This window comes from Syngnathus acus, unplaced genomic scaffold (assembly GCF_901709675.1).
Source record: "Syngnathus acus unplaced genomic scaffold, fSynAcu1.2, whole genome shotgun sequence".
In the NCBI taxonomy this organism is placed as follows: Eukaryota; Metazoa; Chordata; class Actinopteri; order Syngnathiformes; family Syngnathidae; genus Syngnathus; species Syngnathus acus.
In genome coordinates this window covers 2,723-67,123 of record NW_023590248.1, presented here as the reverse complement: position 1 = coordinate 67,123, position 64,401 = coordinate 2,723, and the positions used below count along the sequence as shown (strand labels likewise).

Here is a 64,401-nt window from a genome sequence, read left to right as displayed (position 1 = left end):
CTTATAAAACATAAACCAAACGTTGCAGGTGGTCATTTCTTCATGTGCAGTGATAAACTCGGCACTCTGAAGCACCCAAGAGCGCTTTTTACTTTTCCAACCTAACCAGAGTGACGGGAGAGGCACCATCCAGAAAACGTGCTCAGCTCATCGAGAAAATGCGATTTAAGCAATAAAACTAAAAATGCTTATAAAACATAAACCAAACGTTGCAGGTGGTCATTTCTGCATGCGCAGTGATAAACTGGGCACTCTGAAGCCCCCAAGAGCACTTTTTACTATGCCAACCTAACCAGAGTGACGGGAGAGGCACCATCCAGAAAACGTGCTCAGCTCGTCGAGAAAATGCGATTTAAGCAATAAAACAAAAAATGCTTATAAAACATAAACCAAACGTTGCAGGTGGTCATTTCTTCATGCGCAGTGATAAACCCGGCACTCTGAAGCACCCAAGAGCGCTTTTTACTAGAAAACGTGCTCATCTCGTCGAGAACATGCGCTCTAAGCAATACAATTAAAAATGCTTATAAAACATAAACCAAACGTTGCAGGTGGTCATTTCTTCATGCGCAGTGATAAACTCGGCACTCTGAAGCACCCAAGAGCACTTTTTACTTTGCCAACCTAACCAGAGTGACGGGAGAGGCACCATCCAGAAAACGTGCTCAGCTCGTCGAGAAAATGCGATTTAAGCAATAAAACTAAAAATGCTTATAAAACATAAACCAAACGTTGCAGGTTGTCATTTCTTCATGCGCAGTGATAAACTCCGCACTCTGAAGGACCCAAGAGCGCTTTTTACTATGCCAACTTAACCAGAGTGACGTGAGACGACCGGGCGCGGACGCTAACTCACGCCCGGCAAGAGCGCTCGGAAGGCGGATAGGCTTTCACGGAAGCGCCGCCAGCAGGTCCGCGGGCCAAATAGGGTTCCATAAGGGACCGGGCGCGGACGCTAACCCACGACAGGCATGAGAGCTCGGAAGGCGGATAGGCTTTCACGGAGATCCCGCAGGCCGGTCCGCGAGCCAAATAGGGTCCCAAAAAGTACTGGGCGCGGTCTCTTACTCACGCCCGGCAGGAGTGCTCGGAGGGCGGATAGGCATTCACGGAGGTACCGCCAGCCGGTCCGCGGGCCAATTAGGGTCCCGTAAGGGACCGGGCGCGGTCTCTAACTCAGGCCCGGCAGGAGTGCTCGGAGGGCGGATAGGCATTCACGGAGGAACCGCCAGCCGGTCCGCGGGCCATTTAGGGTCCCATAAGGGACCGGGCGTGGTCTCTAACTCACGCCCGGCAGGAGTGCTCGGAGGGCGGATAGGCATTCACGGAGGTACCGCCAGCCGGTCCGCGGGCCAATTAGGGTCCCGTAAGGGACCGGGCGCGATCTCTAACTTAGGCCCGGCAGGAGTGCTCGGAGAGCGGATAGGCATTCACGGAGGCACCGCCAGCAGGTCCGCGGGCCATTTAGGGTCCCATAAGGGACCGGGCGCGGTCTCTAACTCAGGCCCGGCAGGAGTGCTCGGAGGGCGGATAGGCATTCACGGCGGTACCGCCAGCAGGTCCGGGGGCCATTTAGGGTCCCGTAAGTGACCGGGCGCGGTCTCTAACTCAGGCCCGGCAGGAGTGCTCGGAGGGCGGATAGGCATTCACGGAGATACCGCCAGCCGGTCCGCGGGCCATTTAGGGTCCCATAAGTGACCGGGCGCGGTCTCGAACTCACGCCCGGCAGGAGTGCTCGGAGGGCGGATAGGCTTTCACGGAAGTACCGCCAGCCGGTCCGCGGGCCATTTAGGGTCCCATAAGTGACCGGGCGCGGTCTCGAACTCACGCCCGGCAGGAGTGCTCGGAGGGCGGATAGGCTTTCACGGTGGTACCGCCAGCCGGTCCGCGGGCCATTTAGGGTCCCATAAGTGACCGGGCGCGGTCTCTAACTCAGGCCCGGCAGGAGTGCTCGGAGGGCGGATAGGCATTCACGGAGGTACCGCCAGCCGGTCCGCGGGCCAATTAGGGTCCCATAAGTGACCGTGCGCGGTCTCTAACTCACGCCCGGCAGGAGTGCTCGGAGGGCGGATAGGCTTTCACGGAAGTACCGCCAGCCGGTCCGCGGGCTATTTAGGGTCCCATAACTGACCGGGCGCGGTCTCAAACCCACGCCCGGCAGGAGTGCTCGGAGGGCGGATAGGCATTCACGGAGATCCCGCCAGCAGGTCCGCGGGCTATTTAGGGTCCCATAACTGACCGGGCGCGGTCTCAAACCCACGCCCGGCAGGAGTGCTCGGAGGGCGGATAGGCATTCACGGAGATCCCGCCAGCAGGTCCGCGGGCTATTTAGGGTCCCATAACTGACCGGGCGCGGTCTCAAACTCAGGCCCGGCAGGAGTGCTCGGAGGGCGGATAGGCATTCACGGAGGTCCCGCCAGCCGGTCCGCGGACTATTTAGGGTCCCATAACTGACCGGGCGCGGTCTCTAACCCACGCCCGGCAGGAGTGCTCGGAGGGCGGATAGGCATTCACGGAGGTCACGCCAGCCGGTCCGCGGGCCATTCAAGGTCCCATACATGACCGGGCGCGGTCTCTAACCCACGCCCGGCGGGAGTGCTCGGAGGGCGGATAGGCATCCACGGACGTCCGGCCAGCCGGTCCGCGGGCCATTCAGGGTCCCATACATGACCGGGCGCGGTCTCTAACTCAGGCCCGGCAGGAGTGCTCGGAGGGCGGATAGGCATTCACGGAGGTCCCGCCAGCCGGTCCGCGGGCTATTTAGGGTCCCATAACTGACCGGGCGCGGTCTCTAACTCAGGCCCGGCAGGAGTGCTCGGAGGGCGGATAGGCATTCACGGAAGTCCCGCCAGCCGGTCCGCGGGCCATTTAGGGTCCCATACGTGACCGGGCGCGGTCTCTAAGTCAGGCCCGGCAGGAGTGCTCGGAGGGCGGATAGTCATTCACGGAGGTTCCGCCAGCCGGTCCGCGGGCCATTTAGGGTCCCATACGTGACCGGGCGCGGTCTCTAAGTCAGGCCCGGCAGGAGTGCTCGGAGGGCGGATAGGCATTCACGGAGGTCCCGCCAGCCGGTCCGCGGGCCATTCAGGGTCCCATACATGACCGGGCGCGGTCTCTAACTCAGGCCCGGCAGGAGTGCTCGGAGGGCGGATAGGCATTCACGGAAGTCCCGCCAGCCGGTCCGCGGGCCATTTAGGGTCCCATACGTGACCGGGCGCGGTCTCTAACTCAGGCCCGGCAGGAGTGCTCGGAGGGCGGATAGGCATTCACGGAGGTCCCGCCAGCCGGTCCGCGGGCCATTCAGGGTCCCATACATGACCGGGCGCGGTCTCTAACTCAGGCCCGGCAGGAGTGCTCGGAGGGCGGATAGGCATTCACGGAGGTCCCGCCAGCCGGTCCGCGGGCCAAATAGGGTCCCATAACTGACCGGACGCGGTCTCTAACCCACGCCCGGCAGGAGTGCTCGGAGGGCGGACAGGCTTTCACGGAGCTCCCGCCAGCCGGTCCGCGGGCCAAATAGGGTCCCATAAGGGACCGGGGGCGGACGCTAAACCACGCACTCAACTCGGCACTCTGAAGCACCCAAGAGCGCTTTTTACTAGAAAACGTGCTCAGCTCGTCGAGAAAATGCACTCTAAGCAATACAATTAAAAATGCTTATAAAACATAAACCAAACGTTGCAGGTGGTCATTTCTTCATGCGCAGTGATAAACTCGGCACTCTGAAGCACCCAAGAGCGCTTTTTACTTTGCCAACCTAACCAGAGTGACGGGAGAGGCACCATCCAGAAAACGTGCTCAGCTCGTCGAGAAAATTCGATTTAAGCAATAAAACTAAAAATGCTTATAAAACATAAACCAAACGTTGCAGGTGGTCATTTCTGCATGCGCAGTGATAAACTGGGCACTCTGAAGCCCCCAAGAGCACTTTTTACTATGCCAACCTAACCAGAGTGACGGGAGAGGCACCATCCAGAAAACGTGCTCAGCTCGTAGAGAAAATGCGATTTAAGCAATAAAATTAAAAATGCTTATAAAACATAAACCAAACGTTGCAGGTGGTCATTTCTTCATGCGCAGTGATAAACTCGGCACTCTGAAGCACCCAAGAGCGCTTTTAACTAGAAAACGTGCTCAGCTCGTCGAGAAAATGCGCTCTAAGCAATACAATTAAAAATGCTCATAAAACATAAACCAAACGTTGCAGGTGGTCATTTCTTCATGTGCAGTGATAAACTCGGCACTCTGAAGCACCCAAGAGCGCTTTTTACTTTTCCAACCTAACCAGAGTGACGGGAGAGGCACCATCCAGAAAACGTGCTCAGCTCATCGAGAAAATGCGATTCAAGCAATAAAACTAAAAATGCTTATAAAACATAAACCAAACGTTGCAGGTGGTCATTTCTGCATGCGCAGTGATAAACTGGGCACTCTGAAGCCCCCAAGAGCACTTTTTACTATGCCAACCTAACCAGAGTGACGGGAGAGGCACCATCCAGAAAACGTGCTCAGCTCGTCGAGAAAATGCGATTTAAGCAATAAAACAAAAAATGCTTATAAAACATAAACCAAACGTTGCAGGTGGTCATTTCTGCATGCGCAGTGATAAACCCGGCACTCTGAAGCACCCAAGAGCGCTTTTTACTAGAAAACGTGCTCAGCTCGTCGAGAACATGCGCTCTAAGCAATACAATTAAAAATGCTTATAAAACATAAACCAAACGTTGCAGGTGGTCATTTCTTCATGCGCAGTGATAAACTCTGCACTCTGAAGCACCCAAGAGCACTTTTTACTTTGCCAACCTAACCAGAGTGACGGGAGAGGCACCATCCAGAAAACGTGCTCAGCTCGTCGAGAAAATGCGATTTAAGCAATAAAACTAAAAATGCTTATAAAACATAAACCAAACGTTGCAGGTTGTCATTTCTTCATGCGCAGTGATAAACTGGGCACTCTGAAGCCCTCAAGAGCACTTTTTACTATGCCAACCTAACCAGAGTGACGGGAGAGGCACCATCCAGAAAACGTGCTCAGCTCGTCGAGAAAATGCGATTTAAGCAATAAAATTAAAAATGCTTATAAAACATAAACCAAACGTTGCAGGTGGTCATTTCTTCATGCGCAGTGATAAACTCGGCACTCTGAAGCACCCAAGAGCGCTTTTAACTAGAAAACGTGCTCAGCTCGTCGAGAAAATGCGCTCTAAGCAATACAATTAAAAATGCTCATAAAACATAAACCAAACGTTGCAGGTGGTCATTTCTTCATGTGCAGTGATAAACTCGGCACTCTGAAGCACCCAAGAGCGCTTTTTACTTTTCCAACCTAACCAGACTGACGGGAGAGGCACCATCCAGAAAACGTGCTCAGCTCATCGAGAAAATGCGATTTAAGCAATAAAACTAAAAATGCTTATAAAACATAAACCAAACGTTGCAGGTGGTCATTTCTGCATGCACAGTGATAAACTGGGCACTCTGAAGCCCCCAAGAGCACTTTTTACTATGCCAACCTAACCAGAGTGACGGGAGAGGCACCATCCAGAAAACGTGCTCAGCTCGTCGAGAAAATGCGATTTAAGCAATAAAACAAAAAATGCTTATAAAACATAAACCAAACGTTGCAGGTGGTCATTTCTGCATGCGCAGTGATAAACCCGGCACTCTGAAGCACCCAAGAGCGCTTTTTACTAGAAAACGTGCTCAGCTCGTCGAGAACATGCGCTCTAAGCAATACAATTAAAAATGCTTATAAAACATAAACCAAACGTTGCAGGTGGTCATTTCTTCATGCGCAGTGATAAACTCTGCACTCTGAAGCACCCAAGAGCACTTTTTACTTTGCCAACCTAACCAGAGTGACGGGAGAGGCACCATCCAGAAAACGTGCTCAGCTCGTCGAGAAAATGCGATTTAAGCAATAAAACTAAAAATGCTTATAAAACATAAACCAAACGTTGCAGGTGGTCATTTCTGCATGCGCAGTGATAAACTGGGCACTCTGAAGCCCCCAAGAGCACTTTTTACTATGCCAACCTAACCAGAGTGACGGGAGAGGCACCATCCAGAAAACGTGCTCAGCTCGTCGAGAAAATGCGATTTAAGCAATAAAACAAAAAATGCTTATAAAACATAAACCAAACGTTGCAGGTGGTCATTTCTGCATGCGCAGTGATAAACCCGGCACTCTGAAGCACCCAAGAGCGCTTTTTACTAGAAAACGTGCTCAGCTCGTCGAGAACATGCGCTCTAAGCAATACAATTAAAAATGCTTATAAAACATAAACCAAACGTTGCAGGTGGTCATTTCTTCATGCGCAGTGATAAACTCTGCACTCTGAAGCACCCAAGAGCACTTTTTACTTTGCCAACCTAACCAGAGTGACGGGAGAGGCACCATCCAGAAAACGTGCTCAGCTCGTCGAGAAAATGCGATTTAAGCAATAAAACTAAAAATGCTTATAAAACATAAACCAAACGTTGCAGGTTGTCATTTCTTCATGCGCAGTGATAAACTCCGCACTCTGAAGGACCCAAGAGCGCTTTTTACTATGCCAACTTAACCAGAGTGACGTGAGGCGACCGGGCGCGGACGCTAACTCACGCCCGGCAAGAGCGCTCGGAAGGCGGATAGGCTTTCACGGAAACCCCGCCAGCAGGTCCGCGGGCCATTTAGGGTCCCATAAGTGACCGTGCGCGGTCTCTAACTCACGCCCGGCAGGAGTGCTCGGAGGGCGGATAGGCTTTCACGGAAGTACCGCCAGCCGGTCCGCGGGCTATTTAGGGTCCCATAACTGACCGGGCGCGGTCTCAAACCCACGCCCGGCAGGAGTGCTCGGAGGGCGGATAGGCATTCACGGAGATCCCGCCAGCAGGTCCGCGGGCTATTTAGGGTCCCATAACTGACCGGGCGCGGTCTCAAACTCAGGCCCGGCAGGAGTGCTCGGAGGGCGGATAGGCATTCACGGAGGTCCCGCCAGCCGGTCCGCGGGCTATTTAGGGTCCCATAACTGACCGGGCGCGGTCTCTAACCCACGCCCGGCAGGAGTGCTCGGAGGGCGGATAGGCATTCACGGAGGTCACGCCAGCCGGTCCGCGGGCCATTCAAGGTCCCATACATGACCGGGCGCGGTCTCTAACCCACGCCCGGCGGGAGTGCTCGGAGGGCGGATAGGCATCCACGGACGTCCGGCCAGCCGGTCCGCGGGCCATTCAGGGTCCCATACATGACCGGGCGCGGTCTCTAACTCAGGCCCGGCAGGAGTGCTCGGAGGGCGGATAGGCATTCACGGAGGTCCCGCCAGCCGGTCCGCGGGCTATTTAGGGTCCCATAACTGACCGGGCGCGGTCTCTAACTCAGGCCCGGCAGGAGTGCTCGGAGGGCGGATAGGCATTCACGGAAGTCCCGCCAGCCGGTCCGCGGGCCATTTAGGGTCCCATACGTGACCGGGCGCGGTCTCTAAGTCAGGCCCGGCAGGAGTGCTCGGAGGGCGGATAGTCATTCACGGAGGTTCCGCCAGCCGGTCCGCGGGCCATTTAGGGTCCCATACGTGACCGGGCGCGGTCTCTAAGTCAGGCCCGGCAGGAGTGCTCGGAGGGCGGATAGGCATTCACGGAGGTCCCGCCAGCCGGTCCGCGGGCCATTCAGGGTCCCATACATGACCGGGCGCGGTCTCTAACTCAGGCCCGGCAGGAGTGCTCGGAGGGCGGATAGGCATTCACGGAGGTCCCGCCAGCCGGTCCGCGGGCCATTCAGGGTCCCATACATGACCGGGCGCGGTCTCTAACTCAGGCCCGGCAGGAGTGCTCGGAGGGCGGATAGGCATTCACGGAGGTCCCGCCAGCCGGTCCGCGGGCCAAATAGGGTCCCATAACTGACCGGGCGCGGTCTCTAACCCACGCCCGGCAGGAGTGCTCGGAGGGCGGACAGGCTTTCACGGAGCTCCCGCCAGCCGGTCCGCGGGCCAAATAGGGTCCCATAAGGGACCGGGGGCGGACGCTAAACCACGCACTCAACTCGGCACTCTGAAGCACCCAAGAGCGCTTTTTACTAGAAAACGTGCTCAGCTCGTCGAGAAAATGCACTCTAAGCAATACAATTAAAAATGCTTATAAAACATAAACCAAACGTTGCAGGTGGTCATTTCTTCATGCGCAGTGATAAACTCGGCACTCTGAAGCACCCAAGAGCGCTTTTTACTTTGCCAACCTAACCAGAGTGACGGGAGAGGCACCATCCAGAAAACGTGCTCAGCTCGTCGAGACAATTCGATTTAAGCAATAAAACTAAAAATGCTTATAAAACATAAACCAAACGTTGCAGGTGGTCATTTCTGCATGCGCAGTGATAAACTGGGCACTCTGAAGCCCCCAAGAGCACTTTTTACTATGCCAACCTAACCAGAGTGACGGGAGAGGCACCATCCAGAAAACGTGCTCAGCTCGTCGAGAAAATGCGATTTAAGCAATAAAATTAAAAATGCTTATAAAACATAAACCAAACGTTGCAGGTGGTCATTTCTTCATGCGCAGTGATAAACTCGGCACTCTGAAGCACCCAAGAGCGCTTTTAACTAGAAAACGTGCTCAGCTCGTCGAGAAAATGCGCTCTAAGCAATACAATTAAAAATGCTCATAAAACATAAACCAAACGTTGCAGGTGGTCATTTCTTCATGTGCAGTGATAAACTCGGCACTCTGAAGCACCCAAGAGCGCTTTTTACTTTTCCAACCTAACCAGAGTGACGGGAGAGGCACCATCCAGAAAACGTGCTCAGCTCATCGAGAAAATGCGATTTAAGCTAATAAAACTAAAAATGCTTATAAAACATAAACCAAACGTTGCAGGTGGTCATTTCTGCATGCGCAGTGATAAACTGGGCACTCTGAAGCCCCCAAGAGCACTTTTTACTATGCCAACCTAACCAGAGTGACGGGAGAGGCACCATCCAGAAAACGTGCTCAGCTCGTCGAGAAAATGCGATTTAAGCAATAAAATAAAAATGCTTATAAAACATAAACCAAACGTTGCAGGTGGTCATTTCTTCATGCGCAGTGATAAACTCGGCACTCTGAAGCACCCAAGAGCGCTTTTAACTAGAAAACGTGCTCAGCTCGTCGAGAAAATGCGCTCTAAGCAATACAATTAAAAATGCTCATAAAACATAAACCAAACGTTGCAGGTGGTCATTTCTTCATGTGCAGTGATAAACTCGGCACTCTGAAGCACCCAAGAGCGCTTTTTACTTTTCCAACCTAACCAGAGTGACGGGAGAGGCACCATCCAGAAAACGTGCTCAGCTCATCGAGAAAATGCGATTTAAGCAATAAAACTAAAAATGCTTATAAAACATAAACCAAACGTTGCAGGTGGTCATTTCTGCATGCGCAGTGATAAACTGGGCACTCTGAAGCCCCCAAGAGCACTTTTTACTATGCCAACCTAACCAGAGTGACGGGAGAGGCACCATCCAGAAAACGTGCTCAGCTCGTCGAGAAAATGCGATTTAAGCAATAAAACAAAAAATGCTTATAAAACATAAACCAAACGTTGCAGGTGGTCATTTCTGCATGCGCAGTGATAAACCCGGCACTCTGAAGCACCCAAGAGCGCTTTTTACTAGAAAACGTGCTCAGCTCGTCGAGAACATGCGCTCTAAGCAATACAATTAAAAATGCTTATAAAACATAAACCAAACGTTGCAGGTGGTCATTTCTTCATGCGCAGTGATAAACTCTGCACTCTGAAGCACCCAAGAGCACTTTTTACTTTGCCAACCTAACCAGAGTGACGGGAGAGGCACCATCCAGAAAACGTGCTCAGCTCGTCGAGAAAATGCGATTTAAGCAATAAAACTAAAAATGCTTATAAAACATAAACCAAACGTTGCAGGTGGTCATTTCTGCATGCGCAGTGATAAACTGGGCACTCTGAAGCCCCCAAGAGCACTTTTTACTATGCCAACCTAACCAGAGTGACGGGAGAGGCACCATCCAGAAAACGTGCTCAGCTCGTCGAGAAAATGCGATTTAAGCAATAAAATTAAAAATGCTTATAAAACATAAACCAAACGTTGCAGGTGGTCATTTCTTCATGCGCAGTGATAAACTCGGCACTCTGAAGCACCCAAGAGCGCTTTTAACTAGAAAACGTGCTCAGCTCGTCGAGAAAATGCGCTCTAAGCAATACAATTAAAAATGCTCATAAAACATAAACCAAACGTTGCAGGTGGTCATTTCTTCATGTGCAGTGATAAACTCGGCACTCTGAAGCACCCAAGAGCGCTTTTTACTTTTCCAACCTAACCAGAGTGACGGGAGAGGCACCATCCAGAAAACGTGCTCAGCTCATCGAGAAAATGCGATTTAAGCAATAAAACTAAAAATGCTTATAAAACATAAACCAAACGTTGCAGGTGGTCATTTCTGCATGCGCAGTGATAAACTGGGCACTCTGAAGCCCCCAAGAGCACTTTTTACTATGCCAACCTAACCAGAGTGACGGGAGAGGCACCATCCAGAAAACGTGCTCAGCTCGTCGAGAAAATGCGATTTAAGCAATAAAACAAAAAATGCTTATAAAACATAAACCAAACGTTGCAGGTGGTCATTTCTGCATGCGCAGTGATAAACCCGGCACTCTGAAGCACCCAAGAGCGCTTTTTACTAGAAAACGTGCTCAGCTCGTCGAGAACATGCGCTCTAAGCAATACAATTAAAAATGCTTATAAAACATAAACCAAACGTTGCAGGTGGTCATTTCTTCATGCGCAGTGATAAACTCTGCACTCTGAAGCACCCAAGAGCACTTTTTACTTTGCCAACCTAACCAGAGTGACGGGAGAGGCACCATCCAGAAAACGTGCTCAGCTCGTCGAGAAAATGCGATTTAAGCAATAAAACTAAAAATGCTTATAAAACATAAACCAAACGTTGCAGGTGGTCATTTCTGCATGCGCAGTGATAAACTCCCCACTCTGAAGGACCCAAGAGCGCTTTTTACTATGCCAACTTAACCAGAGTGACGTGAGGCGACCGGGCGCGGACGCTAACTCACGCCCGGCAAGAGCGCTCGGAAGGCGGATAGGCTTTCACGGAAGCCCCGCCAGCAGGTCCGCGGGCCATTTAGGGTCCCATAAGTGACCGTGCGCGGTCTCTAACTCACGCCCGGCAGGAGTGCTCGGAGGGCGGACAGGCTTTCACGGAACTCCCGCCAGCCGGTCCGCGGGCCAAATAGGGTCCCATAAGGCAGTGGTCCCCAACCTTTTTTGCACCACGGACCGGTTACGTGTCAGAAATATTTTCGCGGACCGGCCTTTATATAAATAAATATATTTATATATTTATTATTTAAATATTTATATATATAAATAGGATGAAATAAAATGATACGACTGGCATAAAAACAAATATAAACCACATAAAAATAAAACGTTGAATTAGTGGGAGCACCGAGCTCTTTTCTCAGAAATGAGCCGTTCCCATCTAGGCGTAATCGGAGACAATGACACCCGAAGTGGTTAAGGTTTGTCTTTAAATGCAGGATGCTTGGTCTCCATGTGCCGAAGCAGGTTTGAAGGCTTCATTGCCTCGTTAGCTAGCCTTTCGCCACATATGCGGAGTGCACTTGGCGCGTCAGAGTCACCTGTGGCGATAAATCCATATTTTAAGTAGGACTCCAGAAATGTTCTTTTAAATGCAGCTTTCCTTTTCTTAGAAGTCGTAGCCTCTTCTTCTTCAGTGTCCTCATTGGACGTTTTTCCCTTTCCGAAGAAGCTTTCCAAACTTCTCTGTTTCTTGCTCATTTTTGCTTGCCTCGCGGGCTTGACTGTGGTGACATGTCACATGACCGAGACGAGCGCCCTGTGTCAAGAGTCCTTATTTTTCAGATGCACCGACAGATGTAATTGGGAGAGATTCGCCAAATTTTTTATATTTTTCAAAATAAATTCTTACTCATTTTTTCTAGCTTTGCGGGCTCGACTGGGGAAACATGTCACGTGACCGGGACGAGCGTCTTAACCTGAATGAATTGATCGTCAATGAAAAAACAAACAAAAAAAAAAGATTATTATTATTATTTTTTTTTTTTTTTTCCTGTGCGGCTCCGCGGCCCGGTACCAAGTGACCCACGGACCGGTACCGGTCCGCGGCCCGGTGGTTGGGGACCACTGTATTAAGGTACCAATTCTGTTTACCTTTTTGTTGTTATATACGGTAATGACGTCACTACATTGATGCTACCGGGGAAGAAAGTCCTGTCACAACGGACATGCGGATTGTTGTATGGGATTGACTGACGGAGAAGTTGTTGCGTTTAGCGCCAGTGTGTTTGTTAAATAAATACGCTGTGTTTTCAGCTGAAAAAGGAACCACGCATCGTCCTACTTTTCTCCACCACGCAGACAGCGGAAAAGTCACCGCTGCACACCATTTATTTGGTTAAGAAAAAGGAACCCCCCCCCCCTTTTTTTCACTTTACAGTACCGTTCGTTTGTGCTGGTTTGTGCCGTAAAAACGTTCGTTTGAGCTGCGACGGTTTTGTAGCTGAGACATTTAATGTCTAGCGATGACGTCACCGCATTGCGTCGCGTATTGCAAGCTCCTGGAATGCCACTGACGCAGGACGAACTTTAGCTCAATATGTTGCTTGAAATCTTCTACCTTGAAACTAGATCAAGCCCAAAATAAGCACCAAGAAGGCCATGGATCGATGTGTTCTTTGTATTTCTTACAAGTATTCTGGTTTTGTTGCAAGTTAAAAAGTCGAGAGCATCGGAAATGTGGAAGTATGTTTAAAGAAGCAAAATGTCGCCATCTGTCAGTGGCTCAAGTCCACTGCATTAAGGATCCGTCGTCATCTGACACTCAAGACAGAGGCTGTCAAAAAGAACGTTCTTTTATACTATATTGTGTGCTTATGATATTTATAGTATTGTTTGCCTGCAATTAGATCTTTATGATGTGACCATTTGTTATTTCTGCTTGCGTATGCTAAATGTATGTTTTGAGTTAGTTTGCTTCCCTTGTATTATGATATGTGAAGGTTTGTCCAATCCTAGCATTACCACTAATGGTCTGTACAATCAAAAGCTTTCAAAAGCAAAAAATAAAAAGAGGTACCGCAGTGAGCATGAAAAAAAAAAAAAAAACAGATGTATATTACGTAGCCTAGTTGCAATTTGGGTCAGTTCGGTTCAGTGCTTCAAAAGTGCAGTGCACATCTTTGCATGAACCAGTCAGGGGTCATGATGCCATCAATTTGTTTCCATGGTTGTCATCTTGACTTTTTTTTTTTTTTTTTTACATGACACTAGTGTGGTGGGATTTTGATATCTAATGCTTGATTTGTGCAGTACGTTAAGCGCAGGCTTTAGTGCCATCTCGTGTGGGGTTTGCACGTTTGCATGCGTAGGTTTCCTCCCACGTTTCAAAAACATTCATGATAGGCCGATTGACCGCTCCTACTTGTTTTCTGTTTTTTTTGGAAGGGGGGTGATGGGAATGATGTGGGTCCTGCCACTGCCTGGCACCCAGTTCAGGATGTGCCCCCAGCTGGAATAGGCTAGCCGCGACCCTCGTGAGGATAAGCACTTCAGGACAATGGATGGATTTCATGCCGTGGAAAGCAATAGAGTACATCTTTTTTTCCAAATTGTTACAAAAGCAATAGAGTACATCTTTTTTTCCAAATTGTTACAAAGAGCCATGCAAAAATGCACCAAAATGGCGTCATGAGGAGGTCTGACTAATACTCGTACATCAGGAGTAATAAAGTATGATCTAATTGACCAGATTATAAAATTGCCCTGTCCAAAACAGTAAACTATTCAATGAGTTAACAGGTGACACCAATTGTCTTTATTATTTTATTGTTTTTTTGGGGTCAATTAAACATGACAGATGGAATAATAATGCATGGTAAGTAAATGAAATATAAGAAATCAATTATGAAAATGCATGGTAAATCTAAGAGAATAATAACATGTTAAATTGAACAAAATAATATCACATGTTAAGTCAAGAAGAAGAATGCATGGTTAATCAATCATAATAATGCATGGTAAATTGAACAAAATAATAATAATGCATGGTAAATCATAATATCACATGTTAAGTCAAAAAGAAGAATGCATGGTAACTTAAACAGAATAATAACATGGTAAATCTAACAAAAAGACTAATGCATGGTTCATCAATCATAATAATGCATGGTAAATTGAACAAAATAATAATAATGCATGGTAAATCATAATATCACGTTAAGTCAAGAAGAAGAAGAATGCATGGTAACTTACAGAATAATAACACATGGTAAATCATAATATCACGTTAAGTCAAGAAGAAGAATGCATGGTAACTTAAACAGAATAATAACACATGGTAACTCTAACAAGATGACTACTGCATGGTAAATCAATCATAAGAATGCATGGTAAATCAATCAGTCAATCAAAATGCATGGTAAACCAAGCAGAATGATCATGCAAGGTCAATTGCATTCATATGATTACTCGCAACTTCCATTGGCGCCTTTTATATCCCGCGTGTAACGCGCTGTGGGCATCTTGCACACGTAGCCGTTTAATTCCATGCAGGACATCTTCTTCCATTTGCCAGACTGAAAGTCAAAATGAGATTGATTTTAAATCTAAACTTGTCTTCGGCGAGCGGGTCAATCTTTTCTGCACCTACCTGGCTCAAGGTGGCCACGCAATTCTCCATCAGGCCGGTAGGTTTTCCCGGAGCCCAGTTTGTGAAGGTCACCTTCTGGCGGTCCGACCACACGAATCTGCCGCGATTGACCAGGTCGTTCAGTCCGGTCCACGTCGTGTTTCCAGGGGCTGCAGAGGACAAACGGCAACAGAGCTCTCATTCGTTTTCCAGATATGGCAGATATCGAGCCGATGTGAGCGACGCTTAGCGCGCACGCACCAAGCTTCACGAGGTCGTGCTGCCAATCCCGCTCAGCCTCGGAGAGGATAGACACCAGCTCTGCATCGAGACTCCTGCAGAAGTGTTGAGCGTCGTACCACTTCTTTGTATCATCAAAACGTTTGTAGCAGAAGTCCGCAAACTCCTCCCAGTCAGGTCCCAAGCATCTCGGCTCTGCGTGCAAGATAGCGTCACGTGAAGAAATGCTTTCTATTCTGGACATTCTACTCACCCGTGTCAGCAAAAGTGTAAGACGGAGACGGAGCCAATTTGTTAACATATCTGCAGACAGTAAAGTGAGAATGAGCCGGGCATCTTTAAGTGGACTCGCCAGTGAAAGCGGAGCACGCACACTTTTGAGGTGATTCCGTTACAGGTGGAGCCGTTGTAGGCTTTCTGTGGCAGTGTCTTCAGCAAAGTCACATCTCCTCCAATCTCAATGATGCCCGAGTGAATAGCGGCCGCGCAGATGTTTGAGTCCTGCACTCAGAGAACGTCTCAGACATAGAACAAGAACTCCGCTTGCAGGTCGTGCGGTAATTAACATACTTGGTCGTAGAGCCGTGTTCCGTAGACCTTGTAGCCGGCTTGGGCGCAGCCCAGTGGGCACCGCACCCTGCGGAAGTAGTTTGTCTAGTAAGGAGGAGGCTTTTCGGCAAGAAACGTCTTATCAAGTCCGACTCACGTCATTGAACCGTTGAGGCCGAGGTTGGCGGCTGTGCTGCTGCATAAGATGTCTGTGGGTCAGAAGGGAAAATCAAAGCCCGTTTCTTGCTAGTTTCTCACTGCACTCCAAACGTCGTACTCACTGCGAGGGGTGTCGTCAGACGTGCACCCTAAGACGTCAAAGCGTAGGCCCAAAAACTTTGGCAGGAGGCGGACGTACTGGGCGAACACGGGCCTGGTTAGAATATACGTCCCCACAGAAGGCTGGAAACAAAACACACGCGTTTGCAAGGAACGACAGCAGCCTGGACGACAAAGTCGAGAGTCAGCGGCCACTCACCTGCTTTGGGTGGTCATACCAAGTCATTCCGTCAATACTGAACTGCATCGCAAATACGCTGGAACTTTGCAATCGGTATGTACAGCTCTGGGTCTCAATGCCTGTCACCTTGAAGTTCTGACCGAGGTTCACCTGGATCCAGCTGCCGACTGAGGGCGGAAGGAATTCCATTGCTCAGGATACCAAACCACAACTTTTGTTTTTACGTACACATTTCGGAGGGTCTCCAGCAACCGCTGCCCCCCCGACGCGCTTTGTGAGGTTTGGCATTGATCGCAGAGGAAGAGGCGGAAAAAGAGGAGTCTGGGATTCTCCCGTCAGCGATGCCCAGACTATCAAGACACACTGAGGAAAGACAAAAAAAGACAATGTGGAAGGCACGCTCGCTCATTCATTCTCATGTCTGGTCACCCGTTCCTAGCCGACGCTCTATCTGGGGATCCGTTGGATTCTTTCCTTGCACATCATCGGCAAGTGTCAGGATGTGAAGCCCACCTTTCTTCTCACAGCTGTAGACGACGCGGAGGTATTTGGAGACACCAGGGCAGGAGCCCGTAACCGTAAGGGAAATGGGGTAAATGGGGCAAATCTGATAGTTGTCACACAATCCTCTGAAGTGACGGAGAGCCCCTTCCACCCTGCAGTCATCTGCAAGTGACAACACACCACCATTTCACGCGCATTTTATTCGCACACTTACATACTGACTTCAACTTGTCACAGGACGTAGGGGATTTTAATGGTTAATGACTATTAGAAAAAGAGGAATCCAAAAAGCGCCCGGCCTAGCTCTTTTTCATCGTTTTCTATTTTTATTCAAGAAAAGGTCAAATAAACATTTTCTATTGCCATCGCTCACACGTCCATGCATTTTTATATTGAGTTATATGTTACAAACGAGTTACCGCCAACGCTGACGGCGTGTGAAAACCTCGTGACAGAAACGGCTCCAGGACAGCGAGCCAAAAACAACGATGCCACTGGAGGATTCTTACCGCGTGATCCGCCGCCACTCGGACAGACGTCGCCACGCTCCCGTCCATGGAAAGCCGACCGTATGCGGATGACTCTTTCATCGGGACATTCGAGGGATTTCCAATCGTCTTGGCAGACAAGCTTCTTCTTGTAGCCTGTGAGAGCACAACCGTTGACTTCTCTCCGTCTTTTTTTACACAGACGTTGAAGGCGACTTACCGTCATGTGGCGGCAGCTGATGTGTCTTTCCTAGAAGCGGGAACCAGAAAGTGGATGTCGACACGTGATGACGGTCCACCGCGGGGCGTCACATCTCACTTACCTCTTTTCTTGCAGACGTAGCCTCTCTTCTTGTCGCACGTGTCGCGCTTCCAGTCGCCGCTGCCAGTGAGCATGAAAAGACATTTCCCCCCTTCAGGGACACCTGGAGGGAGGGAGGCAAACAAGATCTGAGCGCTCATCCGTTCCTCCAAAGTGCAGCTGACAACCGCCTCAGCCCGACCTGCACTCGAGCGGAGGTAAGAGAAGGGGGATCCGTCAGTCCACTTGTCGCCGTCACGCTTGATGGAGGCGTCGGCGCCCAACCACAGGGAGGCGTCATCATTCATCGCCAGAAGCTTGGCGATACCTTTGGATCCCAAGGAGAACATGCAAGATTATTCCAAAACGACTCACACTTGACTCTGCACTACAACCTGATGGGTGCGGCACAGCCGTGACAAAGCGCTAACAAGACTGCAACAGAGAGTGAAACAACAAAAAAACAACAACAACCGAGCAACGCTGGCCATATCTCGCTCGGGTTTATCAGGTTTTGAGTTGGAAAGGAAGGCGTAGCAGGAAAAAAAGGTTTTTCTCAAAGACTTAGCAAATTCATGGCCGTATGAAGACCGCGTACGAAGACATGACGCCTTTTTCAATTTACTTTAGCTTCTATTTCTCGTTTGCTTCATGTTGGAGAATAAGAATTGATCCACTTGTTTATGGCCAATATATTTTAATTCATGGCCTCCTACCGCGTACGAAGCCCTGCTCGTCCGAGTCGGCGATGCTGAGCAGGTTCCCTTGGCGGCCTTTGCAGTCGGCTTGCGCCTCCTGCCAGGTCTTGGTGGGCTGGCGGATCATCAGGTAGCAGAAGTCGTCCGAGGGGTCGTCCAGCCACCAGCCGCATTTGTCAGTCCAGCCTGCGAGATAGACGGCGCAGGAAGGCAAAACAGCATAAGACCGCGTAGAAGACGGCGGCAGTGCGAGACACCTACCCTGTTGGCTGACTAATGGTGGCAGCTGTCGAGGCCCTCCACGCTTGGCTGCATGGTAAAGGAGGGCGAATGAGCAAGTGCATGAAGGAGCGCTCAGGAGGGACATTTTTGCACCTGTTTTGCAGACAAATGGCCGCTTCGTTGTGCAGGGGCTGCCGCCGATCTTCCCAACAGAATTTGGGAATGCGCAGTCCCTCGTGGTGTCATCTTGCCAGACCTTGTAGTCCTGCGGACGACATGAGGGTGTTGGACTCTCGGCTTCCCAACGCCCTTCCTCCGCGCAATTGTTGTGCTCAAATTTCAACTTTCCCAACCTAGCTCGTGCAGAATGACTTTTCCAAAGTCCGTCAACAATTTACTTACAAAAGCTGTTCCGTCACTATACTCATAGTCGTTGCTTTTCTTCTTCAGTCCCAGCCAAGAAAACCAAACGCTTTGCGAGTGATCTTGAGGAAAGGAAGGACAACAAGAGCTTCAGGGCAAGAAGAGCTTCGGCTAAATGACGGCAGCTTTGTGGGACCGACGACTGCGGCGGTTCGTCTTAGCGCTCACCAAACACGAATTGAGCCTCTTGCCATGAGTGGACGCTAGCCAGGTGGCCTTTCTGGGCAACACAGAACTTCTCGGCATCCTCCCAATCTTTGTACAGCTTTGAGTAAAAGTAGCAATGATCGCCATACAGTAGGTTGCCCGTGTCGCAGGTGGAAGCTGAGGCCACAATGGAGAACATTGAGGAGGAAACCATGACCACATGGTTAAAGTGCAAATAAGCGTGCTGCAACTCACTCTCCACTACAGCAAGACCACCTTTGGGGGAACACGTCCGTCCCTTCGGGCAGCCTGCAAAAAAAAAAAAGACCGTTTGCGCCTTTCAACGGCAAAGTGACCGCAGACGTGGAGGCTTACTCAGCGGCCGTTTGCACATGTAGGCCAACGAGGAATCACAGGAGCCAGACCTCCAGTTGCCGGGCTCACCCCTTCCCCCTTGGTTGACGTAGGCGCAGGACGAAACGTTGGCGCTGTCGGTAGATAAAAAAAAAAGGCATTTTCCTTGAGTGGTCCTTCTCAAAATTGGTTCCAGAACCTTTACGCGTCTCCGCCTGACAACAGCATGCAAAGTTGTTACGGCTTACCTTTCGAGTTGATTTGAGGCCCAGTTGGTGTGGTTCATTGTCTCGCCATCGGACCAGGTCAGCTTCTGGCTCCCACCTTCAAAGCGACACCAGACGTCGTCGCATTTCTGGGGGGGGGGGGGGAAGAAAACGGTTCCAGTTGTTGCTGCAGAGTCCACGACTGCTTGCGCTTCCGTCTCACCTGGTTGGAGAGTCCCAGCCAGAAGCGGGTGCCCTCGCCCATGGTGTCCTTCACAAAGTACTCCTCGGCCGAGGTGGTGATGGAGAGCAGGTCGCCGCCCTCCCAGACGCAGTGGTGCCAGGCCCCCAGCCAACCGTTGGGCTTCACCACCTTCTTGTAGCAGCTGGAGTCGAGCTCGAGCCACCCGGGAGCACACTTGTTGGCTGAGGGCAAAATTTGGGGAACAGATCAGAGCACACACCTGTTTTTGCCCTTCAGTCCACCATTTTGAGCAAAGGCTAATTTGCGGGTCACGGTTGGCCAAATCTACATTTTCTCGGGCAAATTGGAAGATCCGGGACTCGACTTGATAGGTTAGCCCAGTGCGGCGCGATACCAAGGGGGGCGCGTGTGACACCAGGGAACATGCTTTTCTTTTGGCTGTACTGGATGAAAGGGTAATTAGACATCCACTGCAGTAGGTGGCGGTATCACTGGAAGAGTGTGCGCAAGGAGTCTCCGCTCTACAGTGGAGAGCGCACGGAACGTTCGCACACACAGCACAGAGAAGGCGAAAAAAAGTGCAGTGGGACACCGTGGAAAAATGTTGAGCAGGGTTGCCAACAATCATCCCACTTTGTGAATGCTACTTTAGTCAATCAGCAAGCACTGTAAGCATCGTTTAAAGCAGCGTACCATATTGCTCAGTGCAAAACAAAAACCAAAAAAAAAAAACACCATTGCAGAAGAGCTGATACTACCTGCAGCCGTGGAATGCTGCCTCATTTTGATTAAAGAACAGCACAAATTGTTTTATTCATTTTTGTTTTGTAGGTTACATTCTTTTATATATTGTGCTCCTGAGTTAATGTTGCTGATTACTTTGAATTGAATCTTATTTATTGCTGTTAATATTATGTATGTTTATTATTATTTTATTTTATTTTTTTTGTATTTATTTGTATTGCAGCTCGGTGGCGCACTGGGTAGCACGTCCGCCTCACAGCTAGGAGGGTGCGGGTTCGATTCCACCTCCGGCCCTCCCTGTGTGGAGTTTGCATGTTCTCCCCGGGCCCGCGTGGGGGTTCTCCTGGCACTCCGGTTTCCTCCCACATCCCAAAAACATGCTTGGTAGGCCGATTGAGCACTCCAAATCGTCCCTAGGTGTGAGTGCGAGTGCGTATGGGTGTTTGTTTCTGTGTGACCTGTGATTGGCTGGCAACCGGTTCAGGATGTCCCCCGCCTACTGCCCGACGACGGCTGGGATAGGCTCCAGCACGCCCGCGACCCCCGTGGGGACTAAGCGGTAAAGAAAATGGATGGATAGATGGATGTATTTTTTTCATCATAAAATGGCAGTTGGTCAAGAATGTTTATAGTTTGAATACTTATAATTTATTTTTTAATTTCAGGCAGTGATGCACTTTGATCTGTTACAGACTAAAAACAATGTTAATAATAAAGTTATTCTTTATTGTAAGTTGATCTTTTTTTATTTATTTTTTGTTTTTTTTTAATGTTAATAACATGGAAGGGGGGGGTGCGCGAAATATTTTCTTCTCCCTAGGGGGGGGGCATCACAGAAAATAATTGAGAAGCACTGGGTTAGCCCAATGGCATCAGAGACGTTTACAATTCTAAATGATCCCTAAAAAAAAAAATCACCTTTATAAAGCACGGTTGTGAAACAAACATTGCCACATGCGAGTCAACGCGAAAAACATTCAAGTACATTTGCGTACTTAATAAAATAAGAACAATTGCACAGAATTTGTGACTAATTTTGTCAGGCTACTTACCGTCAGAAGACAGCAAAGGTTCTGCCACTCCTGCAAGAGGAAAGGCAAAGACAGACGTCAGGGCAAAGACGGACGTCGGGGCAAAGACAAACGTCAGGGCAAAGACGGACGTCAGGGCACAGACGGACGTCAATGCACGATGACGGCCAGCGGAGCATCACAACTTACTCACCTTTTTTCATCTTCTTGCAGACGTAGCTTCTCTTCTTGTCGCACGTGTCGTGCTTCCAGGCGCCGCTGTCAGTGAATAAGGAAAGACACTTCCCCTCTTCGGGGTCACCTAGAGGGAGGGAGACAAGATCTCAGCGCTGCGCCGTTCCTCCAAAGTGCAGCCGACAAGCATCAGACATGCTTTCAGACCGACCTGCACTCGAGTGGCTGTAAGTGAACGGGGATCCGTCAGTCCATTGGGCGTCATCTTCCGTGGTGGAGACATCGGCGCCCAACCACAGAGAGGGCAGAGACCTGACGTAACCTGTGGACCCAAGGCAAAGGTGGAACAGGATCTAATAATAATAATAATACATTATATTTATAACGCACTTTACATTCGGAGGAATCTCAAAGTGCTACATGGCAAGTAAAAACAAGAAAACAAAGCAAGGACAAGTATAAAACAACTGGACGACAACCAGGATATGGGAACAGGAATTACGGAAATGCTAGAGTAAAGAGGTGAGTTTTAAGTCCGGTTTTGAAAGAGTCAGTGGATTGGGGTGCTCTTAGGTGGATCTTCCAGAGATGCGCTTTACTGACCCGCTCATTGAGCCCATGAGGCGCATTTTGGAACGACACCATTCATTCGTTTGTTCGATTCATTCATCCATTCATCCATCAATCCATTCATCCATCCGTCCATCCATCCGTCCATCCATTCATTCGTGACACCAACAAATGGCCGCCTACCATGCACAAAGACCTGCTCATCGCGGTCGGTGATGCTGAGCAGGTTCCCGTGGAGGCGTTGGCAGTTGGCTTGCGCCTCCTTCCAAGTCTTGGTGGGCTGGCGGATCATCAGGTAGCAGAAGTCGTTGATTGGGTCGTCCAGCCACCAGCCGCATGTAACAGTCCATTCTGCGAGCCAGACGGCGTAAGATGGCGCAAGACAGCGTAAGACGGCGGCAGTGCGGGACACCTACCCGGTTGGCCGACTAATGAGGGCAGCTGTGGAACCCCTCCGTGCTTGGCTGTAGGGGAAGAGGGGGGAATGGTGTTTACAAATATGAGCAAATGCTTGATGTGTGCAGAAGGAGCGCTCGGGAGGGGCGTTTGCACCTGTTTTGCAGACAAATGGCCGCTCCGTTGTGCAGGAGCTGGCACTCAACTCCCCAACAGAATTTGGGAACGCGCAGTCCCCCTTGGTGTCATTTTTACACTTGTAGTCCTGCGGACGACATGAGCATGTTGGACTCTGTCTGCTCGGCTTCCCAACGCCCTTCCTCGGCAATCGCGCCCAAGTTTTGCCCATTTCCCCTCCAAAACAATCCAAAATTTGAAGCCTCGAGCAACATTTCTCCTATGTCCACTTTTATTTTTATCCTACTCAAATTTGGACTTTGCCAGCTCAGATTTTGAAAAATGACTTTTTCAAAGGCATTTCACTTACGTAAGTTGTTCCGTCACTCCACTCGTAGTCGTCGTCCTCCTTCTTGAGTCCCACGAAAGCAGATTGTAAGGTTTGCGAGTGATCTTGAGGAAAGGAAGGAGAACACGAGCTTCAGGGCAAGAAGAGCTTCAGTCAAATGACGACTGCGGCGGTTCCTCTTGGTGCTCACCATACACAAATTGGGCCTCTTTCTTGGAGTGGACGCTAGCCAGGCGGCCTCCCCAGGCAAGACAGAACTTCTCGGCATCGTCAAAGGTTTTAACCGTCTTCTCGTAATGATAACAATAGTGGCCATAGTGGAAGGTGTTTTCGTGGCAGTCGGAGGCTGGGTCCACAAAGAAAAACATGACCATGACAAGATGTTCAAGTGCAAATAAGTGTGCTGCAACTCACTCGTCACTACAGCGGGACCACTTGGGCTTACACTTCGAGCAGTCTGCACAAAAAAAAAGACCTGTTGGAGCTTTTCTCTTTTCAAAGTCAACCTGATTACAAACGTGCAGGCTTACTCAGCGGCCGTTTGCACATGTAGGCCAACGAGGAAAGACAGGAGCCAGACCGCCACTTGCCGGGCTCACCCCTTCCCCCTTGGTTGACGTAGGCGCAGGATGCAACGTCGGCGCTGTCGGGAGAAAAGACACAAGCAATTATTTTCCCATTTTTCTTTTCTTTTTTTTCACTTTCCCCAAATGGCCCTTTTCAAAATTGGCTCCTCCACCTGACAACAGCAGTTACGTCTTACCTTTCGAGTTGATTTGAGGCCCAGTTGGTGTGATTCATTGTCTCGCCATCGGACCAGGTCAGATTCTGGCTCCCGTCTTCAAAGCGACACCAGAACTTGTCGCATTTCTGGGGGGAAAAAGAACAACAGTCCCACTTGTCGCAGCAGTCGACGGCCGCTTGCGCTTCTGTCTCACCTGGTTGGAGAGTCCCAGCCAGAAGGGGGTGTCCTCGCCCATGGTGCCCTTCACAAAGTCCTCCTCGGCCGAGGAGGTGATGGAGAGCAGGTCGCCGCCCATCCGGACGCAGTGGTGCCAGGCCCCCAGCCAACCGTTGGGCGTCACCACCTCCTTCTTGTAGCAGCTGGAGTCGTGCTCGAGCCACCCGGGAGCACACTTGTTGGCTGAGGGCACAATTTGGGGAACAGATCAGAGCACACTCCTGTTTTTGCCCTTCAGTCCACCATTTTGAGCAAAGGGCAATTTGCGGGTCACGGCTGGCCAAATCTACATTTTCTCGGGCAAATTGGAAGATCCGGGACTCGACTTGGTTAGCTTAGCCCAATGGCATCAGAGACGTTTACATTTTGAAAGGATTCCGGAACATTCACCTTGGCGCTTCAGAAACAACCAAAGTGCCGTTGTACAAGGTAAAACGATGCAAAAAACATTCAACACATGGCTGAGTACTTCATAAAAACGAAAAAGGACAGAATTTGTTGGTTGGCATGGTGTGACTCCAGGGTCATTGTTTTCAACGCAGTCGAAGGCGACTTACACTCAGGAGCCGGCGTAGCCTTTACTGCAAGAGGAAAGAAAAAGAGACATCAAGGCACAGACGTCAAGGGGCGATGACAGTCGGTGGGGCGCTGCCTCTCACTTACCATTTCCTCTTTTCTTGCAGACGTAACCTCTCTTCTTGTTGCACGAGTCGTAGTGCCAGTTGCCGTTGCCAGTGAGGAAGGAAAGACAATTTCCATCGGGGGTACCTGGGGGGCGGGAGAGAAGATCTCAGTGCTCCTCCGTTCCTCCAAATTGCAGCAGACAACCGTCTCCGACAGACCTGAAGTCGAGTGGACGTAAGTGAACGAGGCTCCGTCAGCCCACGTGCTGCCTTCGTCACTGATGGCGACATTGGCGCCCAACCACAGAGAGGATGCTTTCATCAGAGCCTTGATGTAACCTGTACCAGAATGAACGACATCATCAAGAGGAGCCGAGTGAGGAGGACGCGTCATCCGTTGAGCTCCGGGTGATCGACTTTCTCAGCTCAAAAGGAATTGAGTTAGACAGGGGGACCATCGAGAAATATTAAAACCAAAGCAGCAATAACAGTGCGGTTTGCAAACACAAATTGGAGCTACTGAAACAGGGTAGACGGCTGAGGGATCAGACCTCAACCAGCATCTGACCAAAAAAATGCGGATATTGCATATATATGTGTGTGTGTGTGTGTGTGTGTGTGATAAAACTGATCTATATATTAAAAAAAACTGTTCACAGAAAAACGAGAAAACGAGATTGAAGAAAAAAAAAAAAAAAGCTTTTAGCTGACAGTCAATATGGATTCCGGAAGGACACTAATGGATCTTAATAGATCATCAACCAAAAGCATTTGACCCAGTAAATCATGGCATCATGGACTGGCTGAGGAGCTACTTAAGCAACAGGCAGCAATTTGTAAAAAGTCTGGAGATCATGTATCCCATAACAGGTGAACAACCTCTGCCCTTGGTCCTCTTCAACGACTTGTGTATCCAACATCATGAAATGATGATGATACAAACATCTATTGCGCTGGGGACAATTTACAGCAGCTTATGGAAACCAACAATCACCACAGAAATGAATACGTGGTTTAATGTAAAACCAAACTGCCAACAACAAAATTATTTGTCAGGTATAAATCGAAGTGAAAATTGACAATGGTATGAAAGAAAGGGTTTCTGAAAGAAAATTCCTGGGCGTGACTGTTGACAATAAAAAGCTGCTGGAAATCACACATTAATCAATCATGTAAAAACAAAAATGTCAAAGGTTATTGCAATTCTGAGGAAAGCAAGAAGCAGTCCGGACTCCAGATACTGCCATATCTGAACTACTGCGTGGAAATACGGGGTAACACCGAATAAGGCAAGCAATAGGAAAAATAACAAGGAGCATACAAACGCACTTTTTATAATACCCGACAAACTTTTGTCACTCAGGGATGTGATCAAACACAAGACGGCTCAAATTATATGTACACAGCAAGGTATAAAAGGTATAAATTTGTTTCTGGAAAGGCAAGCATGGTGGCTATCATCTGAGAAAGGAAGAGAATTTTCAGAGTGGAAAAGTCTTAACAGCGATAAAAAGTAAGGGTATGACCGTCGTTTGTGGGGTGAAATTATGGAATGGTCTGGAAAATGAGCATGAAAATAGGGCAAACACAAGTGTTCCAAAAAAAGTGTCGAAAAACTGGTTCCTTAACATGTATGAGGGGAAAAAAAAGACAAAACTGACTACACACAGACTGACTACACTCGAGCATTCTTTGTTGTTGGCGGTTTTGGGTTGTTTGTTTCAGTGACTTAGATATGGCACTTTAAAGTGGTGTTTTATTTTCCTATTTTCATGTTTTAAATAGGTTCGAAATGAACATATAACAACAACAACTTGTTCATGGCCAATATTTCAATTCATGGCCGCCTACCGCGTACGAAGGTCTGCTCATGGTCGTCGGTGATGCTGAGCAGGTTCCCTTGGAGGCGTTGGCAGTCGTCTTGCGCCTCCTGCCAGGTCTTAGTGGGCTGGCGGATCATCAGGTAGCAGAAGTCGCTCTCGGAGTTGTCCAGCCACCAGCCGCATTTCTGAGTCCAGTCTGCGAGCCAGACGGCGTAAGACAGCGCAAGACGGCGGCAGTGCGGGACACCTACCCGGCTGGCCGACTAATGGTGGCAGCTGTGGAGGCCCTCCGCGCTTGGCTGCAGAAAAAGCGGAGCGAATATGAGCAAATGCTTCACGCATCCAAAAGGGGCGCTCGGGAGGGACGTTTGCACCTGTTTTGCAGACCGGTGGGTATGTCCAGCGGCAATTACAGTTTCTGTACAGCCTTTCGCTGGTATGCAAATTAGAACAGTCACCACTGGAGCTGTAGACAACTTTTCCGTAGTCCTGCGGACGAGATTTTGGACAGAACTTTAGCGTGTTGCATTCGATGTAGTCATCTTCCCGCCGCATTTCCTCACTTGCACCGTTTTCGTACCTTCTCTCATTAAAGTTTCACTTTGGTTGTTGGTTTCACTTTGTCAGTCATAGTAGTATGAACATTGCAATAAAACATTGTGCCCGCCCTGGCAACCCAAATACATGTCTGGGAAAAACATGCACAGAGCAACTAACCCTGTCAGTCAAAGTAGTATGAACATTGCCATAAAACATTGTGCCCGCCCTGGCAACCCAAATACATGTCTGGGAAAAACATGCACAGAGCAACTAACCCTGTCAGTCAAAGTAGTATGAACATTGCAATAAAACATGGTGCCCGCCCTGGCAACCCAAATGTCTGGGGAAAATGTGCACAAAGCAACTAACCCTGAAGACCTAAAGACCGTCCATGATATATCATCTTAACCGCCTCCTCTCTAAAATCAGATCGCCAATACTTTGTAAGCGGCTGCCCGATGCCTCGAGACAAGACGGATGCCTGCAACATGACTTTTCCAAAGGCCTTCAGCAATCCACTTACAGAAGCTGTTCCGTCAGTCCACCCGTAGTTGTTGCCCTTCTTCTTTTCTCCCATCCAAGTAGAATAGTAATATGAGTGATCTTGATGAAAGGAAGGAGAACAAGAGCTTCAGGGCAAGAAGAGCTTCAGCCAAATGACGACTGTGGCGGTGCTCACCAGTAATGAATCGGGCATCTTGCTCAGAGTGTATGCTAGCCAGGTGGCCTCGCCGGGCGAGACAAAACTTCTCGCCTTCCTCCCAACTTCTATGCGTCGTGTCAAAAAGATAGCAATCATCGCCATAAAGGAAGTTGCCATCGTCGCAGTCGGAAGCTGAGGCCACAAGGAAAAACATTGAGGAGGAAACCATGACGAGATGGTTAAAGCGCAAATAAGCGTGCTGCAACTCACTCTTCATTACAGCAGTAACACTATTGAAGGTACACGTCCGTCCCTCCGGGCAGCCTGCAAAAAAAGACCCGTTTGCGCATCTCACCTTTCATCAGCAACGTGACCACGGACGTGCAGACTTACTCTGCGGCCGTTTGCACATGTAGGCCAACGAGGAAGCGCAGGAGCCAGACCTCCACTTCCCAGGCGACAACTTAACTCCTTGGTTGACGTAGGCGCAGGACGCGACGTCGGTGCTGTCGGTAGATTATAAAAAGGAACATTTTCCTATTTTTCCTTGAGTGCTCGTTCTCAAAATTGGTTCCAGAACCTTTACGCGTGTCCGCCTGACAACAGCATGCGAAGATGTGACTTCTTACCTTTTAAATTGGTCTGAGGTCCAGTTGGTGTATGTCGTTGTCTCACCATCGGACCAGATCAGCTTCTGGCTCCCGCCTTCAAAGCCACACCAGACGTCGTCGCATTTCTGGGGGGGAAAGAAGAAAACAGTTCCAGTTGTCGCTGCAGAGTCCACGACTGCTTCCGTCTCACCTGGTTGGAGAGTCCCAGCCAGAAGCGGGTGTTGCCCATGGTGCGCTTCACAAAGTCCTCCTCGGCCGAGGTGGTGATGGAGAGCAGGTCGCCGCCCTGCCAGACGCAGTGGTGCCGGGCCCCCAACCAACCGTTGGGCGTCACCACCTTCTTGTAGCAGCTGGAGTCGTGCTCGAGCCACCCGGAAAGACACTTGTTGGCTGAAGGCACAATTTGGGGATCAGGCGGACAGATCAGAGCACACTGATGGAACACTTGCATGTTTTTATTCTGTGCTCTTCATTGGGGGCATCTCAACCAAATGCACGAGGATTCTGTCAGGGGGGATGGGGGGGGCCAACGCCCATTGTCGCTTTGGCCCCTTCCAAAAACATGCCTGTCCTCCATTTTTGGGTTCAGCCAGCGCCATGCAGCAACGTGGAGCTGCTGATTGTTTGCATAAAAGCATCACTTACGCCTGCCAAGGATTGCACACAATGGCCCCAAAGTGATGATACTCAGCTTCAGATGTACAGTGGGGCAAAAAGTATGTCGTCAGCCACCAATGGTGCAAGTTGTTCCACTTAAAAGATGCCATCATCATCATCATCTTCAACCTCAGCAAATACCCCACCCACCAGTTACGCACGTGTGGCATATCGATGACCAATGAGCTAAACTCAAATCAGGTCATCGCACATTTCACCACTGGAGGGTGCTAAAGCACAACGCAACTCAATCGAATGGAACACGTTGCAACAGTTGGACCGCTCCCCCCTTCTTAGCTCAAGAAGACCAACCGCCCGCCCGCCCTTCCTTATATCAAAGTACAAAGCCAAACAAGCCAGGCCTGACTGTTTCATGGAGAAGAAGGGCTTTTAAACTGCGGGCTCAATCAATCAATCAATCAATCAATCAATCAATCAATCCTAATAAGCATGGACTCTGAGGGGCAAATGCAATTATTCAGATGCGCCCTGCGATTCACTAGCAGAAATGAACACGCATTGAGAGTCTCCTACTCAATTTTGCAATCTTTGAAAACATTATGCCGACACATTTTGATGATGCACAGCGATATTATGAACTGCACAACTGTGTTGCAACTTTTTGGTGTGTGATGATAACAGACCAGACACGAAGGTGTATTATTAATAATATAATTACAATTAATATAACATAATGATTATAATCTATATTTAGATCATAATAACCATGATTTTTTTTATAACAGAGGTGCTAAGAAATATCTATTGTATAAAGGGGCTGTAAGAAATTATTGCTAATACTCTATCAAGGACTGTAAGAAACTATTAATAATAATGACTAATAATGATTGATTATTATTCATTATAATTAGCTCATATAAATCATGAAAATATTCGTATCATAGGGGCGCCAAGAAATATCTTGTCTATATACACTTGTGCATAATATATTGTATAAAGGGGTGTAAGAAATGATTATTCTTATTTATTATTATCATTATCATTATTAATAATAATAAATGTATTACTTTTATTATTATTAAACTAGTATTATCACTATGATCACTATTATCATTATTATTATTATTATTATTATTATATATCATTTATTCTTCTTCTTGTGTCTTATTGTCATTCTGTGTCTTAAACCCTAACGGTGCAACTCATCTAAGTGTCACAAAGTCCAATCAGCCGCTCCTGAATTCCAAGCGTGCCCATGTTTTAGGAATAAAAAAATAGAAAAAATAAAAAATAACAGAGCGAAAGAAAAACAAAAGTATACACGGAAAAAAGAGATGGAAGGAAAAGCCCAGTAAAAACACATTCGGCTTCCAAAATAAAAGGGCCAATTTTAGATTGGATATTTTGAAGTTATATGCTCAACTTCAATACGTCATCCTGACAGCCAGTGCGCACTTAAAATTCACAAGCGGGGCTCGTTTGCCGCCGTAAGAAACGCAAAGACACTTGACTCAACGGTTTTAGCTCGTCATTTCAAAGTCACGTTGCTCGGATGTTCGGACACAACAGCTTCCCACATGAATGATGAAAATGATGATGATAAAGGCAAGCCTCGATAACAAGAAAGGTCCGGTCCGGGACAATTGACGTACACAGCAACTACATCAAAGTGTCCGAATAATGAGGATTCTTCAAAGTTCCTCAAAGTGTTTGTCGTCCAAATGTGTGACATTGCAATGATTATTTTTTTTCTCTCAGGCACCGTAATGTTAGAATAGAAGCAGATGCAGTCGTGCTAACTCACAGTACAGTACATTCCAGCTCTTTACTGTTGTTTCGATGGACTAAAGATACAAATTGCTTACCTGAAGCACATGCCCAATATATGCCAATCAGGAGAAGAACACGGTTTAATTCTTCCCACATGTTGGAGGAAAATCCCCCCTCTCACTGAGGGTCGCAACGATTCTTGTCGGAAGAAAATAAATGATAAGTCGCCTCACTGCGAGTAGCCAGTGGTTCAAGTACAGAGGAAAAATGAACGTTTGGTCCACCCTGCTCCGAGCCAAAGGCAGGCCACGCCCACACATCAAAAACGTCACATTCGAAGGTAGTCATCTCAAAGCACTCTCAAGCGACGTGGGGAGTGGCGCGCGCGTGTGTGCATAACCAAAAGGAAAAAAAAAAAAAAAAAAAAAAAGCCTTTGATTCCTTTTGTTTTTGTGACTTTGTAAATGTTCTGGAAGGGAACAACAGCGAAAAGCAGTCAACTCGTTTAACAGTAAATACAAATAATTAAATCCAAGTATGAAAGTTGGAATTCAATGAGGTGTCACTCAATTTATGTTCAAGTATACACAAGACTACAGAAGCTTTTCCATTCACGCCTCTCAGAATTCGTGTTGATTTTCAGAGAACATGAGAAAATACATTTAGCGGACGTGCTTTTGAATGAAAATGAACGAGGAGACGATGAGCAAATGAATCTGGGAGAAATGAAGGGAAAGCGTCTCCAATTGAGCCTCGCAGGCCTCGAATGCAAAAGCACAAAACATATGTAGAATACTTTTTATTCATAATATCTATAATATAAATAGGATCATTAAAAGTATCATATTTTTTATTGAATCTTTGATTCAACTCCTCTGTGAACGTGCCTTTTCCTTTCGGCATTGCTTGTAAACACTCGGTGTAGACTGGCCAGCTCATCCTACTTTGTAGCAAAGTGACTCGATTTGAGGAGAAGGGGGTGACTTATTTGCCACCCGTGCAGAGAAACCTGCAATTGAGTGAAATGGAACCGAGTGGCAATTCTATTGACAATGTACTTAATAAAGAATGCAAATTTTGAAAACCAACGTGACATTTTCTTTCATTTTTACTGCAGGTCACAATGGGAAGCAATTGATCAGTATTAAGCAACAAGGGGGCTCGGTTTTCAACAAGAGGGAGCAGACAAACAAACGGCACCGCTGCTTGTTCCTTATGTTGCGAGTCCAAGGTTGCCTGAAACCAGGGGGCGGGGCCGAGTCGTTCCTTCCGACGGGCAGACACGTGACAGCACCACACCGCAATGGCGAACAAATTGAAAAATGACTTTGGACTCATCACACTCCTTTGGCTTTGCTGCGGGGGAGTCGTCAGAACGTTCAAGGCTTCTTCCACAACGATACGTTTGTTTTACAAGAGCACAGACACATAGTTGTTCACTATTGGTCAAATTGATAATAACTAAAAAGTATCCACTTAGGGACAAAATTCCCCACATGAAATGTCTTGGAAAGTCTCGAGTGGCATGGCTGCGCGCTCAATAAATGTCCATAAAAAAAAGAAATAACAGTTGAATAAATAATGCAAATTTTGAAAACAAACGTGACATTTCTTTCATTTTCACTGCAGGTCACAATGGGGACCCAGTGTCGTTTTTGCGGACGATCGTTATTCAACAAAAACAACAACAACAACAACAACAGCAGCAGAGAACCAAAATCCACGGATAGACGGATAAGCCTTTCAACAAGAGGGCGCAGACACACAAACGGCCACGGCGCTTGCTATTACTTGAATTTAATTTCGATCGTGACGTCGACCCTCCCCCCATTGACTGGCAAATGGATCCAGAATGGTACCTGTTAAGTATTATTGTTTATGTCCGCCCTTAGACTCACTGTGTGTATTAAGGCAGTGGTCCCCAACCTTTTTTGCACCACGGACCGGTTACGTGTCAGAAATATTTTCGCGGACCGGCCTTTATATAAATAAATATATTTATATATTTATTATTTAAATATTTATATATATAAATAGGATGAAATAAAATGATACGACTGGCATAAAAACAAATATAAACCACATAAAAATAAAACGTTGAATTAGTGGGAGCACCGAGCTCTTTTCTCAGAAATGAGCCGTTCCCATCTAGGCGTAATCGGAGACAATGACACCCGAAGTGGTTAAGGTTTGTCTTTAAATGCAGGATGCTTGGTCTCCATGTGCCGAAGCAGGTTTGAAGGCTTCATTGCCTCGTTAGCTAGCCTTTCGCCACATATGCGGAGTGCACTTGGCGCGTCAGAGTCACCTGTGGCGATAAATCCATATTTTAAGTAGGACTCCAGAAATGTTCTTTTAAATGCAGCTTTCCTTTTCTTAGAAGTCGTAGCCTCTTCTTCTTCAGTGTCCTCATTGGACGTTTTTCCCTTTCCGAAGAAGCTTTCCAAACTTCTCTGTTTCTTGCTCATTTTTGCTTGCCTCGCGGGCTTGACTGTGGTGACATGTCACGTGACCGAGACGAGCGCCCTGTGTCAAGAGTCCTTATTTTTCAGATGCACCGACAGATGTAATTGGGAGAGATTCGCCAAATTTTTTATATTTTTCAAAATAAATTCTTACTCATTTTTTCTAGCTTTGCGGGCTCGACTGGGGAAACATGTCACGTGACCGGGACGAGCGTCTTAACCTGAATGAATTGATCGTCAATGAAAAAACAAACAAAAAAAAAAATTATTATTATTATTTTTATTTTTTTTCCTGTGCGGCTCCGCGGCCCGGTACCAAGTGACCCACGGACCGGTACCGGTCCGCGGCCCGGTGGTTGGGGACCACTGGCTTAGAGCGCATTTTCTCGACGAGCTGAGCACGTTTTCTAGTAAAAAGCGCTCTTGGGTGCTTCAGAGTGCCGAGTTTATCACTGCGCATGCAGAAATGACCACCTGCAACGTTTGGTTTATGTCTTATAAGCATTTTTTGTTTTATTGCTTAAATCGCATTTTCTTGACGAGCTGAGCACGTTTTCTGGATGGTGCCTCTCCCGTCACTCTGGTTAGGTTGGCATAGTAAAAAGTGCTCTTGGGGGCTTCAGAGTGCCCAGTTTATCACTGCGCATGCAGAAATGACCACCTGCAACGTTTGGTTTATGTTTTATAAGCATTTTTAATTGTATTGCTTAGAGCGCATTTTCTCGACGAGCTGAGCACGTTTTCTAGTAAAAAGCGCTCTTGGGTGCTTCAGAGTGCCGAGTTTATCACTGCGCATGCAGAAATGACCACCTGCAACGTTTGGTTTATGTTTTATAAGCATTTTTTGTTTTATTGCTTAAATCGCATTTTCTCGACGAGCTTAGCACGTTTTCTGGATGGTGCCTCTCCCGTCACTCTGGTTAGGTTGGCATAGTAAAAAGTGCTCTTGGGGGCTTCAGAGTGCCCAGTTTATCACTGCGCATGCAGAAATGACCACCTGCAACGTTTGGTTTATGTTTTATAAGCATTTTTTGTTTTATTGCTTAAATCGCATTTTCTCGACGAGCTGAGCACGTTTTCTGGATGGTGCCTCTCCCGTCACTCTGGTTAGGTTGGCATAGTAAAAAGTGCTCTTGGGGGCTTCAGAGTGCCCAGTTTATCACTGCGCATGCAGAAATGACCACCTGCAACGTTTGGTTTATGTTTTATAAGCATTTTTAATTTTATTGCTTAAATCGCATTTTCTCGACGAGCTGAGCACGTTTTCTGGATGGTGGTCTCCCGTCACTCTGGTTAGGTTGGCAGAGTAAAAAGCGCTCTTGGGGGCTTGAGAGTGCCGAGTTTATCACTGCGCATGAAGAAATGACCACCTGCAACGTTTGGTTTATGTTTTATAAGCATTTTTAGTTTTATTGCTTAAATCGCATTTTCTCGACGAGCTGAGCACGTTTTCTGGATGGTGCCTCTCCCGTCACTCTGGTTAGGTTGGCAAAGTAAAAAGCGCTCTTGGGTGCTTCAGAGTGCCGAGTTTATCACTGCGCATGCAGAAATGACCACCTGCAACGTTTGGTTTATGTTTTATAAGCATTTTTTGTTTTATTGCTTAAATCGCATTTTCTCGACGAGCTGAGCACGTTTTCTGGATGGTGCCTCTCCCGTCACTCTGGTTAGGTTGGCATAGTAAAAAGTGCTCTTGGGGGCTTCAGAGTGCCCAGTTTATCACTGCGCATGCAGAAATGACCACCTGCAACGTTTGGTTTATGTTTTATAAGCATTTTTAATTGTATTGCTTAGAGCGCATTTTCTCGACGAGCTGAGCACGTTTTCTAGTAAAAGCGCTCTTGGGTGCTTCAGAGTGCCGAGTTTATCACTGCGCATGCAGAAATGACCACCTGCAACGTTTGGTTTATGTTTTATAAGCATTTTTTGTTTTATTGCTTAAATCGCATTTTCTCGACGAGCTGAGCACGTTTTCTGGATGGTGCCTCTCCCGTCACTCTGGTTAGGTTGGCATAGTAAAAAGTGCTCTTGGGGGCTTCAGAGTGCCCAGTTTATCACTGCGCATGCAGAAATGACCACCTGCAACGTTTGGTTTATGTTTTATAAGCATTTTTAGTTTTATTGCTTAAATCGCATTTTCTCGACGAGCTGAGCACGTTTTCTGGATGGTGCCTCTCCCGTCACTCTGGTTAGGTTGGCATAGTAAAAAGTGCTCTTGGGTGCTTCAGAGTGCCGAGTTTATCACTGCGCATGCAGAAATGACCACCTGCAACGTTTGGTTTATGTTTTATAAGCATTTTTAATTTTATTGCTTAAATCGCATTTTCTCGACGAGCTGAGCACGTTTTCTGGATGGTGGTCTCCCGTCACTCTGGTTAGGTTGGCAGAGTAAAAAGCGCTCTTGGGGGCTTGAGAGTGCCGAGTTTATCACTGCGCATGAAGAAATGACCACCTGCAACGTTTGGTTTATGTTTTATAAGCATTTTTAGTTTTATTGCTTAAATCGCATTTTCTCGACGAGCTGAGCACGTTTTCTGGATGGTGCCTCTCCCGTCACTCTGGTTAGGTTGGCAAAGTAAAAAGCGCTCTTGGGTGCTTCAGAGTGCCGAGTTTATCACTGCGCATGCAGAAATGACCACCTGCAACGTTTGGTTTATGTTTTATAAGCATTTTTTGTTTTATTGCTTAAATCGCATTTTCTCGACGAGCTGAGCACGTTTTCTGGATGGTGCCTCTCCCGTCACTCTGGTTAGGTTGGCATAGTAAAAAGTGCTCTTGGGTGCTTCAGAGTGCCCGAGTTTATCACTGCGCATGCAGAAATGACCACCTGCAACGTTTGGTTTATGTTTTATAAGCATTTTTAATTGTATTGCTTAGAGCGCATTTTCTCGACGAGCTGAGCACGTTTTCTAGTAAAAAGCGCTCTTGGGTGCTTCAGAGTGCCGAGTTTATCACTGCGCATGCAGAAATGACCACCTGCAACGTTTGGTTTATGTTTTATAAGCATTTTTTGTTTTATTGCTTAAATCGCATTTTCTCGACGAGCTGAGCACGTTTTCTGGATGGTGCCTCTCCCGTCACTCTGGTTAGGTTGGCATAGTAAAAAGTGCTCTTGGGGGCTTCAGAGTGCCCAGTTTATCACTGCGCATGCAGAAATGACCACCTGCAACGTTTGGTTTATGTTTTATAAGCATTTTTAGTTTTATTGCTTAAATCGCATTTTCTCGATGAGCTGAGCACGTTTTCTGGATGGTGCCTCTCCCGTCACTCTGGTTAGGTTGGCAAAGTAAAAAGCGCTCTTGGGTGCTTCAGAGTGCCGAGTTTATCACTGCACATGAAGAAATGACCACCTGCAACGTTTGGTTTATGTTTTATGAGCATTTTTAATTGTATTGCTTAGAGCGCATTTTCTGGACGAGCTGAGCACGTTTTCTAGTTAAAAGCGCTCTTGGGTGCTTCAGAGTGCCGAGTTTATCACTGCGCATGAAGAAATGACCACCTGCAACGTTTGGTTTATGTTTTATAAGCATTTTTAATTTTATTGCTTAAATCGCATTTTCTCGACGAGCTGAGCACGTTTTCTGGATGGTGGCTCTCCCGTCACTCTGGTTAGGTTGGCATAGTAAAAAGCGCTCTTGGGGGCTTCAGAGTGCCGAGTTTATCACTGCGCATGAAGAAATGACCACCTGCAACGTTTGGTTTATGTTTTATAAGCATTTTTAGTTTTATTGCTTAAATCGCATTTTCTCGACGAGCTGAGCACGTTTTCTGGATGGTGCCTCTCCCGTCACTCTGGTTAGGTTGGCAAAGTAAAAAGTGCTCTTGGGTGCTTCAGAGTGCCGAGTTTATCACTGCGCATGAAGAAATGACAACCTGCAACGTTTGGTTTATGTTTTATAAGCATTTTTAATTGTATTGCTTAGAGCGCATTTTCTCGACGAGCTGAGCACGTTTTCTAGTTAAAAGCGCTCTTGGGTGCTTCAGAGTGCCGAGTTTATCACTGCGCATGAAGAAATGACCACCTGCAACGTTTGGTTTATGTTTTATAAGCATTTTTAGTTTTATTGCTTAAATCGCATTTTCTCGACGAGCTGAGCACGTTTTCTGGATGGTGCCTCTCCCGTCACTCTGGTTAGGTTGGCAAAGTAAAAAGTGCTCTTGGGTGCTTCAGAGTGCCGAGTTTATCACTGCGCATGAAGAAATGACCACCTGCAACGTTTGGTTTATGTTTTATAAGCATTTTTAATTGTATTGCTTAGAGCGCATTTTCTCGACGAGCTGAGCACGTTTTCTAGTTAAAAGCGCTCTTGGGTGCTTCAGAGTGCCGAGTTTATCACTGCGCATGCAGAAATGACAACCTGCAACGTTTGGTTTATGTTTTATAAGCATTTTTTGTTTTATTGCTTAAATCGCATTTTCTCGACGAGCTGAGCACGTTTTCTGGATGGTGCCTCTCCCGTCACTCTGGTTAGGTTGGCATAGTAAAAAGTGCTCTTGGGGGCTTCAGAGTGCCCAGTTTATCACTGCGCATGCAGAAATGACCACCTGCAACGTTTGGTTTATGTTTTATAAGCATTTTTAGTTTTATTGCTTAAATCGAATTTTCTCGACGAGCTGAGCACGTTTTCTGGATGGTGCCTCTCCCGTCACTCTGGTTAGGTTGGCAAAGTAAAAAGCGCTCTTGGGTGCTTCAGAGTGCCGAGTTTATCACTGCGCATGAAGAAATGACCACCTGCAACGTTTGGTTTATGTTTTATAAGCATTTTTAATTGCATTGCTTAGAGTGCATTTTCTCGACGAGCTGAGCACGTTTTCTAGTAAAAAGCGCTCTTGGGTGCTTCAGAGTGCCGAGTTGAGAGCGTGGTTTAGCGTCCGCCCCCGGTCCCTTATGGGACCCTATTTGGCCCGCGGACCTGCTGGCGGTACTTCCGTGGAAGCCTGTCCGCCCTCCGAGCACTCCTGCCGGGCGTGGGTTAGAGACCGCGCCCGGTCACTTATGGGACCCTAATTGGCCCGCGGACCGGCTAGCGGTACCTCCGTGAATGCCTATCCGCCCTCCGAGCACTCCTGCCGGGCCTGAGTTAGAGACCGCGCCCGGTCCCTTATGGGTCCCTAAATGGCCCGCGGACCGGCTGGCGGTACCTCCGTGAATGCCTATCCGCCCTCCGAGCACTCCTGCCGGGCCTGAGTTAGAGACCGCGCCCGGTCCCTCACGGGACCCTAATTGGCCCGCGGACCGGCTGGCGGTACCTCCGTGAATGCCTATCCGCCCTCCGAGCACTCCTGCCGGGCGTGAGTAAGAGACCGCGCCCGGTCACTTACGGGACCCTATTTGGCCCGCGGACCGTCCGGCGGGTCCCCGTGAGAGCCTATCCGCCCTCCGAGCACTCCTGCCGGGCGTGAGTTAGAGACCGCGCCCGGTTCTTTACGGGACCCTATTTGGCCCGCGGACCGGCCGGCGGGTCCTCCGTGAAAGCCTATTCGCCCTCCGAGCACTCCTGCCGGGCGTGAGTTAGAGACCGCGCCCGGTACTTTTTGGGACCCTATTTGGCTCGCGGACCGGCCTGCGGGATCTCCGTGAAAGCCTATCCGCCTTCCGAGCTCTCATGCCTGGCGTGGGTTAGCGTCCGCGCCCGGTCCCTTATGGAACCCTATTTGGCCCGCGGACCTGCTGGCGGGGATTCCGTGAAAGCCTATCCGCCTTCCGAGCGCTCTTGCCGGGCGTGAGTTAGCGTCCGCGCCCGGTCGCCTCACGTCACTCTGGTTAAGTTGGCATAGTAAAAAGCGCTCTTGGGTCCTTCAGAGTGCGGAGTTTATCACTGCGCATGAAGAAATGACAACCTGCAACGTTTGGTTTATGTTTTATAAGCATTTTTAGTTTTATTGCTTAAATCGCATTTTCTCGACGAGCTGAGCACGTTTTCTGGATGGTGCCTCTCCCGTCACTCTGGTTAGGTTGGCAAAGTAAAAAGTGCTCTTGGGTGCTTCAGAGTGCCGAGTTTATCACTGCGCATGAAGAAATGACCACCTGCAACGTTTGGTTTATGTTTTATAAGCATTTTTAATTGTATTGCTTAGAGCGCATGTTCTCGACGAGCTGAGCACGTTTTCTAGTAAAAAGCGCTCTTGGGTGCTTCAGAGTGCCGGGTTTATCACTGCGCATGAAGAAATGACCACCTGCAACGTTTGGTTTATGTTTTATAAGCATTTTTTGTTTTATTGCTTAAATCGCATTTTCTCGACGAGCTGAGCACGTTTTCTGGATGGTGCCTCTCCCGTCACTCTGGTTAGGTTGGCATAGTAAAAAGTGCTCTTGGGGGCTTCATAGTGCCCAGTTTATCACTGCGCATGCAGAAATGACCACCTGCAACGTTTGGTTTATGTTTTATAAGCATTTTTAGTTTTATTGCTTAAATCGCATTTTCTCGATGAGCTGAGCACGTTTTCTGGATGGTGCCTCTCCCGTCACTCTGGTTAGGTTGGAAAAGTAAAAAGCGCTCTTGGGTGATTCAGAGTGCCGAGTTTATCACTGCGCATGAAGAAATGACCACCTGCAACGTTTGGTTTATGTTTTATGAGCATTTTTAATTGTATTGCTTAGAGCGCATTTTCTCGACGAGCTGAGCACGTTTTCTAGTTAAAAGCGCTCTTGGGTGCTTCAGAGTGCCGAGTTTATCACTGCGCATGAAGAAATGACCACCTGCAACGTTTGGTTTATGTTTTATAAGCATTTTTAATTTTATTGCTTAAATCGCATTTTCTCGACGAGCTGAGCACGTTTTCTGGATGGTGGCTCTCCCGTCACTCTGGTTAGGTTGGCATAGTAAAAAGCGCTCTTGGGGGCTTGAGAGTGCCGAGTTTATCACTGCGCATGAAGAAATGACCACCTGCAACGTTTGGTTTATGTTTTATGAGCATTTTTAATTGTATTGCTTAGAGCGCATTTTCTCGACGAGCTGAGCACGTTTTCTAGTAAAAAGCGCTCTTGGGTGCTTCAGAGTGCCGAGTTTATCACTGCGCATGCAGAAATGACCACCTGCAACGTTTGGTTTATGTTTTATAAGCATTTTTTGTTTTATTGCTTAAATCGCATTTTCTCGACGAGCTGAGCACGTTTTCTGGATGGTGCCTCTCCCGTCACTCTGGTTAGGTTGGCATAGTAAAAAGTGCTCTTGGGGGCTTCAGAGTGCCCAGTTTATCACTGCGCATGCAGAAATGACCACCTGCAACGTTTGGTTTATGTTTTATAAGCATTTTTAGTTTTATTGCTTAAATCGCATTTTCTCGACGAGCTGAGCACGTTTTCTGGATGGTGCCTCTCCCGTCACTCTGGTTAGGTTGGCAAAGTAAAAAGCGCTCTTGGGTGCTTCAGAGTGCCGAGTTTATCACTGCGCATGAAGAAATGACCACCTGCAACGTTTGGTTTATGTTTTATAAGCATTTTTTGTTTTATTGCTTAAATCGCATTTTCTCGACGAGCTGAGCACGTTTTCTGGATGGTGCCTCTCCCGTCACTCTGGTTAGGTTGGCATAGTAAAAAGTGCTCTTGGGGGCTTGAGAGTGCCCAGTTTATCACTGCGCATGCAGAAATGACCACCTGCAACGTTTGGTTTATGTTTTATAAGCATTTTTAATTGTATTGCTTAGAGCGCATTTTCTCGACGAGCTGAGCACGTTTTCTAGTTAAAAGCGCTCTTGGGTGCTTCAGAGTGCCGAGTTTATCACTGCGCATGCAGAAATGACAACCTGCAACGTTTGGTTTATGTTTTATAAGCATTTTTTGTTTTATTGCTTAAATCGCATTTTCTCGACGAGCTGAGCACGTTTTCTGGATGGTGCCTCTCCCGTCACTCTGGTTAGGTTGGCACAGTAAAAAGTGCTCTTGGGGGCTTCAGAGTGCCCAGTTTATCACTGCGCATGCAGAAATGACCACCTGCAACGTTCGGTTTATGTTTTATAAGCATTTTTAGTTTTATTGCTTAAATCGCATTTTCTCGACGAGCTGAGCACGTTTTCTGGATGGTGCCTCTCCAGTCACTCTGGTTAGGTTGGCAAAGTAAAAAGCGCTCTTGGGTGCTTCAGAGTGCCGAGTTTATCACTGCACATGAAGAAATGACCACCTGCAACGTTTGGTTTATGTTTTATGAGCATTTTTAATTGTATTGCTTAGAGCGCATTTTCTCGACGAGCTGAGCACGTTTTCTAGTTAAAAGCGCTCTTGGGTGCTTCAGAGTGCCGAGTTTATCACTGCGCATGCAGAAATGACCACCTGCAACGTTTGGTTTATGTTTTATAAGCATTTTTTGTTTTATTGCTTAAATCGCATTTTCTCGACGAGCTGAGCACGTTTTCTGGATGGTGCCTCTCCCGTCACTCTGGTTAGGTTGGCATAGTAAAAAGTGCTCTTGGGGGCTTCAGAGTGCCCAGTTTATCACTGCGCATGCAGAAATGACCACCTGCAACGTTTGGTTTATGTTTTATAAGCATTTTTAGTTTTATTGCTTAAATCGCATTTTCTCGACGAGCTGAGCACGTTTTCTGGATGGTGCCTCTCCCGTCACTCTGGTTAGGTTGGCAAAGTAAAAAGCGCTCTTGGGTGCTTCAGAGTGCCGAGTTTATCACTGCACATGAAGAAATGACCACCTGCAACGTTTGGTTTATGTTTTATGAGCATTTTTAATTGTATTGCTTAGAGCGCATTTTCTCGACGAGCTGAGCACGTTTTCTAGTTAAAAGCGCTCTTGGGTGCTTCAGAGTGCCGAGTTTATCACTGCGCATGAAGAAATGACCACCTGCAACGTTTGGTTTATGTTTTATAAGCATTTTTAATTTTATTGCTTAAATCGCATTTTCTCGACGAGCTGAGCACGTTTTCTGGATGGTGCCTCTCCCGTCACTCTGGTTAGGTTGGCAAAGTAAAAAGCGCTCTTGGGTGCTTCAGAGTGCCGAGTTTATCACTGCGCATGAAGAAATGACCACCTGCAACGTTTGGTTTATGTTTTATAAGCATTTTTAATTGTATTGCTTAGAGTGCATTTTCTCGACGAGCTGAGCACGTTTTCTAGTAAAAAGCGCTCTTGGGTGCTTCAGAGTGCCGAGTTGAGTGCGTGGTTTAGCGTCCGCCCCCGGTCCCTTATGGGACCCTATTTGGCCCGCGGACCGGCTGGCGGGAGCTCCGTGAAAGCCTGTCCGCCCTCCGAGCACTCCTGCCGGGCGTGGGTTAGAGACCGCGCCCGGTCACTTATGGGACCCTAATTGGCCCGCGGACCGGCTGGCGGTACCTCCGTGAATGCCTATCCGCCCTCCGAGCACTCCTGCCGGGCCTGAGTTAGAGACCGCGCCCGGTCACTTATGGGACCCTAAATGGCCCGCGGACCGGCTAGCGGTACCACCGTGAAAGCCTATCCGCCCTCCGAGCACTCCTGCCGGGTGTGAGTTCGAGACCGCGCCCGGTCACTTATGGGACCCTAAATGGCCCGCGGACCTGCTGGCGGTACCTCCGTGAAAGCCTATCCGCCCTCCGAGCACTCCTGCCGGGCGTGAGTTAGAGACCGCGCCCGGTCCCTTATGGGACCCTAAATGGCCCGCGGACCGGCTGGCGGTACCTTCGTGAATGCCTATCCGCCATCCGAGCACTCCTGCCGGGCCTGAGTTAGAGACCGCGCCCGGTCACTTACGGGACCCTAAATGGCCCGCGGACCGGCTGGCGGTACCTCGGTGAATGCCTATCCGCCTTCGGAGCACTCCTGCCGGGCCTGAGTTAGAGACCGCGCCCGGTCCCTTATGGGACCCTAAATGGCCCGCGGACCGGCTGGCGGTACCTCCGTGAATGCCTATCCGCCCTCCGAGCACTCCTGCCGGGCCTGAGTTAGAGACCGCGCCCGGTCCCTTACGGGACCCTAATTGGCCCGCGGACCGGCTGGCGGTACCTCCGTGAATGCCTATCCGCCCTCCGAGCACTCCTGCCGGGCGTGAGTAAGAGACCGCGCCCGGTCACTTACGGGACCCTATTTGGCCCGCGGACCGGCTGGCGGGTCCCCGTGAAAGCCTATCCGCCCTCCGAGCACTCCTGCCGGGCGTGAGTTAGAGACCGCGCCCGGTTCTTTATGGGACCCTATTTGGCCCGCTGACCGGCCGGCGGGATCTCCGTGAAAGCCTATCCGCCTTCCGAGCTCTCATGCCTGGCGTGGGTTAGCGTCCGCGCCCGGTCCCTTATGGAACCCTATTTGGCCCGCGGACCTGCTGGCGGGGCTTCCGTGAAAGCCTATCCGCCTTCCGAGCGCTCTTGCCGGGCGTGAGTTAGCGTCCGCACCCGGTCGCCTCACGTCACTCTGGTTAAGTTGGCAAAGTAAAAAGCGCTCTTGGGTCCTTCAGAGTGCGGAGTTTATCACTGCGCATGAAGAAATGACAACCTGCAACGTTTGGTTTATGTTTTATAAGCATTTTTAGTTTTATTGCTTAAATCGCATTTTCTCGACGAGCTGAGCACGTTTTCTGGATGGTGCCTCTCCCGTCACTCTGGTTAGGTTGGCAAAGTAAAAAGTGCTCTTGGGTGCTTCAGAGTGCCGAGTTTATCACTGCGCATGAAGAAATGACCACCTGCAACGTTTGGTTTATGTTTTATAAGCATTTTTTATTGTATTGCTTAGAGCGCATGTTCTCGACGAGCTGAGCACGTTTTCTAGTAAAAAGCGCTCTTGGGTGCTTCAGAGTGCCGGGTTTATCACTGCGCATGAAGAAATGACCACCTGCAACGTTTGGTTTATGTTTTATAAGCATTTTTTGTTTTATTGCTTAAATCGCATTTTCTCGACGAGCTGAGCACGTTTTCTGGATGGTGCCTCTCCCGTCACTCTGGTTAGGTTGGCATAGTAAAAAGTGCTCTTGGGTGCTTCAGAGTGCCGAGTTTATCACTGCGCATGAAGAAATGACCACCTGCAACGTTTGGTTTATGTTTTATAAGCATTTTTAATTTTATTGCTTAAATCGCATTTTCTCGACGAGCTGAGCACGTTTTCTGGATGGTGGCTCTCCCGTCACTCTGGTTAGGTTGGCATAGTAAAAAGCGCTCTTGGGGGCTTGAGAGTGCCGAGTTTATCACTGCGCATGAAGAAATGACCACCTGCAACGTTTGGTTTATGTTTTATAAGCATTTTTAGTTTTATTGCTTAAATCGCATTTTCTCGACGAGCTGAGCACGTTTTCTGGATGGTGCCTCTCCCGTCACTCTGGTTAGGTTGGCATAGTAAAAAGTGCTCTTGGGTGCTTCAGAGTGCCGAGTTTATCACTGCACATAAAGAAATGACCACCTGCAACGTTTGGTTTATGTTTTATGAGCATTTTTAATTGTATTGCTTAGAGCGCATTTTCTCGACGAGCTGAGCACGTTTTCTAGTTAAAAGCGCTCTTGGGTGCTTCAGAGTGCCGAGTTTATCACTGTGCATGCAGAAATGACAACCTGCAACGTTTGGTTTATGTTTTATAAGCATTTTTTGTTTTATTGCTTAAATCGCATTTTCTCGACGAGCTGAGCACGTTTTCTGGATGGTGCCTCTCCCGTCACTCTGGTTAGGTTGGCATAGCAAAAAGTGCTCTTGGGGGCTTCAGAGTGCCCAGTTTATCACTGCGCATGCAGAAATGATCACATGCAACGTTTGGTTTATGTTTTATAAGCATTTTTAGTTTTATTGCTTAAATCGCATTTTCTCGACGAGCTGAGCACGTTTTCTGGATGGTGCCTCTCCCGTCACTCTGGTTAGGTTGGCAAAGTAAAAAGCGCTCTTGGGTGCTTCAGAGTGCCGAGTTTATCACTGCACATGAAGAAATGACCACCTGCAACGTTTGGTTTATGTTTTATGAGCATTTTTAATTGTATTGCTTAGAGCGCATTTTCTCGACGAGCTGAGCACGTTTTCTAGTTAAAAGCGCTCTTGGGTGCTTCAGAGTGCCGAGTTTATCACTGCGCATGAAGAAATGACCACCTGCAACGTTTGGTTTATGTTTTATAAGCATTTTTAATTTTATTGCTTAAATCGCATTTTCTCGACGAGCTGAGCACGTTTTCTGGATGGTGCCTCTCCCGTCACTCTGGTTAGGTTGGCAAAGTAAAAAGCGCTCTTGGGTGCTTCAGAGTGCCGAGTTTATCACTGCGCATGAAGAAATGACCACCTGCAACGTTTGGTTTATGTTTTATAAGCATTTTTAATTGTATTGCTTAGAGTGCATTTTCTCGACGAGCTGAGCACGTTTTCTAGTAAAAAGCGCTCTTGGGTGCTTCAGAGTGCCGAGTTGAGTGCGTGGTTTAGCGTCCGCCCCCGGTCCCTTATGGGACCCTATTTGGCCCGCGGACCGGCTGGCGGGAGCTCCGTGAAAGCCTGTCCGCCCTCCGAGCACTCCTGCCGGGCGTGGGTTAGAGACCGCGCCCGGTCACTTATGGGACCCTAATTGGCCCGCGGACCGGCTGGCGGTACCTCCGTGAATGCCTATCCGCCCTCCGAGCACTCCTGCCGGGCCTGAGTTAGAGACCGCGCCCGGTCACTTATGGGACCCTAAATGGCCCGCGGACCGGCTAGCGGTACCACCGTGAAAGCATATCCGCCCTCCGAGCACTCCTGCCGGGTGTGAGTTCGAGACCGCGCCCGGTCACTTATGGGACCCTAAATGGCCCGCGGACCTGCTGGCGGTACCTCCGTGAAAGCCTATCCGCCCTCCGAGCACTCGTGCCGGGCGTGAGTTAGAGACCGCGCCCGGTCCCTTATGGGACCCTAAATGGCCCGCGGACCGGCTGGCGGTACCTTCGTGAATGCCTATCCGCCATCCGAGCACTCCTGCCGGGCCTGAGTTAGAGACCGCGCCCGGTCACTTACGGGACCCTAAATGGCCCGCGGACCGGCTGGCGGTACCTCGGTGAATGCCTATCCGCCTTCGGAGCACTCCTGCCGGGCCTGAGTTAGAGACCGCGCCCGGTCCCTTATGGGACCCTAAATGGCCCGCGGACCGGCTGGCGGTACCTCCGTGAATGCCTATCCGCCCTCCGAGCACTCCTGCCGGGCCTGAGTTAGAGACCGCGCCCGGTCCCTTACGGGACCCTAATTGGCCCGCGGACCGGCTGGCGGTACCTCCGTGAATGCCTATCCGCCCTCCGAGCACTCCTGCCGGGCGTGAGTAAGAGACCGCGCCCGGTCACTTACGGGACCCTATTTGGCCCGCGGACCGGCTGGCGGGTCCCCGTGAAAGCCTATCCGCCCTCCGAGCACTCCTGCCGGGCGTGAGTTAGAGACCGCGCCCGGTTCTTTATGGGACCCTATTTGGCCCGCTGACCGGCCGGCGGGATCTCCGTGAAAGCCTATCCGCCTTCCGAGCTCTCATGCCTGGCGTGGGTTAGCGTCCGCGCCCGGTCCCTTATGGAACCCTATTTGGCCCGCGGACCTGCTGGCGGGGCTTCCGTGAAAGCCTATCCGCCTTCCGAGCGCTCTTGCCGGGCGTGAGTTAGCGTCCGCACCCGGTCGCCTCACGTCACTCTGGTTAAGTTGGCAAAGTAAAAAGCGCTCTTGGGTCCTTCAGAGTGCGGAGTTTATCACTGCGCATGAAGAAATGACAACCTGCAACGTTTGGTTTATGTTTTATAAGCATTTTTAGTTTTATTGCTTAAATCGCATTTTCTCGACGAGCTGAGCACGTTTTCTGGATGGTGCCTCTCCCGTCACTCTGGTTAGGTTGGCAAAGTAAAAAGTGCTCTTGGGTGCTTCAGAGTGCCGAGTTTATCACTGCGCATGAAGAAATGACCACCTGCAACGTTTGGTTTATGTTTTATAAGCATTTTTTATTGTATTGCTTAGAGCGCATGTTCTCGACGAGCTGAGCACGTTTTCTAGTAAAAAGCGCTCTTGGGTGCTTCAGAGTGCCGGGTTTATCACTGCGCATGAAGAAATGACCACCTGCAACGTTTGGTTTATGTTTTATAAGCATTTTTTGTTTTATTGCTTAAATCGCATTTTCTCGACGAGCTGAGCACGTTTTCTGGATGGTGCCTCTCCCGTCACTCTGGTTAGGTTGGCATAGTAAAAAGTGCTCTTGGGTGCTTCAGAGTGCCGAGTTTATCACTGCGCATGAAGAAATGACCACCTGCAACGTTTGGTTTATGTTTTATAAGCATTTTTAATTTTATTGTTTAAATCGCATTTTCTCGACGAGCTGAGCACGTTTTCTGGATGGTGGCTCTCCCGTCACTCTGGTTAGGTTGGCATAGTAAAAAGCGCTCTTGGGGGCTTGAGAGTGCCGAGTTTATCACTGCGCATGAAGAAATGACCACCTGCAACGTTTGGTTTATGTTTTATAAGCATTTTTAGTTTTATTGCTTAAATCGCATTTTCTCGACGAGCTGAGCACGTTTTCTGGATGGTGCCTCTCCCGTCACTCTGGTTAGGTTGGCAAAGTAAAAAGTGCTCTTGGGTGCTTCAGAGTGCCGAGTTTATCACTGCGCATGAAGAAATGACCACCTGCAACGTTTGGTTTATGTTTTATAAGCATTTTTAATTGTATTGCTTAGAGCGCATTTTCTCGACGAGCTGAGCACGTTTTCTAGTAAAAAGCGCTCTTGGGTGCTTCAGAGTGCCGAGTTTATCACTGCGCATGAAGAAATGACCACCTGCAACGTTTGGTTTATGTTTTATAAGCATTTTTTGTTTTATTGCTTAAATCGCATTTTCTCGACGAGCTGAGCACGTTTTCTGGATGTGCCTCTCCCGTCACTCTGGTTAGGTTGGCATAGTAAAAAGTGCTCTTGGGGGCTTGAGAGTGCCCAGTTTATCACTGCGCATGCAGAAATGACCACCTGCAACGTTTGGTTTATGTTTTATAAGCATTTTTAATTGTATTGCTTAGAGCGCATTTTCTCGACGAGCTGAGCACGTTTTCTAGTTAAAAGCGCTCTTGGGTGCTTCAGAGTGCCGAGTTTATCACTGCGCATGCAGAAATGACAACCTGCAACGTTTGGTTTATGTTTTATAAGCATTTTTTGTTTTATTGCTTAAATCGCATTTTCTCAGAGTTCCGGTTATGGCGGCCATGTGAAAAGACGTGTTTTTTCGCCGCTCCGCTATTTGTGCTAATTTCTGATACAAAATTTTTTTCCTTAGCTGCATAGTGTGATTCATTACCACTCCTAACTCTTGAATATGCCTCCAAAAGCAATGAAAACTCCGCAGGATGCCAACGAAAAGGCGAAACAAACCAAGCTAATGGACTACACTCTCCGTGACCAGGTGAAAGCTAAGGCTAGCGATGGCAGCAACACTGCGCAGCTAGCTGGGGCTACAGGTGCGGAGGGGAAAACTCAGGACAGTAAGGTGGATAAAATCCTTGATATCGTCACTACTATCAAAACAGACTTGGACAATATCCGTGAGGAGATAAAGGATTGTGTCAAAAGAGTGAACGAAGCCGAAACCCGCATTTCTAACGCGGAAGACGAAGTGGAGATCCTGCGGGCTAAGACATGTACTATGGAAGCGAAACAGAAAGTGCTCGAAGAAAAAATGCTGGACTTGGAATCGCGATCCAGGCGCAACAACTTAAGACTCGCATTTCTGCCAGAAGGATCTGAAGGGCGAGACCCCTGTAAGTTTTTGGAAAAATGGCTACCGGAGACATTTGGTCGTGGAATTTATGCTACTCCCTTTATCATCGAGAGAGCCCACAGGATTGGCCCGAGACGAGATAACAACGAACTGCCCCGTGTTCTGATCATGAAATTCCTTAACTGTCGGGATAAGATGGCTACAGTTACTGCGGCGAGAGCAAAAGGGAACATTCGCTACGAGGGGCAACAAATACGCTTCTACCCTGATCTTGCCGCTGAGGTACACCAGCAATGCAAACTGTTTGATCCTGTCCGAGAAGAGTTGCGCAAATTGGGACTAAGACATGGAATAATACACCCGGCAAAGCTACTGGTGACCCAAGATGGAAAGACTTTTGCTTTCAAGACGCCGGCGGAGGCTTGGAAATTCATACGTAAGACCCAGAATGGTGAAGAAGCGTAGGGTTGTAATTTATATCAGTATTTGTGATGTTTATGAGTGATGTGTTATGATTGGTTATTTGTTTTATGTTAAATGACTACTTTATCACTACTCTACATTTACTACAACCAAAGGACAGCAGCTAGGATATACTAATACGAACAGAAGCGCATATAGCAGCGGCTTGCATATGTTTTTGAGACAAGAGGAAGGTTAGACTGCTCCTCACGAAGTGTGGATCAATCGCAGGCGATGACGGAGGCTGCATCATGGGGGGAGGGGAGCCCACGGGCGGGGGGGTTGGGGTGTAATTTTGTTTTGGGGTGTTATACACGGGTTTGTTGTGTTCAGTGTTATGCTTCTCTCAAAATCTTATTTATGTCTACTGGTAATTTGGCAACAACTGTTCACAAGAAGGTTGCACTGATACTTTTGTTTTATGACTAACTTTAAAGTGTTAACATGGCGCAAGGTGTAAATCTTAATTTTGTAACTTGGAACTGCAGGGGGCTCCAGCGTTATAAAAAGGTTAAGCAGGTCATGAGCAAACTTAAAAATATGGATGCTAAAGTGGTGTTTTTACAAGAAACTCATCTGATGGAGGGCGATGAAAAAAGGATCAGAAGAAGGTGGCGGGGTAATATATATACATCTGCATTTACCTCTCGCGCTAGAGGAGTAATGATACTCATTCATGAAACTGTTCCATTCCAGGTAAACAATGTTATTAAAGATAAGAGGGGCCGGTACTTAATAATTCAAGGTTCGCTATTAACAGAAAGCATAAATTTGGTAAATGTGTATGGTCCTAATATTGACGACTCTTCTTTCTATGAAGACTTGTTTCTTATGCTTCCATCTCTGTCGGGTCATCATATAATAGCAGGAGACTACAATTGTACGTTAGAACCAGGGTGGGACCGCTCAACGGGAGTAGACCAGTCTCATAATAACTGTAGATCAACTATAAAACAATTCATGAAGGACCTGAAATTAACAGATATTTGGAGAACACTGAATCCACAAAGTAGATCATATTCATGTTATTCTGCAACATTCCGAACATTTTCACGTATAGATTATTATTTAATATCAGCAAATTTGATATCAAAAATTACAAATTGTTCATATGATAATATTGCTATATCAGATCATGCACCTTGTAAACTAGTTTATCGAGATGATGATATCACCTGTGATCCACCGAGATGGAGGTTTCAGCACAAGTGGTTGCAAGATGAAGAATTTATACGTTTTATAGGAAATCAAATTGATGAGTATTTTTTATTTAATAGGGATCAAACATCCGCAGGAGTCAGATGGGACGCTTTTAAAGCATTCCTCAGAGGACACATAATTAGTTATACTGGCCAAAAAGCTAAAAAAGCTAAACAAGAACTAAAACTCCTGGAAAATAATATCAACAAAGCCCAGGAGAAAGTATTTCAGAACAACGATCCTGTGGCGGCAAAAGAACTTCTACTCCTGAGAGCAGAATATGAAAAACAATCCAGCCTTAAAGCTGCATCCAGTCTCTTACGGCTGAGGCAGTCATTCTACGAACAAGGGGACAAGGCTGGGAGGCTATTAGCGTGGCAAATAAAGCAACTTGAATCGAAAACAACAATTACTACTTTAGAAAATAGAGGTCGAACAATAGTTAACCCAAAAGAGATTAATGATGCATTTAAAGAATACTATCAAAATTTGTACAACACAGAAACAAACTGTAATATTCAGACCATGGATGAAGTCTTGGATGGATTAAATGTTCCGACTGTCTCAGATGAACAAAAAAAAGAACTAGAATTAGAAATAACAAAAGAAGATATTGCAAGTGCCATTGACGCAATGAAGTTAGGTAAAGGGGCGGGCCCTGATGGCATTCCTATTGATATCTACAGAAAATTTAAAGATAAACTGCTGGCGCCTTTGTTAGATATGATAACAGAAGCATTTGAAAGAAATTGCCTCCCGCTGTCCTTGAATGAAGCGTCAATAGTTCTACTGCCAAAACCCGGTAAACCTCAGACGAAATGTGAAAACCTGAGACCTATCAGTCTTTTAAACTCTGACCTCAAAATAATTTGTAAAATATTGGCAAGGCGGCTTCAGACTATCCTCCCTACGGTAATAAGTAACGATCAAAATGGGTTCATAAGTGGAAGACAAGGCTTTCACAATGTGAGGAGGGTTACAAATGTTCTACATTACAAAAAAGAGGAAAGAGACTGTGCACTCCTTTCTCTTGACGCAGAAAAGGCCTTCGATAGGGTAGAATGGCCATATCTTTTTAATATTTTAGATAGATTTGGCCTTGGAAGCAATTTTACAAAGTGGATAAAAATACTTTACAGAAATCCAACAGCAGAAATTTTAACTAACAGACATTTTTCAAAACCAATTCAAATAAAAAGAGGCTGTCGTCAGGGCTGCCCTCTGTCTCCCCTGCTTTTCTCCTTAGCGATAGAGCCTTTTGCAATAGCAATACGCTCTCAGCCGCAAATATCAGGAATAAAAATAGGTCAGCATGAACATAAGATCGCACTGTTTGCCGATGACGTCATATTATTTCTATCAAAACTTACGTCCTCAATCCCGGCAGTTTTGGAAGTAATAAAATTATTTGGGAATATCTCAGGATATAAAGTAAATGAAGCAAAGTCTTCAATGTTGTTATTAAACACAATAGAAAGAAAGCATCCCGATGCCCACATTACAGCTTACAGATTCAAAATGATAGACCAATTCGAATATCTGGGAATTCTAATATTACCGAACACAGAAGAAATGGTTAAGGCTAATTATGACAGGCTTAAAGAAGAAATCGGAACATCTGTGGACCGATGGAAGTTATTGCCTCTATCTATTATGGGAAGAATAAGTACTTTAAAAATGATTATATTGCCAAAATTGTTATACTTATTTCAAAATATTGCTTTACCCCCTCCCACTGACTTGTTTACCTGGATAAGAAAAGTTATCTTAAGTTTGATATGGAACAATGGAAGATCAAGGATTCGTCTCTCTCTTTTATACATGCCATTCGATGGGGGAGGGTTAAGATGTCCCAATTTCTTGTGGTACTACTGGGCTGCACAACTGCGCTCCATGACTTTCTATTTCAATAACGATAACAATAACCCGCATTGGGTGGAGATGGAAGGTCAAAATTTGAAACTACCCCTGCACACGTTTTTTTATTCTGACACAAGAAAACGATTATTAAAACAAATAACAAATCCTCTTTTGAAACAAATGGTGCAAGTATGGTATGATGTCAGAAAGTATCTTAGAGATACACAAACATTGTCGCAACTAAGTCCGATATGGGGTAACCAGTTGTTTACTCCTGGAAGAGCAGATGCCACTTTCAAAACATGGGCGACTAAGGGGCTGGGGACAGTTGGGAATCTCTACCTTCCACAATCTGATGACTTTATGACCTTTGGAGAACTCGAGGTTGAGTTCAATCTTGACAAAAAACACTACTTTAAATACCTGCAACTGAGAAGTTTTGTACAAGGGTATCAAAGTGACCTACGAAGGATCCCATTAACACGGCTGGAAAGCTTGCTGTTGAAGAATAAATTAAGAAAAGGCATAATCTCAGAATTTTACATCCTACTACAAACAAATTCAAATGAAAATTCAAAAAGTAAATTATTATCCTGGAACAATGATCTAAATACTAAGATCAGTGAGCAAGAATGGGGAAAAGTTTGTAAAAAATCACAAGAAATGTCTATTAATAGCCGTCTGAGAGTACTACAATTTAAATGGTTACAGCGAGTGTACACGACACCTGTTAAATTGAATAAATACAATAAGAACATTCCAGATATATGTGTAAAGTGTGGCTTAAAAGGAACGTTAATACATTGTATGTGGGAATGCAGTCAGATACAACATTTTTGGTTAGACGTGAAGGAGCAAATAGAGAAAATAATATCAAAGGAGCTTACTTTGGAGCCCTCGCTGTTTATACTGGCTCTATATCCAGAGAAACACAACTTCAGTAAAACAGACTCAATTTTTATTGATATAAGCTCGTTAATGGCCAAAAGATGTATTGCTCTGACCTGGAAAAATGTTACTGGACCAAACACCTCCCAGTGGCTAAAACAAATGCTCTCTTGTCTTCCATTGGAAAGAATAACATATATACGTAAAGCCAAACAACATATGTTTGAAGGGATTTGGAGGCCCTTTATTGATTTCATAAAAGACTTGGACTTTTCTGATAACCTTGTTGACTTTTGAGCCCCTGCAGGAAACACTCATTTTGCCAGTTGCAATATTACATATAAAGAGAAGCTGTTTTGTTTTGTTCTTTTAAGTTGATTTAAACATATAATAGGCAAACTGTTTGAGATACATATTTTTACATTCTGGATTTTGCTACTTCATTATTTCATTATTTGTACATTTTTGTAAAGAAATACCATGTAAGACATATTTTGTGAAATTGTTCGTGACTGTTGTACATGGAAAAATTGTGAATAAAAAGTGTATTGGAAAAAAAAAAAAATCGCATTTTCTCGACGAGCTGAGCACGTTTTCTGGATGGTGCCTCTCCCGTCACTCTGGTTAGGTTGGCATAGTAAAAAGTGCTCTTGGGGGCTTCAGAGTGCCCAGTTTATCACTGCGCATGCAGAAATGACCACCTGCAACGTTTGGTTTATGTTTTATAAGCATTTTTAGTTTTATTGCTTAAATCGCATTTTCTCGACGAGCTGAGCACGTTTTCTGGATGGTGCCTCTCCAGTCACTCTGGTTAGGTTGGCAAAGTAAAAAGCGCTCTTGGGTGCTTCAGAGTGCCGAGTTTATCACTGCACATGAAGAAATGACCACCTGCAACGTTTGGTTTATGTTTTATGAGCATTTTTAATTGTATTGCTTAGAGCGCATTTTCTCGACGAGCTGAGCACGTTTTCTAGTTAAAAGCGCTCTTGGGTGCTTCAGAGTGCCGAGTTTATCACTGCGCATGAAGAAATGACCACCTGCAACGTTTGGTTTATGTTTTATAAGCATTTTTAATTTTATTGCTTAAATCGCATTTTCTCGACGAGCTGAGCACGTTTTCTGGATGGTGCCTCTCCCGTCACTCTGGTTAGGTTGGCAAAGTAAAAAGTGCTCTTGGGTGCTTCAGAGTGCCGAGTTTATCACTGCGCATGAAGAAATGACCACCTGCAACGTTTGGTTTATGTTTTATAAGCATTTTTAATTGTATTGCTTAGAGCGCATTTTCTCGACGAGCTGAGCACGTTTTCTAGTTAAAAGCGCTCTTGGGTGCTTCAGAGTGCCGAGTTTATCACTGCGCATGCAGAAATGACAACCTGCAACGTTTGGTTTATGTTTTATAAGCATTTTTTGTTTTATTGCTTAAATCGCATTTTCTCGACGAGCTGAGCACGTTTTCTGGATGGTGCCTCTCCCGTCACTCTGGTTAGGTTGGCATAGTAAAAAGTGCTCTTGGGGGCTTCAGAGTGCCCAGTTTATCACTGCGCATGCAGAAATGACCACCTGCAACGTTTGGTTTATGTTTTATAAGCATTTTTAGTTTTATTGCTTAAATCGCATTTTCTCGACGAGCTGAGCACGTTTTCTGGATGGTGCCTCTCCCGTCACTCTGGTTAGGTTGGCAAAGTAAAAAGCGCTCTTGGGTGCTTCAGAGTGCCGAGTTTATCACTGCACATAAAGAAATGACCACCTGCAACGTTTGGTTTATGTTTTATGAGCATTTTTAATTGTATTGCTTAGAGCGCATTTTCTCGACGAGCTGAGCACTATTTCTAGTAAAAAGCGCTCTTGGGTGCTTCAGAGTGCCGGGTTTATCACTGCGCATGCAGAAATGACCACCTGCAACGTTTGGTTTATGTTTTATAAGCATTTTTTGTTTTATTGCTTAAATCGCATTTTCTCGACGAGCTGAGCACGTTTTCTGGATGGTGCCTCTCCCGTCACTCTGGTTAGGTTGGCATAGTAAAAAGCGCTCTTGGGGGCTTCAGAGTGCCCAGTTTATCACTGCGCATGCAGAAATGACCACCTGCAACGTTTGGTTTATGTTTTATAAGCATTTTTAGTTTTATTGCTTAAATATGTCCTTTGATGGCGGCGCGTGCATACGCAGCGACCTCTCTCTGTCCCGCTCGAACGGTGTTTTGTTCGTCAAATGAGTGTTTGACCGGCAGTTTTGTGCGTTCGTCTCGTCGTACTGAGTCGTGCTACAAGTACGGCAGGAAGGTTCTGCTCGACATCGGCGAAAGCGACTTTTGTCGAGTTCTGGACTTTGATGCGGGGACATTAAAGGCGCTCGGACTGCTACGTCCTGAAGCGTCGCCGGACTCGTCTGCTATTCCTCCCCCGGTTGGGAAGCGTCGAAAGCGGTGTGCGAGGAGGCTGAAGAGGGGCAAGCGTGGGGGCGTCCGGGCCAGGCTGGCGGCCAACCCGGCTCGCCCGGCCGTGCCTTCCATTCTTCTGGCGAATGTTCGATCGCTGGACAACAAAATGGATTACATTCGCTTGCTGAGATCTACAAACCGGACGGTGCGTGACTGCTGTGTGCTCGTGTTCACTGAGACTTGGTTGACCGTCAACATTCCGGACTCGGCTGTACGTCTGGAGCGGCTAGCGTGCTATCGGGCGGACCGGACCATTGTACGAGGGGGGAAATCTCGTGGAGGTGGAATATGCGTCTACATCCGTGACGAGTGGTGCCGGGACTCTGTGGTGGTATGCAGGCACTGCTCGCCACTGGCGGAGTTTGTGATCATTAAGTGCCGTCCTTTTTACCTGCCGAGGGAATTTACCGCGATTCTGCTGGTCGCGGTTTACATCCCGCCTTCCAACATCGGAGGCGACAGGGTCGCGGCTCTTAGTGAACTGTACCAGGCTGTCAGTGACCAACAGACAGCGCACCCGGACGGTTTCACCATCTTCGCTGGGGATTTTAATCATGCTAATCTGAAGTCTGTTTTTCCGAGGCTTCACCAGCATGTTGATTTTCCTACGCGTGGCGACAGCTTCCTGGACCTGGTCTACTCTTCGCATAAAGGAGCTTTCAAAGCCGCCCCCCTCCCCCATCTTGGGCTTTCTGACCATCTCACTGTTATGCTTTTGCCCGCATACAGACAAAAGGTGAGAACATCCAGACCAGTTCGCAAGCGGGTGCGGGTGTGGCCTGAGGGTGCCTCTGATGCGCTTCGTGACTGCTTTGGCTCTACCGACTGGGACGTGTTTAGGAGGGCGGCCACTTGCGACGGTCGGGCGGACATTGAAGAGTATACTGACTCTGTTTCCTCCTACATCGGGAAGTGCATTGAGGATGTGACACACTCAGTATCCGTCGTCACTCGGGCAAACCGGAAGCCATGGCTGACAGGGGCTGTCTTCAGGCTGCTGAGGGCCAGGGACAAAGCCTTCCGGGCGGGGGATGAGGCTGGCTTGAGGACTGCGAGGGCCGACCTGTCCCGGGGCATCAAAGAAGCGAAGAGGGCGTTCTCGGGCAAAATTACCGCCCACTTCAAGGACAGCAGGGACGCACGGCGCCTTTGGCAGGGCATTCAGACCATCACGGACTACAAGCCCGCGCCGCAGAGCTGTGATGGCGACGTCCGTCTGCTCAATGACCTCAACCGCTTCTTTGCTCGCTTCGACGCTCAGAACAGCACTTGCCCGCTGAAGGCCACTCCCCCTTCCCACGAGCTGCCCATGTGCCTCTCCGCCGACAGCGTGAGGAGGACGCTTGCCGCTATCGACATCCGTAAGGCGGCGGGCCCGGACAACATCCCGGGTCGAGCGCTGAAGGACTGCGCTGGTGAGCTGACGGGTGTCTTCACGGACATCTTTAACACTTCCCTGCAGCAGGCCATCGTCCCGTCGTGTTTCAAAGCTGCCACCATCGTACCTGTGCCGAAGAAGCCTGCTCCGTCCTGCTTCAATGACTACCGCCCCGTGGCACTTACGCCCATCGTCATGAAGTGCTTTGAGCGGCTTGTCTTGGAGCACATCCGGTCAGTTCTCCCCCCCACCATTGACCCCTTCCAGTTTGCGTACCGAGCCAAACGGTCCTCTGAGGATGCCATCTGCTCTGCCCTCCACTCGGCCCTCACCCACCTGGAGGGGAAGGACTCGTATGTGAGGTTGCTGTTTGTGGACTTCAGTTCTGCCTTCAACACCATTGTGCCGCAGCGTCTCATCAGCAAACTTGACAAGCTGGGCCTCAGTACCAGCCTCTGCAACTGGCTACTGGACTTCCTCTGCCAGAGGCCACAGGTGGTACGTGTTGGCGACAAGATCTCCGCCAGCATCACGCTGAGCACAGGGGCCCCCCAAGGCTGCGTGCTCAGTCCGCTGCTCTTCACCCTCCTGACGCATGACTGCGCTGCCACCTGCAGCGGGAACCGCATAGTGAAGTTTGCTGACGACACGACTCTGGTGGGTCTCATCACCAAGGGAGACGAGACTCAGTACAGGCTGGAGGTTGACCTTCTGACCGCGTGGTGCAGGGACAACAACCTCCTGCTGAACGTCGACAAGACCAAGGAGATTGTCGTTGACTTCCGGAAGGGTCACGCCCAACACCTGCCGCTGACCATCGACGGTGCTGTGGTGGAGAGAGTGAGCAGCGCCAGGTTCCTGGGGGTGCACATCAGTGAGGATCTCTCCTGGTCCACCAACACCGCGTCGCTGGCGAAGAAGGCCCAGCGCCGCCTGTACTTCCTTCGGAAACTCAGGCGAGCGGGGACTCCTCCGGCCGTCATGACTACTTTTTACCGCGGCACCATTGAGAGCGTCCTCTCCAGCAGTATTGCTGTCTGGGGTGGCAGCTGCACTGACCAAGACTTGAAGGCCCTGCAGCGCATTGTGAAAACGGCTAGTAAGACTATTGGTGCTTCTCTCCCCTCCTTGAAGGACATTTACACCTCCCATCTCACCCGCAAGGCGACCAAGATTGTGAGGGATGTGAGTCACCCCGCTCACTCTTTGTTTGAGCTTCTGCCCTCTGGGAGGCGGTACAGGAGCCTGCGCTCCCGCACCACCAGACTTTCCAACAGCTTCGTACTCCAGGCTGTTAGGATCCTGAACTCGCTCCCCCTTTCAGCGTAGCGTCCTGTTCTTGCTGTATGCTCACTGGCTCGGTTTTGCCCCTCATGTTCAATGGGTTATTGGTCTGTTTTTATTCATCGCTCATTTTATTTGATTTATTTATTATTTATTATTTATGGTTGTGCCTTCTTGTTTTTGTATTGTGTCGCCTACTTGTATGTCTCGTCACCGTGGGATGGAGGAAACGGAATTTCGGTTTCTTTGTGTGTCTTGACATATGAAGGGATTGACAATAAAGCTGACTTTGACTTTTGACTTTAAATCGCATTTTCTCGACGAGCTGAGCACGTTTTCTGGATGGTGCCTCTCCCGTCACTCTGGTTAGGTTGGCAAAGTAAAAAGCGCTCTTGGGTGCTTCAGAGTGCCGAGTTTATCACTGCACATAAAGAAATGACCACCTGCAACGTTTGGTTTATGTTTTATGAGCATTTTTAATTGTATTGCTTAGAGCGCATTTTCTCGACGAGCTGAGCACTATTTCTAGTAAAAAGCGCTCTTGGGTGCTTCAGAGTGCCGGGTTTATCACTGCGCATGCAGAAATGACCACCTGCAACGTTTGGTTTATGTTTTATAAGCATTTTTTGTTTTATTGCTTAAATCGCATTTTCTCGACGAGCTGAGCACGTTTTCTGGATGGTGCCTCTCCCGTCACTCTGGTTAGGTTGGCATAGTAAAAAGTGCTCTTGGGGGCTTCAGAGTGCCCAGTTTATCACTGCGCATGCAGAAATGGCCACCTGCAACGTTTGGTTTATGTTTTATAAGCATTTTTAGTTTTATTTCTTAAATCGCATTTTCTCGACGAGCTGAGCACGTTTTCTGGATGGTGCCTCTCCCGTCACTCTGGTTAGGTTGGCAAAGTAAAAAGCGCTCTTGGGTGCTTCAGAGTGCCGAGTTTATCACTGCACATAAAGAAATGACCACCTGCAACGTTTGGTTTATGTTTTATGAGCATTTTTAATTGTATTGCTTAGAGCGCATTTTCTCGACGAGCTGAGCACTATTTCTAGTAAAAAGCGCTCTTGGGTGCTTCAGAGTGGCGGGTTTATCACTGCGCATGCAGAAATGACCACCTGCAACGTTTGGTTTATGTTTTATAAGCATTTTTTGTTTTATTGCTTAAATCGCATTTTCTCGACGAGCTGAGCACGTTTTCTGGATGGTGCCTCTCCCGTCACTCTGGTTAGGTTGGCATAGCAAAAAGCGCTCTTGGGGGCTTCAGAGTGCCCAGTTTATCACTGCACATGCAGAAATGACCACCTGCAACGTTTGGTTTATGTTTTATAAGCATTTTTAGTTTTATTGCTTAAATCGCATTTTCTCGACGAGCTGAGCACGTTTTCTGGATGGTGCCTCTCCCGTCACTCTGGTTAGGTTGGCAAAGTAAAAAGCGCTCTTGGGTGCTTCAGAGTGCCGAGTTTATCACTGCACATAAAGAAATGACCACCTGCAACGTTTGGTTTATGTTTTATGAGCATTTTTAATTGTATTGCTTAGAGCGCATTTTCTCGACGAGCTGAGCACTATTTCTAGTAAAAAGCGCTCTTGGGGGCTTCAGAGTGCCCAGTTTATCACTGCGCATGCAGAAATGACCACCTGCAACGTTTGGTTTATGTTTTATAAGCATTTTTAGTTTTATTGCTTAAATCGCATTTTCTCGACGAGCTGAGCACGTTTTCTGGATGGTGCCTCTCCCGTCACTCTGGTTAGGTTGGCAAAGTAAAAAGCGCTCTTGGGTGCTTCAGAGTGCCGAGTTTATCACTGCACATAAAGAAATGACCACCTGCAACGTTTGGTTTATGTTTTATGAGCATTTTTAATTGTATTGCTTAGAGCGCATTTTCTCGACGAGCTGAGCACGTTTTCTGGATGGTGCCTCTCCCGTCACTCTGGTTAGGTTGGCAAAGTAAAAAGCGCTCTTGGGTGCTTCAGAGTGCCGAGTTTATCACTGCGCATGAAGAAATGACCACCTGCAACGTTTGGTTTATGTTTTATAAGCATTTTTAGTTTTATTGCTTAAATCGCATTTTCTCGACGAGCTGAGCACGTTTTCTGGATGGTGCCTCTCCCGTCACTCTGGTTAGGTTGGCAAAGTAAAAAGCGCTCTTGGGTGCTTCAGAGTGCCGAGTTTATCACTGCGCATGAAGAAATGACCACCTGCAACGTTTGGTTTATGTTTTATAAGCATTTTTAATTGTATTGCTTAGAGTGCATTTTCTCGACGAGCTGAGCACGTTTTCTAGTAAAAAGCGCTCTTGGGTGCTTCAGAGTGCCGAGTTGAGTGCGTGGTTTAGCGTCCGCCCCCGGTCCCTTATGGGACCCTATTTGGCCCGCGGACCGGCTGGCGGTACCACCGTGAAAGCCTATCCGCCCTCCGAGCACTCCTGCCGGGCGTGAGTTCGAGACCGCGCCCGGTCACTTATGGGACCCTAAATGGCCCGCGGACCGGCTGGCGGGAGCTCCGTGAAAGCCTGTCAGCCCTCCGAGCACTCCTGCCGGGCGTGGGTTAGAGACCGCGCCCGGTCACTTATGGGACCCTAAATGGCCCGCGGACCTGCTGGCGGTACCACCGTGAAAGCCTATCCGCCCTCCGAGCACTCCTGCCGGGCGTGAGTTCGAGACCGCGCCCGTCACTTATGGGACCCTAAATGGCCCGCGGACCTGCTGGCGGTACCTCCGTGAATGCCTATCCGCCCTCCGAGCACTCCTGCCGGGCCTGAGTTCGAGACCGCGCCCGGTCATGTATGGGACCCTGAATGGCCCGCGGACCGGCTGGCGGGACGTCCGTGGATGCCTATCCGCCCTCCGAGCACTCCCGCCGGGCGTGGGTTAGAGACCGCGCCCGGTCATGTATGGGACCCTGAATGGCCCGCGGACCGGCTGGCGGGAACTCCGTGAATGCCTATCCGCCCTCCGAGCACTCCTGCCGGTCGTGGGTTAGAGACCGCGCCGGGTCAGTTATGGGACCCTAAATAGCCCGCGGACCGGCTGGCGGGACCTCCGTGAATGCCTATCCGCCCTCCGAGCACTCCTGCCGGGCCTTAGTTTGAGACCGCGCCCGGTCAGTTATGGGACCCTAAATAGCCCGCGGACCGGCTGGCGGGACTTCCGTGAATGCCTATCCGCCCTCCGAGCACTCCTGCCGGGCCTGAGTTTGAGACCGCGCCCGGTCAGTTATGGGACCCTAAATAGCCCGCGGACCGGCTGGCGGGACCTCCGTGAATGCCTATCCGCCCTCCGAGCACTCCTGCCGGGCGTGGGTTTGAGACCGCGCCCGGTCAGTTATGGTACCCTAAATAGCCCGCGGACAGGCTGGCGGTATCTTCGTGAAAGCCTATCCGCCCTCCGAGCACTCCTGCCGGGCGTGAGTTAGAGACCGCGCACGGTCACTTATGGGACCCTAAATGGCCCGCGGACCTGCTGGCGGTGCATCCGTGAAAGCCTATCCGCCTTCCGAGCGCTCTTGCCGGGCGTGAGTTAGCGTCCGCGCCCGGTCGCCTCACGTCACTGTGGTTAAGTTGGCATAGTAAAAAGCGCTCTTGGGTCCTTCAGAGTGCGGAGTTTATCACTGCGCATGAAGAAATGACAACCTGCAACGTTTGGTTTATGTTTTATAAGCATTTTTAGTTTTATTGCTTAAATCGCATTTTCTCGACGAGCTGAGCACGTTTTCTGGATGGTGCCTCTCCCGTCACTCTGGTTAGGTTGGCAAAGTAAAAAGCGCTCTTGGGTGCTTCAGAGTGCCGAGTTTATCACTGCACATAAAGAAATGACCACCTGCAACGTTTGGTTTATGTTTTATGAGCATTTTTAATTGTATTGCTTAGAGCGCATTTTCTCGACGAGCTGAGCACTATTTCTAGTAAAAAGCGCTCTTGGGTGCTTCAGAGTGCCGGGTTTATCACTGCGCATGCAGAAATGACCACCTGCAACGTTTGGTTTATGTTTTATAAGCATTTTTTGTTTTATTGCTTAAATCGCATTTTCTCGACGAGCTGAGCACGTTTTCTGGATGGTGCCTCTCCCGTCACTCTGGTTAGGTTGGCATAGTAAAAAGCGCTCTTGGGGGCTTCAGAGTGCCCAGTTTATCACTGCGCATGCAGAAATGACCACCTGCAACGTTTGGTTTATGTTTTATAAGCATTTTTAGTTTTATTGCTTAAATCGCATTTTCTCGACGAGCTGAGCACGTTTTCTGGATGGTGCCTCTCCCGTCACTCTGGTTAGGTTGGCAAAGTAAAAAGCGCTCTTGGGTGCTTCAGAGTGCCGAGTTTATCACTGCACATAAAGAAATGACCACCTGCAACGTTTGGTTTATGTTTTATGAGCATTTTTAATTGTATTGCTTAGAGCGCATTTTCTCGACGAGCTGAGCACTATTTCTAGTAAAAAGCGCTCTTGGGTGCTTCAGAGTGCCGGGTTTATCACTGCGCATGCAGAAATGACCACCTGCAACGTTTGGTTTATGTTTTATAAGCATTTTTTGTTTTATTGCTTAAATCGCATTTTCTCGACGAGCTGAGCACGTTTTCTGGATGGTGCCTCTCCCGTCACTCTGGTTAGGTTGGCATAGTAAAAAGTGCTCTTGGGGGCTTCAGAGTGCCCAGTTTATCACTGCGCATGCAGAAATGACCACCTGCAACGTTTGGTTTATGTTTTATAAGCATTTTTAGTTTTATTGCTTAAATCGAATTTTCTCGACGAGCTGAGCACGTTTTCTGGATGGTGCCTCTCCCGTCACTCTGGTTAGGTTGGCAAAGTAAAAAGCGCTCTTGGGTGCTTCAGAGTGCCGAGTTTATCACTGCGCATGAAGAAATGACCACCTGCAACGTTTGGTTTATGTTTTATAAGCATTTTTAATTGTATTGCTTAGAGTGCATTTTCTCGACGAGCTGAGGACGTTTTCTAGTAAAAAGCGCTCTTGGGTGCTTCAGAGTGCCGAGTTGAGTGCGTGGTTTAGCGTCCGCCCCCGGTCCCTTATGGGACCCTATTTGGCCCGCGGACCGGCTGGCGGGAGCTCCGTGAAAGCCTGTCCGCCCTCCGAGCACTCCTGCCGGGCGTGGGTTAGAGACCGCGCCCGGTCACTTATGGGACCCTAATTGGCCCGCGGACCGGCTGGCGGTACCTCCGTGAATGCCTATCCGCCGTCCGAGCACTCCTGCCGGGCCTGAGTTAGAGACCGCGCCCGGTCACTTATGGGACCCTAAATGGCCCGCGGACCGGCTGGCGGTACCACCGTGAAAGCCTATCCGCCCTCCGAGCACTCCTGCCGGGCGTGAGTTCGAGACCGCGCCCGGTCACTTATGGGACCCTAAATGGCCCGCGGACCGGCTGGCGGGAGCTCCGTGAAATCCTGTCCGCCCTCCGAGCACTCCTGCCGGGCGTGGGTTAGAGACCGCGCCCGGTCACTTATGGGACCCTAAATGGCCCGCGGACCGGCTGGCGGTACCACCGTGAAAGCCTATCCGCCCTCCGAGCACTCCTGCCGGGCGTGAGTTCGAGACCGTGCCCGGTCACTTATGGGACCCTAAATGGCCCGCGGACCTGCTGGCGGTACCTCCGTGAATGCCTATCCGCCCTCCGAGCACTCCTGCCGGGCCTGAGTTCGAGACCGCGCCCGGTCATGTATGGGACCCTGAATGGCCCGCGGACCGGCTGGCGGGACGTCCGTGGATGCCTATCCGCCCTCCGAGCACTCCCGCCGGGCGTGGGTTAGAGACCGCGCCCGGTCATGTATGGGACCCTGAATGGCCCGCGGACCGGCTGGCGGGACCTCCGTGAATGCCTATCCGCCCTCCGAGCACTCCTGCCGGGCGTGGGTTAGAGACCGCGCCCGGTCAGTTATGGGACCCTAAATAGCCCGCGGACCGGCTGGCGGGACCTCCGTGAATGCCTATCCGCCCTCCGAGCACTCCTGCCGGGCCTGAGTTTGAGACCGCGCCCGGTCAGTTATGGGACCCTAAATAGCCCGCGGACCGGCTGGCGGTACTTCCGTGAATGCCTATCCGCCCTCCGAGCACTCCTGCCGGGCCTGAGTTTGAGACCGCGCCCGGTCAGTTATGGGACCCTAAATAGCCCGCGGACCGGCTGGCGGTACTTCCGTGAAAGCCTATCCGCCTTCCGAGCGCTCTTGCCGGGCGTGAGTTAGCGTCCGCGCCCGGTCGCCTCACGTCACTGTGGTTAAGTTGGCATAGTAAAAAGCGCTCTTGGGTCCTTCAGAGTGCGGAGTTTATCACTGCGCATGAAGAAATGACAACCTGCAACGTTTGGTTTATGTTTTATAAGCATTTTTAGTTTTATTGCTTAAATCGCATTTTCTCGACGAGCTGAGCACGTTTTCTGGATGGTGCCTCTCCCGTCACTCTG

General features: G+C 48.4%; 5 protein-coding genes and 2 long non-coding RNA genes across 7 annotated transcripts; all 7 read right to left on the bottom strand.

The window, feature by feature from the left end:
* Positions 1 to 14,919: 14,919 nt before the first annotated feature.
* On the bottom strand, positions 14,920 to 18,381 carry LOC119119300. The gene is made up of 17 exons (XM_037245705.1): positions 18,289 to 18,381; positions 18,175 to 18,222; positions 17,932 to 18,099; positions 17,418 to 17,543; positions 17,238 to 17,339; positions 17,135 to 17,164; positions 16,936 to 17,070; positions 16,436 to 16,588; positions 16,151 to 16,285; positions 15,941 to 16,089; positions 15,744 to 15,864; positions 15,620 to 15,671; positions 15,484 to 15,550; positions 15,287 to 15,414; positions 15,167 to 15,216; positions 14,988 to 15,108; positions 14,920 to 14,938 (listed from the first exon to the last, which is right to left on the bottom strand). Exons 3-17 carry the CDS (start codon positions 18,038 to 18,040, stop codon positions 14,920 to 14,922), a joined length of 1,497 nt encoding a protein of 498 aa, XP_037101600.1. The 5' UTR covers positions 18,041 to 18,099; positions 18,175 to 18,222; positions 18,289 to 18,381.
* A 45-nt stretch (positions 18,382 to 18,426) lies between these two features.
* LOC119119301 (snaclec dabocetin subunit alpha-like) lies at positions 18,427 to 19,167 on the bottom strand. Its single transcript, XM_037245706.1, has 4 exons — positions 19,081 to 19,167; positions 18,961 to 19,014; positions 18,727 to 18,882; positions 18,427 to 18,620 (listed from the first exon to the last, which is right to left on the bottom strand). Exons 1-4 carry the CDS (start codon positions 19,097 to 19,099, stop codon positions 18,475 to 18,477), a joined length of 375 nt encoding a protein of 124 aa, XP_037101601.1. The 5' UTR covers positions 19,100 to 19,167; the 3' UTR covers positions 18,427 to 18,474.
* A 2,091-nt stretch (positions 19,168 to 21,258) lies between these two features.
* On the bottom strand, positions 21,259 to 22,333 carry LOC119119298 (C-type mannose receptor 2-like). The gene is made up of 4 exons (XM_037245704.1): positions 22,173 to 22,333; positions 21,631 to 21,741; positions 21,439 to 21,546; positions 21,259 to 21,296 (listed from the first exon to the last, which is right to left on the bottom strand). The coding sequence occupies exons 1-4, from the start codon at positions 22,279 to 22,281 to the stop codon at positions 21,259 to 21,261; spliced, it is 366 nt and encodes a 121-aa protein (XP_037101599.1). The 5' UTR covers positions 22,282 to 22,333.
* A 92-nt stretch (positions 22,334 to 22,425) lies between these two features.
* Positions 22,426 to 22,899, bottom strand: LOC119119303. The gene is made up of 3 exons (XR_005097223.1): positions 22,873 to 22,899; positions 22,542 to 22,650; positions 22,426 to 22,453 (listed from the first exon to the last, which is right to left on the bottom strand). It is a non-coding gene; the product is annotated as an uncharacterized LOC119119303 (long non-coding RNA).
* Positions 22,900 to 23,000: 101 nt separating this feature from the next.
* LOC119119297 (C-type mannose receptor 2-like) lies at positions 23,001 to 24,829 on the bottom strand. Its single transcript, XM_037245703.1, has 8 exons — positions 24,655 to 24,829; positions 24,476 to 24,580; positions 24,370 to 24,393; positions 23,790 to 23,995; positions 23,615 to 23,721; positions 23,382 to 23,494; positions 23,297 to 23,308; positions 23,001 to 23,197 (listed from the first exon to the last, which is right to left on the bottom strand). The coding sequence occupies exons 1-8, from the start codon at positions 24,827 to 24,829 to the stop codon at positions 23,001 to 23,003; spliced, it is 939 nt and encodes a 312-aa protein (XP_037101598.1).
* Positions 24,830 to 26,731: 1,902 nt separating this feature from the next.
* Positions 26,732 to 27,584, bottom strand: LOC119119304. Its single transcript, XR_005097224.1, has 3 exons — positions 27,478 to 27,584; positions 27,322 to 27,401; positions 26,732 to 26,747 (listed from the first exon to the last, which is right to left on the bottom strand). It is a non-coding gene; the product is annotated as an uncharacterized LOC119119304 (long non-coding RNA).
* Positions 27,585 to 28,066: 482 nt separating this feature from the next.
* On the bottom strand, positions 28,067 to 28,503 carry LOC119119302 (snaclec agkisacutacin subunit A-like). Its single transcript, XM_037245707.1, has 2 exons — positions 28,243 to 28,503; positions 28,067 to 28,177 (listed from the first exon to the last, which is right to left on the bottom strand). Exons 1-2 carry the CDS (start codon positions 28,501 to 28,503, stop codon positions 28,067 to 28,069), a joined length of 372 nt encoding a protein of 123 aa, XP_037101602.1.
* Between the last annotated feature and the right edge of the window lie 35,898 nt (positions 28,504 to 64,401).

What these genes read in the sequence shown, in the direction of transcription:
- LOC119119297 (XM_037245703.1), bottom strand. Translation starts at nt 24,829, where the DNA reads ATGACGCGTCCTCCTCACTCGGCTCCTCTTGATGATGTCGTTCATTCT. An exon ending in TTACGTCCACTCGACTTCAG is followed by an intron (nt 24,581 to 24,654) that starts GTCTGTCGGAGA and finishes CCCGCCCCCCAG; the next exon opens with GTACCCCCGATGGAAATTGT. An exon ending in CTGCAAGAAAAGAGGAAATG is followed by an intron (nt 24,394 to 24,475) that starts GTAAGTGAGAGG and finishes TTCCTCTTGCAG; the next exon opens with TAAAGGCTACGCCGGCTCCT.
- LOC119119302 (XM_037245707.1), bottom strand. Translation starts at nt 28,503, where the DNA reads ATGCAAGTGTTCCATCAGTGTGCTCTGATCTGTCCGCCTGATCCCCAA. An exon ending in GGCTGGGACTCTCCAACCAG is followed by an intron (nt 28,178 to 28,242) that starts GTGAGACGGAAG and finishes TTTCCCCCCCAG; the next exon opens with AAATGCGACGACGTCTGGTG.
- LOC119119301 (XM_037245706.1), bottom strand. An exon ending in TGGTCTTGCTGTAGTGGAGA is followed by an intron (nt 18,883 to 18,960) that starts GTGAGTTGCAGC and finishes TTGTGGCCTCAG; the next exon opens with CTTCCACCTGCGACACGGGC. An exon ending in AGAGGCTCAATTCGTGTTTG is followed by an intron (nt 18,621 to 18,726) that starts GTGAGCGCTAAG and finishes CCTTTCCTCAAG; the next exon opens with ATCACTCGCAAAGCGTTTGG.
- LOC119119298 (XM_037245704.1), bottom strand. Translation starts at nt 22,281, where the DNA reads ATGATCCGCCAGCCCACCAAGACTTGGAAGGAGGCGCAAGCCAACTGC. An exon ending in TGAGCAGGTCTTTGTGCATG is followed by an intron (nt 21,742 to 22,172) that starts GTAGGCGGCCAT and finishes TTGGGTCCACAG; the next exon opens with GTTACGTCAGGTCTCTGCCC. An exon ending in CTGCAAGAAGATGAAAAAAG is followed by an intron (nt 21,297 to 21,438) that starts GTGAGTAAGTTG and finishes TTCCTCTTGCAG; the next exon opens with GAGTGGCAGAACCTTTGCTG.
- LOC119119300 (XM_037245705.1), bottom strand. Translation starts at nt 18,040, where the DNA reads ATGATCCGCCAGCCCACCAAGACCTGGCAGGAGGCGCAAGCCGACTGC. An exon ending in CTACGTCTGCAAGAAAAGAG is followed by an intron (nt 17,165 to 17,237) that starts GTAAGTGAGATG and finishes TCCCGCTTCTAG; the next exon opens with GAAAGACACATCAGCTGCCG. An exon ending in TCAGCTGCCGCCACATGACG is followed by an intron (nt 17,071 to 17,134) that starts GTAAGTCGCCTT and finishes GTGCTCTCACAG; the next exon opens with GCTACAAGAAGAAGCTTGTC.